General features: G+C 41.1%; 1 protein-coding gene across 2 annotated transcripts; it reads left to right on the forward strand.

The window, feature by feature from the left end:
- The first annotated feature begins 33,841 nt into the window (after positions 1-33,841).
- On the forward strand, positions 33,842-40,690 carry LOC127341637 (uncharacterized). Of its 2 annotated transcripts, none has more exons than XM_051367510.2 (13): positions 33,842-34,135; positions 35,057-35,145; positions 35,231-35,314; positions 35,395-35,541; positions 35,622-35,746; positions 37,326-37,455; positions 37,537-37,634; positions 39,321-39,433; positions 39,512-39,629; positions 39,734-39,822; positions 39,914-39,992; positions 40,083-40,174; positions 40,266-40,690. In XM_051367510.2, exons 2-13 carry the CDS (start codon positions 35,073-35,075, stop codon positions 40,498-40,500), a joined length of 1,383 nt encoding a protein of 460 aa, XP_051223470.1. In that variant the 5' UTR covers positions 33,842-34,135; positions 35,057-35,072; the 3' UTR covers positions 40,501-40,690. The 2 variants fall into 2 exon arrangements, with proteins under 2 accessions (XP_051223470.1, XP_051223471.1); XM_051367511.2 differs by having other exon boundaries at positions 37,326-37,449.
- Positions 40,691-72,089: the final 31,399 nt, after the last annotated feature.

Raw genomic sequence — 72,089 nt, forward strand, 5'->3', positions numbered from 1 at the left:
ACAGTGTGTGCATCGTGTAGTTCTTGGCGTAGGTTATGATCATAATCTCTTGTAGGTTATGGAGTTAATTATTACTATGATAGTATTGATGTGATTTATTCCCCCTTCATAGTGTAAAGGTGACGGTGTGTATGCTATGTTAGTACTCGGTTTAAATTGCAAAGATCTATTATGCTCTAAAGGTTACTTAAACATGAATACCGAATGTTGTGGAGCTTGTTAACTCCGGCATTGAGGTGCTCTTGTAGCCCTACACAACGAATGGTGTTCATCATCAAACAAGAGTATATGTACCACAAAGGAAGAGAACTTATTTATTATGTGATCAATGTTGAGAGTGTCCACTAGTGAAAGTATGATCCCTAGGCCTTGTTTCCAAACATCGAATCTTCGTTTACTTACTGTTCTGTTGCATGTTTACTCGCTGCCATATTTTATTCAGATTACTATTGCTACTCATATACATCCATATTACTTGTATTTCACTATCTCTTCGCCGAACTAGTGCACCTATACATCTGACAAGTGTATTAGGTGTGTTGGGGACACAAGAGACTTCTTGTATCGTGATTGCAGGGTTGCTTGAGAGGGATATCTTTGACCTCTTCCTCCCTGAGTTCGATAAACCTTGGGTGATCCACTTAAGGGAAACTTGTTGTTGTTCTACAAACCTCTGCTCTTGGAGGCCCAACACTGTCTACAAGAATAGAAGCACCCGTAGACATCAAGCACTTTTCTGGCGCCGTTGCCGGGGAGGAAAGGTAAAAGGCACTCATACTCCGGTCCCAGGTAACTAAGTACTTTTCTGTTGCCGTTGTGTGTGTGCTCGAAGCTATTTCCTTTAGATCCTGCAATTGCATCTTTTTGTTTCTTGTTTTACACTAGTAAGGCATAATGGAAAACATCTGTGAGCTTTTTAAACTATTTCCTGAGTCAAGACATGAATGGTTTAATGCGGAAATTAAAAAACCTATGGAACCTTATTTGCATGCTAGTAGTAATATTAGTATGAACGCTTTGAACACCATTGTTGATAATGATATAGAAAATTCTAAGCTTGGGGAGGTCGGTTTTGATGAAAATGATCTCTTTAGTCCTCCGGGTATTGAGGAGAAAGTTTATGTTGATTATGATATGCCTCCCATATATGATGATTATAATGATAGTGGTCTTTTGGTGCCGCCTACTATGGAGAGTAAATTTTATTATGATTATACTATACCTCCTATATTTGATGATGAGAATAATAATGATAGCTACTTTGTTGAATTTGCTCCCACTACAACTAATAAAATTGATTATGCTTATGTGGAGAGTAATGATACTTTTATGCATGTGAATAAGAATGCTTTATGTGATACTTATATTGTTGAGTTTGTTCATGATGCCTCTGAAAGTTATTATGAGAGAGGAAAATATGGTTGTAGAAATTTTCATGTTACTAAAACACATCGCTATATGCTAAAATTTTTGAAGTTACACTGGTTTTATCTTCCTATGCTTGTTACTTTGCTCTTCATGAACTTGTTTATTCACAAGATTCCTATGCATAGGAAGCATGTTAGACTTAAATGTGTTTTGAATTTGCTTCTTGATGCTCTCTTTTGCTTCAACTCTTATTTCTTGTGAGTGCATCATTAAAATTGCTGAGCCCATCTTAATGGCTATAAAGAAAGAACTTCTTGGGAGATAACCCATGTGTTTATTTTACTACAACACTTTTGTTTTATATTTGAGTCTTGGAAGTTGTTACTACAGTAGCAACCTCTCCTTATCTTATTTTATTGCATTGTTGTGCCAAGTAAAGTCTTTGATAGTAGGGTTGATACTAGATTTGGATTACTGCACAGAAACAGATTTCTGTCTGTCAAGAATTTGGGCAGGGTTCTCTGTAGGTAACTCAGAAAAATCTGCCAATTGATGTGCGTGATCCTCAGATATGTACGCAACTTTCATTCAATTTGAGCATTTTCATCTGAGCAAGTCCAGTGCCTCTAAAAAATTCGTCTTTACGGACTGTTCTGTTTTGACAGATTCTGCCTTTTATTTTGCATTGCCTCTTTTGCTGTGTTGGATGGATTTCTTTGTTCCATTGACTTCCAGTAGCTTTGTGCAATGTCCAGAAGTGTTAAGAATGATTGTGTCACCTCTGAACATGTGAAATTTTTGATTATGCACTAACCCTCTAATGAGTTTGTTTCGAGTTTGGTGTGGAGGAAGTTTTCAAGGGTCAAGAGAGGAGGATGATATACTATGATCAAGAAGAGTGAAGAGTCTAAGCTTGGGGATTCCCCCGTGGTTCATCCCTGCATATTTCAAGAAGACCCAAGCGTCTAAGCTTGGGGATGCCCAAGGCATCCCCTTCTTCATCAACAATTTATCAGGTTTCTTCTCTTCAAACTATATTTTTATTCGGTCACATCTTATGTACTTTACTTGGAGCGTCTGTTTGTTTTTGTTTATGTTCGAATAAATTCATGCTTGTGTGGGAGAGAGACACGCTCCGCTGTTGCATATGAACACATATGTTCTTAGCTTTATCCTTAATGTTCATGGCAAAGGTTGAAACTGCTTCGTTCATTGTTATATGGTTGATAATAGAAAATGCTGCATGTGGTAATTGGTATAATGTCTTGAATAATTTGATACTTGGCAATTTTTGTGCTCATATAAATCATGTTTAAGCTCTTGCATCATGTACTTTGCACCTATTAATGAAGAACTACATAGAGCTTGTTAAAATTTGGTTTGCATGATTGTTCTCTAGAGTTTAGATATTTTCTGGTTAAGGTGTTTGAACAACAAGGAAGACGATGTAAAGTCTTATAATGCTTACAATATGTTCATATGTGAGTCTTGCTGCACCATTTTATACTTGAGTTTGCTTCAAACAACCTTGCTATCCTAGCCTTGTATTGAGAGGATTTCTTCTCGTGCATCCAAATCCTTGAGCCAAAACACTATGCCATTTGTGTCCACCATACCTACCTACTACATGGTATTTCTCTGCCATTCCAAGCAAATACTTCATGTGCTACCTTTAAACAATTCAAAAGCTATTATCTCTTATTTGTGTCAATGTTTTATAGCTCATGAGGAAGTATGTGGTGTTTATCTTTCAATCTTGTCATTTACTTTTGACAGACTTTCACAATGGACTAGTGGCTTCATCCGCTTATCCAATAATTTTGCAAAAAGAGCTGGCAATGGGGTTCCCAGCCCCGATTAATTAACTTGCATTAATGATTCTCTTCACATGTTTTGCTCTGATCTATCAGTAAGCAACTTAATTTTGCAAATAGACACTCCTTCATGGTATGTGATTGTTGGAAGGCACCCGAGGATTCGGTTAGCCATGGCTTGAGAAAGCAAAGGTTGGGAGGAGTGTCATCTAAAAAATAAAAAATAAAAACTAAACTAAAGTACATGTGTAAACAAAAGAGAAGAGGGATGATCTACCTTGCTGGTAGAGATAACGTCCTTCATGGGAGCCGCTCTTGAAAGTCTGGTTGATAAGGTAGTTAGAGTACCCATTACCATTCGTTGACAACAACAAACACCTCTCAAAACTTTACTTTTATGCTCTCTACATGATTTAAAAACTTGAAAAGCTCTAGCACATGATTTAATCCCTGCTTCCCTCTGCGAAGGGCCATTCTTCTACTTTATTGTTGAGTCAGTTTACCTACTTCCTTCTATCTTAGAAGCAAACACTTGTGTAAACTGTGTGCATTGATTCTTACATGTTTACCTATTGCACTTGTTATATTGCTTTATGTTGACAACTATCCATGAGATATACATGTTACAAGTTGAAAGCAATTGCTGAAACTTAATCATCCTTTGTGTTGCTTCAATGCCTTCTACTAAGAATCTATTGCTTTATGAGTTAACTCTTATGCAAGACTTATTGATGCTTGTCTTGAAAGTACTATTCATGAAAAGTCTTTGCTATATGATTCATTTGTTTACTCATTGTCTTCATCATTGCTTTGAATCGCTGCATTCATCTCATATGCTTTACAATGATGTTGATCAAGATTATGTTGGTAGCATGTCACTTAAGAAATTATCATTATTATCGTTTACCTACTCGAGGACGAGTAGGAACTAAGCTTGGGGATGCTTGATACGTCTCAAACGTATCTATAATTTCTTATGTTCCATGCTAGTTTTATGAAAATACCTACATGTTTTGTTCACACTTTATATCGTTTTGATGTGTTTTCCGGAACTAACCCATTGACGAGATGCCGAAGGGCCAGTTGCTGTTTTCTGCTGTTTTTGGTTTCAGAAATCCTAGTAAGGAAATATTCTCGGAATCGGACGAAATCAACGCCCAGCATCTTAGAATTCCACGAAGCTTCCAGAACACCCGAGAGCCACCAGAGGAGAGCCACAGGGGGCCCACACATGGGGCTGGCGCGGCCAGGCTAGGGCCCGCGCCACCCTATTGTGTGGCGGCTCCGTAACCCCTCCGACTCCGCCTCTTTGCCTATTTAATGGTCCCTGACCTAAATCTTCGATACGGAAAAGCCACGGTACGAGAAACCTTCCAGAGCTGCCGCCATCGCGAAGCCAAGATCTGGGGAACAGGAGTCTCTGTTCCGGCACGCCGCCGGGACGGGGAAGTGCCCCCGGAAGGCATCTCCATCGACACCACCGCCATCTTCATCAACGCTGCTGTCTCCCATGAGGAGGGAGTAGTTCTCCATCGAGGCTAAGGGCTGTACCGGTAGCTATGTGGTTAATCTCTCTCCTATGTACTTCAATACAATGATCTCATGAGTTGCCCTACATGATTGAGATTCATATGAGCTTTGTATCACTATTAGTCTATGTGCTACTCTTGTGATGTTATTAAAGTAGTCTATTCCTCCTTCACGGTGTAATGGTGACAGTGTGTGCATCGTGTAGTTCTTGGCGTAGGTTATGATCATAATCTCTTGTAGGTTATGGAGTTAATTATTACTATGATAGTATTGATGTGATTTATTCCCCCTTCATAGTGTAAAGGTGACGGTGTGTATGCTATGTTAGTACTCGGTTTAAATTGCAAAGATCTATTATGCTCTAAAGGTTACTTAAACATGAATACCGAATGTTGTGGAGCTTGTTAACTCCGGCATTGAGGTGCTCTTGTAGCCCTACACAACGAATGGTGTTCATTATCAAACAAGAGTATATGTAGCACAAAGGAAGAGAACTTATTTATTATGTGATCAATGTTGAGAGTGTCCACTAGTGAAAGTATGATCCCTAGGCCTTGTTTCCAAACATCGAATCTCCGTTTACTTACTGTTCTGTTGCATGTTTACTCGCTGCCATATTTTATTCAGATTACTATTGCTACTCATATACATCCATATTACTTGTATTTCACTATCTCTTCGCCGAACTAGTGCACCTATACATCTGACAAGTGTATTAGGTGTGTTGGGGACACAAGAGACTTCTTGTATCATGATTGCAGGGTTGCTTGAGAGGGATATCTTTGACCTCTTCCTCCCTGAGTTCGATAAACCTTGGGTGATCCACTTAAGGGAAACTTGCTGCTGTTCTACAAACCTCTGCTCTTGGAGGCCCAACACTGTCTACAAGAATAGAAGCACCCGTAGACATCAATGGCTATCATAAGGAAAGTAAACTCGGGTATAGAATAACTGAGACACGCGGAGACGAAGACATATTCCTGTGTTCCCCACACAAGGTGAGGTACGTCACGTTGGAGAGATGCAGTCTGCCACGAAGGTCTCTTGAACGCCACGAGGGCTCACCTTCTTATCCAAGCCAATACCATGAAGTACAAAGGCCTTTTCCTTATGGTTAGATTTTCCTCCACTTTGGAGATGGAAAGCTCCACAACCACTTCACAACCTCCATGAAGGAGAAGCCCAGGCCTCTTCACAATCTTCCACGAAGAGATCAACGGAGCACCAACCGCCAAGTCAACTAGGAGGTAACCCCTCCAAGAGTAACAAGCCCACGATCTCTCACTCGAACTAATCTTAATAGAGAGCTCAACACTTATGCAAGGATGCAAAAGCAAGAACACCAAGGGTGTTCAAATCCTTCACACTCAAATCCCACCAAAGCAAAAAATGCTATGGAGAAACTAGAGAGGAAGAACAATAGAGAAAATCAACAAATTACTCCAAGATCTAGATCACAAGGGTTTCCCTCACTTAGAGGAGGAATAGATTGGTGAAGTTGTAGATCTAGATCTCCTCTTTCAAACCCCTCAAGATCGAATATGCAAGAATCATGGAAGGAATGGAGAGGAAGCAAGCTTTTGAGGTTCAACAATGGAGTATGAGAGAGAGAAAATAGAATAGTTGACCTTACCTCCTCAAGGAGGAAGAATGACTATTTATAGTCCAAGGGAGAAAACTAGCCATTTGGGAAATACTCCCCACAGAAAGATTTACACTATTTCAGAGAGGAAGCCTCTCGACGTAAGAAACGATAAAGAAGTCCAAACTCGGAAACACAATAGAATATGCATACGGATTCCGTTTTCGATGAACTTAGCCTTGTTGAAAAGCTAGCAGCAAGCTCAAGAACCTCACACAGAGAAACACCAAGAAGGAACAATAATATATAGGGATGCAAAGTATGCAAGGATTGAGCTCCCTAAGACGATGTGATCAAGTTACCCAACCGAAAGCTCCTCTTAATAGTGCGGCTATCTATCCTATAACCCGGTCCCCCAACAACCACCTTGAGACCGGTAAAAGAAAAACCTAGCAAGGCCATACCTTTGACTTGCGCATCCCGCTTGATCTTGATGACAACGCTTCAAGCTCCATTAAAGCCGGAATACGTAACTTGATCATCGTTCCTTCGTGAAGACTCATAAGTTGCTCCCCCATACACCGCTATGGGATGGCTTCATTAAGGCATGTCTTAACAAGTCCATTATCATCAAATGAACGTCAAGTTTCAAGCATGTAATCTCCTCAAAGATGCTCATCTTGAACTTTCCTTTCTCAACCTTGATGACATCCAAACGTGATGCCATCCTCTCATGAGCTATATGAGATCAGACTCTTGATGCATACCCATGGAAAGATACCTAACCCATATAGACAACACCAGTAGACATATATAGTGGGTTAGCTCATGAAGCATAATTGACAAGGATTACCATCCACAAGATCACACGATCTGAAGTAGGAGAATCTTTATGCTTCATGTGTTGACTAACTTGAATTCAATCTTCACTCTTAGTCATGGTCAACCTTGTATCTCCTCATGCTCTAAACCTTAGTTAACCATAGCTCAACTCATGAGACTATCCTAACACCGATTTATCTTCATAGCATCCACACTTGAATTCAACACATGGACTATAAGAAATACCTAGGGAGTATTCATGCATATAAACTTAATGAAAACATTAGTTCATATAGATTGTCATTAATTACCAAAACACATTTAGGGGCAATGTACCCTTACAACAAGAAACACATATTAAGTCCTAATCATGATTAAACTATGTTAGTGTTGATTCCAGACTCACCGATAACATTTTTATCTTGCTCTTACACAATTGGGAAACGGCTTATAGTTGCAAATGCACATGTGACGCAAAAACAAAGGTCTGCTGGTGGTAACCCGTACAGCCAACGGCCAAAAAACCATCACCGGTACGTCAATTTTTTGGTCTCCGCAACATGTACCGATGATGCTCAAAATAAAAATATGTCGTTGGTTGTTGCTTCGGAGTCCGACCTAGGGTGTAGGACAAATTAGTGACAAAGTTGCACAACTTGTCCATCGTTGGTTATTCTCGTAAACTAATGACATGCATTTTTTTCCTCGGTTGCCATGGTTATACGTACACCGTTGACAAGAATTTATAGGCATGTGTTGTTTGGTTCTGATTCTTACTTGCGACGTTCCTATTATCGCCTGCGCCTACATTGTATGATATATCGTTGATGATCGAGAGAAGAAAATATGTTTTTTAGGTTTGCTAGTAGGCAGCGTCAGTCCAACAACACGGCTTTTTTGGCACTCTACCCTTGATGGCCCATACCTAGCTACACGCACGACACTAGCTATCTTCACCGCTATTTCATCGTCGCCGACGCCTATTCCGCCCGGAGGAGGTCGAAATAGAGGAGGATCGAGCCTCACTGTTGTTCATCGAGCTCAAGCCTTCCCACACACAGTTGACTGACCTATAGTCAACGTCTGGCCTGCCCGGTCCGCAGTTGATCGAGCTCTGCTCCGCCAGATGTGGCCGCCCAGTTGGTCATCGAGCTCGAGCCGACACACCGCTGCTCGCTCGGTCCCCCGCCGTCCTAGGTTCTCTTGGGGAACCATGGCGAACGACCGCGAGGGCGGGAGCTCCCACAGCGTCGTTCCCTCGCCGTCGCGCGACATCCCACGACTATGCGCTCCACCTCCTATGGTTGTGTGTGACTTGCGTCATCGGGGAGGAGCAATTTTGAGGTATATGAGGAACAACCCGATAGACTGAGGGGAACAATCCATTTTTTAGGAGGAACAACTTAGAGACAATACTATTTGTTATGAGGAACATGGAGCATACGAGGAACAATCGCATAGGTTGAGTGGAACAAACCTATTCGTAGTGAGGAACAACTTGGAGGCATATCAGGAACAACCATCGAGGGTAAAGGGAACAAACCCATTTGCAGTGAGAAACAACTTTAAGGTCATATGAGGAACAACTTGATAGCTTGTGCAGAAAAGTTCATTTTTAGTACAAAACAACTTGGTGGAATATGGCGAACACCACTGCAAGTTTATGGAACAAGGCCATTTATAATAATAACTAGAGGCCTATAAGGAAAAAACCACATATGTTGTGGGGAACAAATTCACTTATAACGACGAACCACTTGAAGGCATATGGGAAACAACACCACAGGCTGAGGAGAATAAAACAATTTGTAATGACGACGAACTTGGACACATATGAGGAACATGACCGTAGGTTGTGGGGAACAAAGCCATTTACAACGAGGAACAATTTGGAGGGATAAAAGGAACATCATAATAAATTGAGGTGAAAAAACTCATTTGAAGTGAGGAACAACCATATTGGTTGAGCGGGAACAAACATATTGGCATTGAGGAACAACTTTGAAGCATATGAGGAACAACCCCATGTATTGAGGGGAAGAAAAGCATTTTCAACGAGGAACAACTTAGAGACATATAAGGAACAAGCCATGGTTTATGGAAAACAAAACTATTTCTAATGAGGAACTTGGAGCATACGAGGAACAAACTCATAGGTTGAGCGGAACAAACCTATTTGCAGTGAGAAACAATTTTGAGCCATATGAGGAACTGATACGTCTCAAACGTATCTATAATTTCTTATGTTCCATGCTACTTTTATGACAATACTCACATGTTTTATACACACTTTACATCATTATTATGCATTTTCCCGCACTAACCTATTAACGAGATGCCGAAGCGCCAGTTGCTGTTTTCTGCTGTTTTTGGTTTCAGAAATCCTACAAAGAAAATATTCTCGGAATTGGACGAAATCAACGCTCAGGGTCTTATTTTTCCACGGAGCTTCCAGAAGACCGAAGAGGATACGAGGTGAGGCGACGAGGCCACAGGGCCGCGCGGCCAGGGTGGGGCCCGCGCCGCCCTATGGTGTGGGGCCCTCGTGCCTCCACTGACTCTACCCTTCCGCCTACTTAAACTCTTCGTCGCGAAAACCCTATTACCGAGAGCCACGATACGGAAATACTTCCAGAGACGCCGCCGCCGCCAATCCCATCTCGGGGGATTCAGGAGATCGCCTCCGGCACCCAGCCGGAGAGGGAAATCATCACCGGAGGGCTCTACATCACCATGCCCGCCTCCGGACTGATGCGTGAGTAGTTCATCCTTGGACTATGGGTCCATATCGGTAGCTAGATGGTTGTCTGATACGTCTCAAAAGTATCATAATTTCTTATGTTCCATGCTACTTTTATGATGATACTCACATGTTTTATACACATTATATGTCATTATTATGCATTTTCCGGCACTAACCTATTGACGAGATGCCGAAGAGCCAGTTGTTGTTTTCTGCTGTTTTTGGTTTCAGAAATCCTACAAAGGAAATATTCTCGGAATTGGACGAAATCAACGCCCAGGGTCTTATTTTTCCACGAAGCTTCCAGAAGACCGAAAGGATTACGAAGTGGGGCGACGAGGCGCCGCCACGCCAGGGCCGCGCGGCCAAGGGTGGGGCCGCGCCGCCCTGTTGTGTGAGGCCCTCGTGTCGCCCCTAAACCTACCCTTCCGCCTACTTAAAGCCTTCGTCGCGAAACCCCAAGTACCGAGAGCCACGATACAGAAAACCTTCCAGAGAGGCCGCCGCCGCCAATCCCATCTCGGGGGATTCAGGAGATCGCCTCCGGCACCCTGTCGGAGAGGGGAATCATCTCCCGGAGGTCTCTTCATCACCATGATCGCCTCCGTATCGATGTGTGAGTAGTTCACCCCTGGACTATGGGTCCATAGCAGTAGCTAGATGGTTGTCTTCTCCTCATTGTGCTATCATGTTAGATCTTGTGAGCTGCCTATCATGATCAAGATCATCTATTTGTAATGCTACATGTTGTGTTTGTTGGGATCCGATGAATACTGAATACTATGTCAAGTTGATTATCAATCTATCATATATGTTGTTTATGTTCTTGCATGCTCTCCGTTGCTAGTAGAGGCTCTGGCCAAGTTGATACTTGTGACTCCAAGAGGGAGTATTTATGCTCGATAGTGGGTTCATGCCTCCATTGAATCTGGGACAGTGACAGAAAGTTCTAAGGTTGTGGATGTGCTGTTGCCACTAGGGATAAAACATCAATGCTTTGTCTAAGGATATTTGTGTTGATTACATTACGCACCATACTTAATGCAATTGTCTGTTGTTTGCAACTTAATACTGGAAGGGGTTCGGATGATAACCTGAAGGTGGACTTTTTAGGCATAGATGCATGCTGGATAGCGGTCTATGTACTTTGTCGTAATGCCCTGATTAAATCTCATAGTACTCATCATGATATATGTATGTGCATTGTTATGCCTTCTTTATTTGTCAATTACCCAACTGTAATTCGTTCACCCAACATGCTATTTATCTTATGGGAGAGACACCACTAGTGAACTGTGGACCCCGGTCCATTCTTTACATCTGAAATACAATCTACTGCAAACTTTGTTCTTTACTATTCTTCGCAAACAAACACCATCATCCACACTATACATCTAATCCTTTGTTTACAGCAAGCCGGTGAGATTGACAACCTCACTGTTACGTTGGGGCAAAGTACTTTGATTGTGTTGTGCAGGTTCCACGTTGGCGCTGGAATCCCTGGTGTTGCGCCGCACTACACTCCGTCACCAACGACCTTCACGTGATCCTTGACTCCTACTGGTTCGATAAATATTGGTTTCTTACTGAGGGAAACTTGCTGCTATACGCATGACACCTTCCACTTGGGGTTCCCAACGGGCGTGTGCTTTATGTGTATCAAGCTAAATTTCTGGCGCCGTTGCCGGGGAGATCAAGACACGCTGCAAGGGGAGTCTCCCACATCCAATCTCTTTACTTTGTTTTTGTCTTGCTTTATTTACTGCTTTGTTTGCTCTTAGTTGCTAGTTTTACTTTATTTACTGTCTTGTTCTCCATATTAAAAACACAAAAAAATTAGTTACTTGCATTTACTTTATTTAGTTTGCTTTATTTACTACTGCTAAAATGGGTACTGTTGAGAATACTAAGTTGTGTGACTTCACTAGCACAAATAATAATGATTTCCTATGCACACCTATTGCTCCACCTGCTACTACATCAGAATTTTTTGAAATTAAACCTGCTTTACTAAATCTTGTTATGAGAGAGCAATTTTCTGGTGTTAGTTCTGATGATGTTGCTGCCCACCTTAATAATTTTGTTGAACTTTGTGAAATGCAAAAGTATAAGGATGTAGATGGTGACATTATAAAATTAAAATTGTTTCCTTTCTCCTTAAGAGGAAGAGCTAAAGATTGGTGGCTATCTTTGCCTAGAAATAGTATTGATTCATGGACTAAATGTAAGGATGCTTTTATTGGTAGATATTATCCTCCCGCTAAAATTATATCTTTGAGAAGTAGCATAATGAATTTTAAGCAATTAGATAATGAACATGTTGCTCAAGCATGGGAGAGAATGAAATCTTTGGTGAAGAATTGCCCTACCCATGGACTAACTACTTGCATGATCATCCAAACATTCTATGCAGGATTGAATTTTTCTTCGCGGAACCTATTGGATTCAGCTGCTGGAGGTACCTTTATGTCCATTACTTTGGGGGCGGCAACAAAGCTTCTTGATGATATGATGATAAATTACTCTGAATGGCACACGGAAAGAGCTCCACAAGGTAAGAAGGTAAATTCTGTTGAAGAAACCTCCTCCTTGAGTGATAAGATTGATGCTATTATGTCTATGCTTGTGAATGGTAGATCTAATGTTGATCCTAATAATGTTCCTTTAGCTTCATTGGTTGCCCAAGAAGAACATGTTGATGTGAACTTCATTAAAAGTAATAATTTCAACAACAATGCTTATAGGAATAATTCTGGTAACAACTATAGGCCATATCCTTCTGCTAATGGTAATAGTTATGGTAGTTCTTATGGTAGATTTGTTTCGCCTAATGAGGAAAAGATGTTAGAAATTGAAAGAGCTACTAAGCGCTTTATGCAATCACAATATGAGCAAAATCAATTGTTTACTAAAACTATGAATGAACAATCTGCCTTGTAGAAAAATATAGGAAATCAACTTGAAAATTTAAATATGGAGATTTCTGGTTTGCAAACTAAGCTTTCAAATGCTGAAAAGCGAATCTCATACATGTATGAGTCACAATCTTCTTTAATTAATAAAATGGCTGCTAAACCTGAGGATAATGATAATAGATTGTTACTACAGCAAACGCCATCCAAGTTCGAATTAATGAAAATATTAGATTGATGGCTGAATTGCATGCTAGGTGGGAAAGAGAAGAAAACGAAAAACTTGCTAAAGAGAATAATGTAGCTAAAGTTTGGACTATTACCACCACTAGTAATGATAATGCTTCACATGTTGCTACACCTCCTACTATCAATGGTAAAATAATTGGTGTTGGCAATGTTTCTACTCCTAGTGCAAAGCGTGCAAAATTGCTCCGAAATCGCTAAAACTCAAACTGTTTGTGATAAAACTGCTGAAATTTTTCAAAATATTGGGGACAATGATCCCATTGTTGTAGATCATAATGGTTTAGATTTTGATGATTGTCACATCTCTGAAGTTATAAAGTTCTTACAAAAACTTGCTAAAAGTCCCAATGCTAGTGCTATAAATTTGGCCTTTACAAAACATATTACAAATGCTCTCATAAAAACTAGAGAAGAGAAACTAAAACTTGAAACTTCTATTCCTAGGAAGTTAGAAGATGGTTGGGAGTCCATCATTAATATGAGGGTCAATGATTTTGATTGTAATGCTTTATGTGATCTTGGTGCAAGTATTTCTGTTATGCCTAAGAAAATCTATGATATGCTTGACTTGCCACCATTGAAAAATTGTTATTTGGATGTTAATCTTGCTGATAATGCTATAAAGAAACCTTTGGGAGGATTGATAATGTTCATATTATGGTTAACAATAACCTTGTCCCCGTTGATTTTGTTGTCTTGGATATTGAATGCAATGCATCTTCTCCCATTATATTGGGAAGACCTTTTTTCGAACTGTTGGTGCTACCATTGATATGAAGGAAGGCAATATTAAATATCAATTTCCTCTCAAAAAGGTATGGAACACTTCCCTAGAAAGATAATGAAGTTACCTTATGATTCTATTATTAGAACAAATTATGATGTTGATGCTTCGTCTCTTGACAATACTTGATTCACACTTTCTGCGCCTAGCTGAAAGGCATTAAAGAAAAGCGCTTATGGGAGACAACCCATTATTTTACTTATGCACTTTTGTTTTATATTTGAGTCTTGGAAGTTGTTACTACTGTGGCAACCTCTTCTTATCTTTATTTTATTGCATTGTTGTGCCAAGTAAAGTCTTTGATAGTAAAGATGATACTAGATTTGGATTACTGGGCAGAAACAGATTTCTTGCTGTCACGAAATTGAGCAGCCCCTTCTGTAAGAAATTTAGAAAAATCTGCCAATTTACGTGCATGATCCTCAGATATCTACTCAACTTTCATTAAATTTGAGCATTTTCATCTGAGCAAGTTAAGTGCCCCTTAAAAATTCGTCTTTACGGACTGTTCTGTTTTGACAGATTCTGCCTTTTATTTCGCATTGCCTTTTTTGCTATGTTTGATGGATTTCTTTGTTCCATTAACTTTCAGTAGCTTTGTGCAATGTTCAGAAGTGTTAAGAATCATTATGTCACCTCTGAATATAAGAATTTTTGATTATGCACTAACCCTCTAATGAGTTTGTTTTGAGTTTGGTGTGGAGGAAGTTTTCAAGGGTCAAGAGAGGAGGATGATACAATATGATCAAGAAGAGTGAAAAGTCTAAGCTTGGGGATGCCCCCGTGGTTCATCCCTGCATATTTTAAGAAGACTCAAGCATCTAAGCTTGGGGATGCCCAAGGCATCCCTTCTTCATCGACAACTTATCAGGTCACTGATGGCGTGTAACTCACACGTTCGTTGGGAACCCCAAGAGGAAGGTATGATGCGCACAGCAGCAAGTTTTCCCTCAGAAAGAAACCAAGGTTTATCGAACCAGGAGGAGCCAAGAAGCACGTTGAAGGTTGATGGCGGCGGGATGTAGTGCGGCGCAACACCAGGGATTCCGGCGCCAACGTGGAACCTGCACAACACAACCAAAGTACTTTGCCCCAACGAAACAGTGAGGTTGTCAATCTCACCGGCTTGCTGTAACAAAGGATTAACCGTATTGTGTGGAAGATGATTGTTTGCAGAAAACAGTAAAACAAGTATTGCAGTAGATTGTATTGCAGTAAAGAGAATTGGACCGGGGTCCACAGTTCACTAGAGGTGTCTCTCCCATAAGATAAACAGCATGTTGGGTGAACAAATTACAGTTGGGCAATTGACAAATAAAGAGAGCATGACAATGCACATACATATCATGATGAGTATAGTGAGATTTAATTGGGCATTACGACAAAGTACATAGACCGCCATCCAACTGCATCTATGCCTAAAAAGTCCACCTTCAGGTTATCGTCCGAACCCTCCTATTAAGTTGCTAACAACAGACAATTGCATTAAGTATTGCGCGTAATGTAACTAGTGACTACATCCTTGAACATAGCACTAATGTTTTATCCCTAGTGGCAACAAAGACATCCATAACCTTAGTGGTTCTTGTCACTCCTCCAGATTCACGGAGGCATGAACCCACTATCGAGCATAAATACTCCCTCTTGGAGTTACTAGCATCAACTTGGCCAAAGCATCTACTAATAACGGAGAGCATGCAAGATCATAAACAACACATAGATATAACTTTGATAATCAACATGACAAGTATTCTCTATTCATCGGATCCCAACAAACGCAACATATAGAATTACAGATAGATGATCTTGATCATGTTAGGCAGCTCACAAGATCCGACAATGATAGCACAATGGGGAGAAGACAACCATCTAGCTACTGCTATGGACCCATAGTCCAGGGGTAGACTACTCACACATCACACCGGAGGCGACCATGGCGGCGTAGAGTCCTCCGGGAGATGATTCCCCTCTCCGGCAGGGTGCCGGAGGCGATCTCCTGGATCCCCCGAGATGGGATCGGCGGCGACGGCGTCTCAGTAAGGTTTTCCGTATCGTGGCTCTCGGTACTGGGGGTTTCGTCACGGAGGCTTTAAGTAGGCGGAAGGGCAAGTCAAGAGGCGGCACAGGGGCCCCAGATGACAGGGCGGCGCGGCCAAGGGGGGCCCGCGCCGCCCTAGGGTTTGGCTCCCCTGTGGCCCCTCTTCGTCTCGTCTTCGGACTTCTGGAAGCTTCGTGGAAAAATAGGCCCCTGGGCTTTGATTTCGTCCAATTCCGAGAATATTTCTTTACTAGGATTTCTGAAACCAAAAACAGCAGAAAACAGCAACTGGCACTTCGACATCTTGTTAATAGGTTAGTTCCAGAAAATGCACGAATATGACATAAAGTGTGCATAAAACATGTAGATAACATCAATAATGTGGCATAGAACATAAGAAATTATCGATACGTCGGAGACATATCAGCATCCCCAAGCTTAGTTCTGCTCGTCCCGAGCAGGTAAAACGATAACACAGATAATTTCTGGAGTGACATGCCATCATAATCTTGATCATACTATTTGTAAAGCATATGTAGTGAATGCAGCGATCAAAACAATGTGTATGACATGAGTAAACAAGTGAATCATAAAGCAAAGACTTTTCATGAATAGCACTTCAAGACAAGCATCAATAAGTCTTGCATAAGAGTTAACTCATAAAGCAATAATTCAGAGTAAAGGTATTGAAGCAACACAAAAGAAGATTAAGTTTCAGCGGTTGCTTTCAACTTGTAACATGTATATCTCATGGATATTGTCAACATAGAGTAATATAATAAGTGCAATATGCAAATATGTAAGAATCAATGCACAATTCACACAAGTGTTTGCTTCTTGAGGTGGAGAGAAATAGGTGAACTGACTCAACATTGAAAGTAAAAGAATGGTCCTCATAGAGGAAAAGCATCGATTGCTATATTTGTGCTAGAGCTTTGATTTTGAAAACATGAAACAATTTTGTCAACGGTAGTAATAAAGCATATGCATCATGTAAATTATATCTTATAAGTTGCAAGCCTCATGCATAGTGTACTAATAGTGCCCGCACCTTGTCCTAATTAGCTTGGACTACCTGGATTATCACCGCAATACATATGCTTTAACCAAGTTTCACAAAGGGGTACCTCTATGCTGCCTGTACAAAGGTCTAAGGAGAAAGCTCGCATTTGGATTTCTCGCTTTTGATTATTCTCAACTTAGACATCCATACCGGGACAACATAGACAACAGATAATGGACTCCTCTTTTAATGCTTTAAGCATTTGACAACAATTAATTCTTTTCTCATTAGAGATTTGAGGATATTTGTCCAAAACTGAAACTTCCACCATGAATCATGGCTTTAGTTAGCGGCCCAATGTTCTTCTCTCACAATATGCATGCTCAAACCATTCAACTCAGTGTAGATCGCCCTTACTTCAGACAAGACGAACATGCATAGCAACTCACATGAAATTCAACAATGAATAGTTGATGGCGTTCCCCAGTAAACATGGTTATCGCACAACAAGCAACTTAATAAGAGATAAAGTGCATAATTACATATTCAATACCACGATAGTTTTTAAGCTATTTGTCCCATGAGCTATATATTGCAAAGGTGAATGATGGAATTTTAAAGGTAGCACTCAAGCAATTTACTTTGGAATGGTGGAAAAATACCATGTAGTATGGGTAGGTATGGTGGACACAATTGGCATAGTGGTTGGCTCAAGTATTTTGGATGCATGAGAAGTATTCCCTCTCGATACAAGGTTTAGGCTAGCAAGGCTTATTTGAAACAAACACAAGGATGAACCGGTACAGCAAAACTCACATAAAAGACATATTGAAAACATTATAAGACTCTACACCGTCTTCCTTGTTGTTCAAACTCAATACTAGAAATTATCTAGACCTTAGAGAAACCAAATATGCAAACCAAATTTTAGCATGCTCTATGTATTTCTTCATTAATGGGTGCAAAGCATATGATGCAAGAGCTTAAACATGAGCACAACAATTGCCAAGTATCACATTATCCAAGACATTTATAGCAATTACTACATGTATCATTTTCCAATTCCAACCATATAACAATTTAACGAAGGAGAAACTTCGCCATGAATACTATGAGTAGAAACCAAGGACATACTTGTCCATATGCTACAGCGGAGCGTGTCTCTCTCCCATAAAGTGAATGCTAGGATCCATTTTATTCAAACAAAACAAAAAAAACAAAGCAAACCGACGCTCCAAGAAAAAGCACATAAGATGTGATGGAATAAAAATATAGTTTCAGGGGAGGAACCTGATAATGTTGTCGATGAAGAAGGGGATGCCTTGGGCATCCCCAAGCTTAGACGCTTGAGTCTTCTTGATATATGCAGGGGTGAACTTCCGGGTGCATCCCCAAGCTTAGAGCTTTCACTCTCCTTGATCATGTTGCATCATACTCCTCTCTTGATCCTTGAAAACTTCCTCCACACCAAACTCGAAACAACTCATTAGAGGGTTAGTGCACAATATAAATTGACATATTCAGAGGTGACACAATCATTCTTAACACTTCTGGACATTGCATAATGCTACTGGACATTAGTGGATCAAAGAAATTCATCCAACATAGCGAAAATGGCAATGCGAAATAAAAGGCAGAATCTGTCAAAACAGAACAGTTCGTATTGACGAATTTTAAAATGGCACCAGACTTGCTCAAATGAAAATGCTCAAATTGAATGAAAGTTGCGTACATATCTGAGGATCATGCACGTAAATTGGCATAATTTTCTGAGCTACCTACAGGGCGGTGGACTCAGATTCGTGACAGCAAAGAAATCTGGAACTGCGCAGTAATCCAAATCTAGTACTTACTTTTCTATCAACGGCTTAACTTGGCACAACAAAACACAAAACTAAGATAAGGAGAGGTTGCTACAGTAGTAAACAACTTCCAAGACACAAAATAAAAACAAAGTACTGTAGGTAAAAACATGGGTTGTCTCCCATAAGCGCTTTTCTTTAACGCCTTTCAGCTAGGCGCAGAAAGTGTGTATCAAGTATTATCAAGAGATGAAGTGTCAACATCATAATTTGTTCTAATAATAGAATCATAAGGTACCTTCATTCTCTTTCTAGGGAAGTGTTCCATACCTTTCTTGAGAGGAAATTGATATTTTATATTACCTTCCCTCATATCAATGATAGCACCAACAGTTCGAAGAAAAGGTCTTCCCAATATAATGGGACAAGATGCATTGCATTCAATATCCAAGACAACAAAATCAACGGGAACAAGATTATTGTTAACGGTAATGTGAACATTATCAACTTTACCCAAAGGTTTCTTTGTAGAATGATCAGCAAGATTAACATCCAAATAACAATTTTTCAATGTGGCAAGTCAAGCATATTATAAATTTTCTTAGGCATAACAGAAATACTTGCACCAAGATCACATAAAGCATTACAATCAAAATCTTTAATCTTCATCTTAATGATGGGCTCCCAACCATCCTCTAGCTTTTTAGGAATAGAGGCTTCGCGCTCTAGTTTCTCTTCTCTAGCTTTTATGAGAGCATTTGTAATATGATGCGTGAAAGCCAAATTTATAGCACTAGCATTAGGACTTTTAGCAAGTTTTTGCAAGAACTTTATAACTTCAGAGATGTGGCAATCATCAAAATTCAAACCATTATAATCTAAAGCAATGGGATCATCATCCCCAATGTTGGAAAAAATTTCAGCAGCTTTATCACAGCAATTTCAGCAGCTTTTAGCAGCTTTCAGTGCTTTTTCGCGCTTTGCATTAGAAGTGGAAACATTGCTAACACCAATTCTTTTATTAGTATTAGTAGGAGGTGCAGCAACATGTGTAGCATTAGCATTACTAGTGGTGGTAATAGTCCAAACTTTAGCTATATTCTTCTCTTTAGCTAGTTTTTCATTTTCTTCTCTATCCTACCTAGCACGCAGTTCAGCCATTAATCTTATATTCTCATTAATTCTAACTTGAATGGCATTTGCTGTAGTAACAATCTTATTATGATGATTCTCATTAGGCAAAACTTTTGATTTCAAAAGATCAACATCAGCAGCAAGACTATCGACTTTAGAAGCAAGTATATCAATTTTCCCAAGCTTTTGTTCAACAGATTTGTTAAAAGCAGTTTGTGTACTAATAAATTCTTTAAGCATGGCTTCAAGTCCAGGGGGTGAATTCCTATTATTGTTGTAAGAATTTCCATAAGAATTACCATAGCCGTTGCCATTATTATAAGGATATGGCCTATAGTTGTTACTAGAATTGTTCCGGTAAGCATTGTTGTTGAAATTATTATTTTTAATGAAGTTTACATCAACATGTTCTTCTTGTGCAACCAATGAAGCTAATGGAACATTATTAGGATCAATATTAGTCCTATCATTCGCAAGCATAGACATAATAGCATCAACCTTATCATTCAAGGAAGAGGATTCCTCGACAGAATTTACCTTCTTACCTTGTGGAGCTCTTTCCGTGTGCCATTCAGAGTAATTGATCATCATATTATCAAGAAGCCTTGTTGCTTCACCAAGAGTAATGGACATAAAGGTACCTCCAGCAGCTGAATCCAATAAATTCCGTGAAGAAAAATTTAGTCCTGCATAGAAGGTTTGGATGATCATCCAAGTAGTCAGTCCATGGGTTGGGCAATTTTTAACCAGAGATTTCATTCTTTCCCAAGCTTGAGCAACATGTTCAGTATCTAATTGTTTAAAATTCATTATGCTACTCCTCAAAGATATAATTTTAGCAGGGGGATAATATCTACCAATAAAAGCATCCTTGCATTTAGTCCATGAATCAATACTATTCTTAGGCAGAGATAGCAACCAATCTTTAGCTCTTCCTCTTAATGAGAAAGGGAACAATTTTAGTTTAATAATATCACCATCTACATCTTTATATTTTTGCATTTCACATAGTTCAACAAAATTATTAAGATGGGCAGCAGCATCATCAGAACTAATTCCAGAAAATTGATTGTTCATAACAAGATTCAGTAAAGCAGGTTTAATTTCAAAGAATTCTGCTGTAGTAGCAGGTGGAGCAATAGGTGTGCATAAGAAATCATTATTATTTGTGCTAGTGAAGTCACACAACTTAGTATTTTCAGCGTTGGCCATTTTAGCAACAGTAAATAAAACAAACTAGATAAAGTAAATGCAAGTAAACTAATTTTTTTGTGTTTTTGATATAGCAAACAAGATAGCAAACAAAGTAAAACTAGCAACTAATTTTTTTGTATTTTGATTTAGTGCAGCAACCAAAGTAGTAAATAAAATAAAGCAAGACAAAAACAAAGTAAAGAGATTGAGAAGTGGAGACTCCCCTTGCAGCGTGTCTTGATCTCCCCGGCAACGGCGCCAGAAAATATGCTTGATGGCGTGTAACTCACACGTTCGTTGGGAACCCCAAGAGGAAGGTATGATGCGCACAGCAGCAAGTTTTCCCTCAGAAAGAAACCAAGGTTTATCGAACCAGGAGGAGCCAAGAAGCACGTTGAAGGTTGATGGCGGCGGGATGTAGTGCGGCGCAACACCAGGGATTCCGGCGCCAACGTGGAACCTGCACAACACAACCAAAGTACTTTGCCCCAACGAAACAGTGAGGTTGTCAATCTCACCGGCTTGCTGTAACAAAGGATTAACCGTATTGTGTGGAAGATGATTGTTTGCAGAAAACAGTAAAACAAGTATTGCAGTAGATTGTATTGCAGTAAAGAGAATTGGACCGGGGTCCACAGTTCACTAGAGGTGTCTCTCCCATAAGATAAACAGCATGTTGGGTGAACAAATTACAGTTGGGCAATTGACAAATAAAGAGAGCATGACAATGCACATACATATCATGATGAGTATAGTGAGATTTAATTGGGCATTACGACAAAGTACATAGACCGCCATCCAACTGCATCTATGCCTAAAAAGTCCACCTTCAGGTTATCGTCCGAACCCCCTCCGGTATTAAGTTGCTAACAACAGACAATTGCATTAAGTATTGCGCGTAATGTAACTAGTGACTACATCCTTGAACATAGCACTAATGTTTTATCCCTAGTGGCAACAGCACATCCATAACCTTAGTGGTTCTTGTCACTCCTCCAGATTCACGGAGGCATGAACCCACTATCGAGCATAAATACTCCCTCTTGGAGTTACTAGCATCAACTTGGCCAAAGCATCTACTAATAACGGAGAGCATGCAAGATCATAAACAACACATAGATATAACTTTGATAATCAACATGACAAGTATTCTCTATTCATCGGATCCCAACAAACGCAACATATAGAATTACAGATAGATGATCTTGATCATGTTAGGCAGCTCACAAGATCCGACAATGATAGCACAATGGGGAGAAGACAACCATCTAGCTACTGCTATGGACCCATAGTCCAGGGGTAGACTACTCACACATCACACCGGAGGCGACCATGGCGGCGTAGAGTCCTCCGGGAGATGATTCCCCTCTCCGGCAGGGTGCCGGAGGCGATCTCCCCGGATCCCGAGATGGGATCGGCGGCGACGGCGTCTCAGTAAGGTTTTCCGTATCGTGGCTCTCGGTACTGGGGGTTTCGTCACGGAGGCTTTAAGTAGGCGGAAGGGCAAGTCAAGAGGCGGCACAGGGGCCCCAGATGACAGGGCGGCGCGGCCAAGGGGGGGCCCGCGCCGCCCTAGGGTTTGGCTCCCCTGTGGCCCCTCTTCGTCTCGTCTTCGGACTTCTGGAAGCTTCGTGGAAAAATAGGCCCCTGGGCTTTGATTTCGTCCAATTCCGAGAATATTTCTTTACTAGGATTTCTGAAACCAAAAACAGCAGTAAAACAAAGAATCGGCACTTCGGCATCTTGTTAATAGGTTAGTTCCAGAAAATGCACGAATATGACATAAAGTGTGCATAAAACATGTAGATAACATCAATAATGTGGCATAGAACATAAGAAATTATCGATACGTCGGAGACGTATCAGTCACCTCTAGTGAAACTATATTTTTATTCCGTCACATCTTATGTGCTTTACTTGGAGCGTCTGCTTGTTTTTATTTTTTGTTTTTGTTTGAATAAAATCGGATCCTAGCATTCTTTGTTTGGGAGAGAGACACGCTCCGCTGTTTCGTATGAACACATATGTTCTTAGCTTTATTCTTAATGTTCATTGCGAAGGTTGAACTACTTCGTTCATTGATATATGGTTGGAAACAGAAAATGTTGCATGTGGTAATTGGTATAATGTCTTGAATAATTTGATACTTGGCAAATGTTGTGCTCATATAGATCATGTTTAAGCTCTTGCATCATGTACTTTGCACCTATTAATGAAGAACTACATAGAGCTTGTTAAAATTTGGTTTGCATGATTGGTCTCTACAGTCTAGATATTTTCTAGTTAAGGTGTTTGAACAATAAGGAAGATGATGTAAAGTCTTATAATGCTTACAATATGTTCATATGCGAGTCTTGCTGCACCGTTTTATACTTGAGTTTGCTTCAAACAACCTTGCTAGCCTAGCCTTGTATTGAGAGGAATTCTTCTCGTGCATCCAAATCCTTGAGCCAAAAACTATGCCATTTGTGTCCACCATACCTACCTACTACATGGTATTTCTCTTCCATTCCAAAGTAAATTACTTGAGTGCTACCTTTAAAATTCTATCCTTTGTCTTTGCAATATATAGCTCATGGGAAAATAGCCTTAAAAACTATTGTGGTGAAGAATATGTACTTATGTATCTTATTTCTTAATAAGTTGCTTGTTGAGCGGTAACCATGTTTCTGGGGAGGCCATCAACTTTTACCTTTGTTGAATATCATGTGAGTTGCTATGCATGTTCGTCTTGTCTGAAGTAAGGGCGATTTTCATGATCAAATGGTTTGAGTATGCATATTGTTAGAGAAGAACATTGGGCCGCTAACTAAAGCCATGATCCATGGTGGAAGTTTCAGTTTGGACAATTAATCCTCAATCTCTTATGAGAATATTATCTGTTGTTGAATGCTTAAGCATTAAAAGAGGAGTCCATTATCTGTTGTCTATGTTGTCCCGGTATGGATGTCTAAGTTGAGAATAATCAAAAGCGAGAAATCCAATGCGAACTTTCTCCTTAGACCTTTGTACAGGCAGCATAGAGGTACCCCTTTGTGACACTTGGTTAAAACATATGCTATGCAATGATAATCCATGTTAATCCAAGCTAATTAGAACAAGGTGCGAGCACTATTGGTATACTATGCATGAGGCTTGCAACTTAAATGATATCTTATACATAACACATATGATTTATTACTACCATTGACAAAATTGTTTCTATGTTTTCAAAATGAAAAGCTCTAGCACAAAAATAGTAATCCATGCTTCCCTCTGCGAAGGGCCATTCTTCTACTTTATTGTTGAGTCAGTTTACCTATTCTTTCTATCTCAGAAGCAAACACTTGTGTAAACTGTGTGCATTGATTCTTACATGTTTACCTACTGCACTTGTTATATTACTTTGTGTTGACAATTATCCATGAGATATATATGTTGAAGTTGAAAGCAATTGCTGAAACTTATATCTTCCTTTGTGTCGTTTCAAAGCTTTCTACTAAGAATTTATTGCTTTATGAGTAACTCTTATGCAAGTCTTATTGATGCTTGTCTTGAAAGTATTATTCATGAAAAGTCTTTGCTATATGATTCAGTTGTTTACTCATTGTCTTCACCATTTCTTCGAATCGCTGCATTCATCTCATGTGCTTTACAATAGTATTGATCAAGATTATGATAGCATGTCACTTCAGAAATTATCTTTGTTATCGTTTACCTACTCGAGGGCGAGTAGGAACTAAGCTTGGGGATGCTTGATACGTCTCAAACGTATCTATAATTTCTTACGTTCCATGCTACTTTTATGATGATACTCACATGTTTTATACACATTATATGTCATTATTATGCATTTTCCGGCACTAACCTATTGACGAGATGCCGAAGAGCCAGTTGTTGTTTTATGCTGTTTTTGGTTTCAGAAATCCTACAAAGGAAATATTCTCGGAATTGGACGAAATCAACGCCCAGGGTCTTATTTTTCCACGAAACTTCCAGACGACCGAAAGGATTACGAAGTGGGGCGACGAGGCGCCGCCACGCCAGGGCCGCGCCGCCCTTTTGTGTGGGGCCCTCGTGTCGCCCCTAAACCTACCCTTCCGCCTACTTAAAGCCTTCGTCGCGAAACCCCCAGTACCGAGAGCCACGATACGGAAAACCTTCCAGAGACGCCGCCGCCGCCAATCCCATCTCGGGGGATTCAGGAGATCGCCTCCGGCACCCTACCGGAGAGGGGAATCATCTCCGGGAGGTCTCTTCATCACCATGATCGCCTCCGGATCGATGTGTGAGTAGTTCACCCCTGAACTATGGGTCCATAGCAGTAGCTAGATGGTTGTCTTCTCCTCATTGTGCTATCATGTTAGATCTTGTGAGATGCCTATCATGATCAAGATCATCTATTTGTAATGCTACATGTTGTGTTTGTTGGGATCCGATGAATATTGAATACTATGTCAAGTTGATTATCAATCTATCATATATGTTGTTTATGTTCTTGCATGCTCTCCGTTGCTAGTAGAGGCTCTGGCCAAGTGGATACTTGTGACTCCAAGAGGGAGTATTTATGCTCGATAGTGGGTTCATGCCTCCATTGAATCTGGGACAGTGACAGAAAGTTCTATGGTTGTGGATGTGCTATTGCCACTAGGGATAAAACATCAATGCTTTGTCTAAGGATATTTGTGTTGATTACATTACGCACCATACTTAATGCAATTGCCTGTTGTTTGCAACTTAATACTAGAAGGGGTTCGGATGATAACCTGAAGGTGGACTTTTTAGGCATAGATGCATGCTTGATAGCGGTCTATGTACTTTGTCGTAATGCCCTGATTAAATCTCATAGTACTCATCATGATATATGTATGTGCATTGTTATGCCTTCTTTATTTGTCAATTGCCCAACTGTAGTTCGTTCACCCAACATGCTATTTATCTTATGGGAGAGACACCACTAGTGAACTGTGGACCCCGGTCCATTCTTTACATCTGAAATACAATCTACTGCAAACTCTGTTCTTTACTGTTCTTCGCAAACAAACACCATCATCCACACTATACATCTAATCCTTTGTTTACAGCAAGCCGGTGAGATTGACAACCTCACTGTTACGTTGGGGCAAAGTACTTTGATTGTGTTGTGCAGGTTCCACGTTGGCGCCGGAATCCCTGGTGTTGCGCCGCACTACACTCCGTCACCAACGACCTTCACGTGATCCTTGACTCCTACTGGTTCGATAAACCTTGGTTTCTTACTGAGGGAAACTTGCTGCTATACGCATCACACCTTCCACTTGGGGTTCCCAACGGGTGTGTGCTTTACGCGTATCATTGTCTTCTCCTCATTGTGCTATCATGTTAGATCTTGTGAGCTGCCTATCATGATCAAGATCATCTATTTGTAATGCTACATGTTGTGTTTGTTGGGATCCGATGAATATTGAATACTATGTCAAGTTGATTATCAATCTATCATATATATGTTGTTTATGTTCTTGCATGCTCTCCGTTGCTAGTAGAGGTTCTGGCCAAGTTGATACTTGTAACTCCAAGAGGGAGTATTTATGCTCGATAGTGGGTTCATGCGTCCATTGAATCTGGGACAGTGACAGAAAGTTCTAAGGTTGTGGATGTGCTATTGCCACTAGGGATAAAATATCAATGCTTTGTCTAAGGATATTTGTGTTGATTACATTACGCACCATACTTAATGCAATTGTCTGTTGTTTGCAACTTAATACTGGAAGGGGTGCGGATGCTAACCTGAAGGTGGACTTTTTAGGCATAGATGCATGCTGGATAGCGGTCTATGTACTTTGTCGTAATGCCCTGATTAAATCTCATAGTAATCATCATGATATGTATGCATCTCTATTTGTCAATTGTCCAACTGTAATTTGTTCACCCAACATGCTATTTATCTTATGGGAGAGACACCACTAGTGAACTGTGGACCCCTGTCCATTCTTTTACATCTGAATACAATCTACTGCAATCATTGTTCTCTACTGTTCTTCGCAAACAAACATCATCTTCCACACTATACATTTAATCCTTTGTTTACAGCAAGCCGGTGAGATTGACAACCTCACTGTTACGTTGGGGCAAAGTATTTTGATTGTGTTGTGCAGGTTCCACGTTGGCGCCGGAATCCCTAGTGTTGCGCCGCACTACACTCCATCACCAACGACCTTCACGTGGCCCTTGACTCCTACTGGTTCGATAAACCTTGGTTTCTTTCTGAGGGAAAACTTACTGTTGTGCGCATCACACCTTCCTCTTGGGGTTCCCAACGGACGTGTGCTTCACGCGTATCAAGACTGTTTTCTAGCGCCGTTGCCGGGGAGATCAAGACACGCTGCAAGGGGAGTCTCTCACATCCAATCTCTTTACTTTGTTTTTGTCTTGCTTTACTTTATTTACTGCTTTGCTTGTTTCTCTATATCAAAAATACAAAAAAATTAGTTACTTGCATTACTTTATTTACTGTCTTGTTTGCTTCCTATATCAAAAACACAAAAAAATTAGTTACTTGCATTTACTTTATTTGGTTTGCTTTACTTATTACTACTAAAAATGAGTAATCCTGAAGTTGAAGTTCGTTCGTTTAAGCAACAAGGGGGAGAAAGTTTTAAAGATGCTTGGTATAGAATTAGTGATGCTCATCATAGGTGCACTAAGAAACACTCCACTATTATCCTGCTTAGGAACTTTTATGTTGGTATCTCTAGCTGGAATAGGTATGTTCTTGATACTCTTGCAGGAGGTAATTTCCTAGGCACTCCTGCTTTAGAAGCTAGTTGCATTATTGAGAGTCTAGTTGGAATACCACATGTTAATGAAGTTAAAATTGAAATCTCTCTTGAAGATGTCATGAAAAAGTTGGAGACCATAGAGCAAAATCTTCCAAGTATTAAGACTAAATTGGGAATATTACTTAATAACACTGATAAACTTGATAAATCTCTAGGTGGAATTAATGAGAGAATTGCTATCCTAGAAACTTGTGCTACTCATGATAATTAAACCCATAGGATTAGAGAACTTGAAGAAGCTATGGGAATCTTGGGTTCAACTTTTTCTTCTCTTAAGTTTAAGGAGAAAGCTTATGTGGGTAAGGAGCAAAAGTTCATGTATGTCTCTAAGGTGCCTAAGCCAAAAAACTATTATAGGCCTAAAATTGACAAAGCCCTTAGTACCACTATGGATGATGGAGCATCTAATATACCTATTGTGACAAATTGTGAAAATTATGATGTTGATGCTTCATCTCTCGATAATACTTGATTCACACTTTCTGCGCCTAGCTGAAAGGCATTAAAGAAAAGCGCTTATGGGAGACAACCCATTATTTTACTTCCGCACTTTTGTTTTATATTTGAGTCTTGGAAGTTGTTACTACTGTAGCAACCTCTCCTTATCTTTATTTTATTGCATTGTTGTGCCAAGTAAAGTCTTTGATAATAGGGTTGATACTAGATTTGGATTACTGCGCAGAAACAGATTTCTTACTGTCACGAAATTGAGCAGCCCCGTCTGTAGGTACCCAAAAAAATCTGCCAATTTACATGCGTGATCCTCAGATATGTACGCAACTTTCATTCAATTTGAGCTTTTTCATCTGAGCCTGTTAAGTGCCCCAGAAAAATTCGTCTTTACGGACTGTTCTGTTTTGACAGATTCTGCCTTTTATTTCGCATTGCCTGTTTTGCTATGTTTGATGGATTTCTTTGTTCCATTAACTTTCAGTAGCTTTGTGCAATGTCTAGAAGTGTTAAGAATGATTATGTCACCTCTGAATATGTGAATTTTTGATTATGCACTAACCCTCTAATGAGTTTGTTTTGAGTTTGGTGTGGAGGAAGTTTTCAAGGATCAAGAGAGGAGGATGATACAATATGATCAAGAAGAGTGAAAAGTCTAAGCTTGGGGATGCCCCCGTGGTTCATCCCTGCATATTTCAAGAAGACTCGAGCATCTAAGCTTGGGGATGCCCAAGGCATCCCCTTCTTCATCGACAACTTATCAGGTCACCTCTAGTGAAACTATATTTTTATTCAGTCACATCTTATGTGCTTTACTTGGAGTGTTTGTTTGTTTTTGTTTTTGTTTTTGTTTGAATAAAATCGGATCCTAGCATTTTTTGTGTGGGAGAAAGACACGCTCCGCTGTTGCATATGAACACATGTGTTCTTAGTGTTACTTTTAATGTTCATGGCGAAGGTTGAAACTGCTTCTTTCATTGTTATATGGTTGGAAACAGAAAATGCTTCATGTGGTAATTGGTATATTGTCTTGAATTTGATACTTGGCAATTGTTGTGCTCAAATAGATCATGTTTAAGCTCTTGCATCATGTACTTTGCACCCATTAATGAAGAACTACCATAGAGCTTGTTGAAATTTGGTTTGCATGATTGGTCTCTCTAAGGTCTAGATATTTTCTGGTGAAGTGTTTGAACAACAAGGAAGACAGTGTAGAGTCTTATAATGCTTACAATATGTTCTTATGTAAGTTTTGCTGTACCGGTTCATACTTGTGTTTGCTTCAAACAACCTTGCTAGCCAAGCCTTGTACTGAGAGGAAATACTTCTCGTGCATCCAAATCCTTGAGCCAAAAACTATGCCATTTGTGTCCACCATACCTACCTACTACATGGTATTTCTCTGCCATTCCAAAGTAAATTACTTGAGTGCTACCTTTAAAATTTCATTCCTTGTCTTTGCAATACATAGCTCATGGGAAAATAGCCTTAAAAACTATTGTGGTATTGAATATGTTGCTATGTATCATATTTCTTATAAGTTGCTTGTTGAGCGGTAACCATGTTTCTGGGGACGCCATCAACTATTACACCTTTGTTGGATATCATGTGAGTTGCTATGCATGTTCGTCTTGTCTGAAGTAAGGGCGATTTTCATGATCAAATGGTTTGAGTATGCATATTGTTAGAGAAGAACATTGGGCCGCTAACTAAAGCCATGAATCATGGTGGAAGTTTCAGTTTGGACACTAATCCTCAATCTCTTATGAGAATATTATCTATTGTTGAATGCTTAAGCATTAAAAAGAGGAGTCCATTATCTGTTTTCTATGTTGTCCCGGTATGGATGTCCATTGTTGAGATCTATTAAAAACGAGAAATCAAATGCGATTTATCTCCCTGGACCTTTGTACAAGCGGCATAGAGGTACCCCTTTGTGACACTTGGTTGAAACATATGTATGCAATGATAATCCGTGTTAATCCAAGCTAATTAGGACAAGGTGCGAGCACTATTGGTATTCTATGCATGAGGCTTGCAACTTATAGGATGTATTATGCATAACACATATGAATTATTACTACCGTTGACAAAATTGTTTCTATGTTTTCAAAATAAAAGCTCTAGCACAAAAATAGTAATCCATGCTTCCCTCTGCGAAGGGCCCATTCTTTTACTTTATGTTGAGTCAGTTTACCTACTTCTTTCTATCTTAGAAGCAAACACTTGTGTCAACTGTGTGCATTGATTCCTACATACTTGCTTATTTGCATTCATCATATTACTTTGTGTTGACAATTATCCATGAGATATACATGTTGAAGTTGAAAGCAACTGCTGAAACTTATATCTTCCTTTGTGTTGCTTCAAAACTTTCTACTAAGAATTTATTGCTTTATGAGTTAACTCCTATGCAAGTCTCACCGATGCTTGTCTTGAAAGTACTATTCATGAAAAGTCTTTGCTATATGATTCAGTTGTTTAATCATTGTCTTTACCATTGTTTCGAATAACTGCATTCACGTCATATGCTTTACAATAGTATTGATCAAGATTATAATAGCATGTCACCTCAGAAATTATCCTTGTTATCGTTTACCTACTCGAGGGCGAGTAGGAACTAAGCTTGGGGATGCTTGATACGTCTCAAACGTATCTATAATTTCTTATGTTCCATGCTACTTTTATGACAATACTCACATGTTTTACACACACTTTCCATCATTATTATGCATTTTCCGGCACTAACATATTAACGAGATGCCGAAGCGCCAGTTGTTGTTTTCTGCTGTTTTTGGTTTCAGAAATCCTACAAAGGAAATATTCTCGGAATTGGACGAAATCAACGCCCAGGGTCTTATTTTTCCACGGAGCTTCCAGAAGATCGAAGAGGATCCGAGGTGGGGCGACGAGGCACCGACACCACAGGGCCGCGCGGCCAGGGTGGGGCCCGCGCCGCCCTATGGTGTGGGGTCCTCGTGCCTCCAACGACTCTGCCCTTCCGCCTACTTAAACTCTCCGTCGCGAAAACTCTATTACCGAGAGCCACGATACGGAAATACTTCCAGAGACGCCGCCGCCGCCAATCCCATCTCGGGGGATTCAGGAGATCGCCTCTGGCACCCTGCCGGAGAGGGGAATCATCACCGGAGGGCTCTACATCACCATGCCCGCCTCCAGACTGATGCGTGAGTAGTTCATCCTTGGACTATGGGTCCATAGCAGTAGCTAGATGGTTGTCTTCTCCTCATTGTGCTATCATGTTAGATCTTGTGAGCTGCCTATCATGATCAAGATCATCTATTTGTAATGCTACATGTTGTGTTTGTTGGGATCCGATGAATATTGAATACCATGTCAAGTTGATTATCAATCTATCATATATATGTTGTTTATGTTCTTGCATGCTCTCCGTTGCTAGTAGAGGCTCTGGCCAAGTGGATACTTGTGACTCCAAGAGGGAGTATTTATGCTCGATAGTGGGTTCATGCCTCCATTGAATCTGGGACAGTGACCGAAAGTTCTATGGTTGTGGATGTGCTGTTGCCACTAGGGATAAAACATCAATGCTTTGTCTAAGGATATTTGTGTTGATTACATTACGCACCATACTTAATGCAATTGCCTGTTGTTTGCAACTTAATACTGGAAGGGGTTCGGATGATAACCTGAAGGTGGACTTTTTAGGCATAGATGCATGCTTGATAGCGGTCTATGTACTTTGTCGTAATGCCCTGATTAAATCTCATAGTAATCATCATGATATGTATGCATCTCTATTTGTCAATTGCCCAACTGTAATTTGTTCACCCAACATGCTATTTATCTTATGGGAGAGACACCACTAGTGAACTGTGGACCTCGGTCCATTCTTTTACATCTGAATACAATCTACTGCAATCATTGTTCTCTACTGTTCTTCGCAAACAAACATCATCTTCCACACTATACATTTAATCCTTTGTTTACAGCAAGCCGGTGAGATTGATAACCTCACTGTTACGTTGGGGCAAAGTATTTTGATTGTGTTGTGCAGGTTCCACGTTGGCGCCGGAATCCCTGGTGTTGCGCCGCACTACACTCCGTCACCAACGACCTTCACGTGGCCCTTGACTCCTACTGGTTCGATAAACCTTGGTTTCTTTCTGAGGGAAAACTTACTGCTGTGCGCATCACACCTTCCTCTTGGGGTTCCCAACGGACGTGTGCTTCACGCGTACCAGGAACAACCACAGAGGTTGAAGGGAACAAACTCATTTGTAGTGACGAACAACTTACGCACAGATTGAGGGCAAGAAAATCATTTATAATGAGGAACAACCCCAAAGGTTGTTGGCAAAAAACCATTTGTAATGAAGACCATGGAGTATACGAGGAACAACCTCATAGGTTGAGTGAAACAAACCTATTTGCAGTGAGGATCGGAACAACTTGGAAGCATATGAGGAACAACCAAAGTTAAAGGCAAAATGCAGTGAACACCAACTTTAAGAGCATGTGAGGAGCAACCACATAGCTTTTGGAGAACAAAACCATTTGTATCGTGGAACATCTTGGGGGAATATGAGGAACGGCACTATAGGTTTAGGGTAGCAAAACCATCTATGATAATAACTTGAGGCATATAAGGAACAACCCATATGTTCTGGGAATAAATCCATTTATAATGAGGGAGAACTTAGAGGAATATGATGGACAACAATGTATGTTGAGGGCAACAAAACAATTTGTTATGAGGAAGAATTTGGAAACATACGAGAAACACGGTCGTAGGTTGTGGGGAACAAAACAATTTTTATTGAGGAACATCCTGAAGATTATAGTGAGAAGAACAAAATCTCGTCTATTTGAGGAACAAAATCGTGTCAGTGAAACACATAGGAGGGATAGAAAAAATATAGCTGGTGAGCCACATAGGAGGTACGATATAATAAGCTAAACGAAAAAACATTGAAAATATAAGACTAACTTAAAATGGAAACATAACAAAACTAAATTAAAGAAAAAAAGAAAGAAAATAAAACCATTTAGAAATATATACATAGAGGTTATAGAAAAATTAATGAATTTTAGATGAAAAGGAGTTTTTTTTAAAGATTTAGCGCGAATGAAGGAAACCATTGAACTCGTCTACTAATTAAATAAAGAAGTTGAAAAATAGAACAAATCAAATAACAAAAAATACATACAAAATAAAAATGGAAAAACATACCAAAATAAAAAAAGTAAAGTACCATAAAAATATGAAAAAATAAATAAATCAGGGAAAAAACTAACAGCTAAATAGCAAACAACTGAAACATCTCAAAGAGAATTGAACAAAAAATACAAAATCTTGTAATTAAAGAATTATAATATGGCTAAAAATAATAAACTTTTAAAAAAGTAAAATAAAATTTAAATAATAAATAATGGAAAGAAACTAGAAAAGAAAGTAAATCAAGAAAAAGATAAAAAAGAGAACGAACTTACGAGTACCTATCCGAACAACGACCTACCAAAGGAAGGAAAAGGGCACCCGGCACATGAAAGAATAACGGGCCTGCCCACGACCAGAAAACGTTCAGCGAAACGTATCTCGGCCCACCGCGCGTCGACTGAGCAGTCAGGCCCATTATCAATCCCCTCGAAGAACCCCTGGCCTAGACTAGAGCAGCCGCCGCTCGCCATGGCCAAAAGCTCGACCTCCGCCTCGACCGCTTGAAGCCTTGAACCACGCCGCCAGACGCTTCGCCAGCGCGTCAGGAGTTTCGCCGAGGTCTCCCCCGTAGATTGCCGGCCGGAGCACGGAGCCGGAGCGCCAGAATTGACGACAAGGACGACGTCCACGACGCACGGACGCCACGCGAGTTCTTCTTCCTCTCCGGCGTCGCGTTCGTCCTCGAGCCCTCCGCCTTCGGCAACGACCCCGCGGTGAGCATCCGCAGCGTTCCCGCCTCTTCTCCGTCGATTTAGCCGCGTCCACCGAGCGCACACGCCGTCATGGCCGAGCTCACGCGCACCTCGATCTTGTTGCTCTTTTCGCTGCTGCTTCTGCTGCCAAACACGCGCACGCCTTCGTGCGCTACACTAAGCAAACACGACGGCGCTGTCCGCCGCGTTGGCAACCCAGGCGAGCGCCTGGAGATACTCCAAGTTGCCGCACGCCTGTTTCCTATCACCAGCGCGCCGAGGTCAGCCCAGCTGGCTAGCCGCTCGATCCACTTCTCTGCATACGCAAGATTAACTCTCAGCCAAGGCAGAAAGCTCCAAACCCTTTTTGTTTTGAATTCTATACTCTCTGGTTTTAAATGAACGAAAATTCGAACAAACAAAACGTGTTTTAATATCATGAGAACATGAGGAACTCGAATCTGTCACCTGTTTTACTTTTTGACACATCAAAATTTGGCAAACTAACTAAGTGCTGTTCCAAATAATTAACACTTGCTAAAACCATAACCCCTATTCTATAGTTCTAAGTAATGCAAATTATATGTCTATTTTGATCAGAAAAATGTGTTGATTAATAATACTCCCTGCGTACAAAAGAATGTCTCAACTTTGTCTAAATTTTCATGTACCTACAGTTCTACACACTAAAACACATCTAGATACATGCATATTTTGACCAAGTTGAGACATCCTTTTGTGGATGGAGGGAGGATTACCTTTGCATGCATATTTAACCAACTTTAACGGCTGTTTGGTGGAATTCATTAATTACGCTCTTCCTTGAATATCACGTTTAAGCTTAATTGAATTCTGCTTAGCCATTGAATTAGTAGTACCAATTGGGTCGGGTTATCTTTTGTGCTGGTAATTTACAGGGTCATACCCGCTTGCCTTTTGTAGAGTTTCGGTATATACGATGGTTAGGAAAGCAAGCAAGACCTCTGATGTCCAGGTTGCACCTACCCGGGATAGAAAATCAAGACAGAAAGGTAATAATATTTGAGTAACACATGTTTTCTGGTTTTGTTGTTAAATAGTTCTGTGGTGTCAAAATCTCATGATCTCTATTCGCAGTCAAGAAGAAGGTGGAAGATGACAATGACGATAAGAAGGATGTGAAGAAGGAAAAATCTTCTGATGGAAAATCAGGAGATAAAGGTAATATTTGAGCAACACATGTCTTTTGCTTTATGTGAACTATATTTCTATGGCATCACAATCCTTTTCCCAATTTGCAGGCAAGAGAAATTTGGAGGATGGCACTGACAAGGTTTCGAAGAAGCATAAAACTGCAGCTGAGAAAGATTTGCCTATGAAGAATGACACTGGTGCAAAGAAGGATTTAAAAAAGCAAACATCTTCTGATGGAAAATCAGGAGATAAAAGTAATATTTGAGCAACACATGTCTTTTGCTTTATGTAAACTATATTTTTATGGCATCAAAATCCTTTTCTCAACTTGCAGGCAAGAGAAATTCGGAGGATGGCGCTACCAACGTTTCCAAGAAGCATAAAGCTAAGAAACAACTCCCTCCAAAAGAGGTCGAAAGCAGCATTTCTGATGAGGATTCTTCAGGTTCCATGGAGAAGGTTATTTACTCACTCTTAGTTAAACATGAAAGTGCATTCTCTATTTAAAGTTTATTTTCTTTAATCGTGATACTGCATACAGTATTATTTCTTTTGAAGGTACTTTTTTTCATTCATTGCAAGGCTGTACTTTGTTTAAGCTAATAACACTCTTAGACCTGCAAAACTTGGTCCAGCTGTACACAAAGTTCTAAGTCCGAAACTTTTGGTCCATCAAGTCTGACTGTGTTGCCACATTGGACATGTCCTGCTGTGACGCTTTTGCCAAAACACGTATGTCCTTGTTTTCTGCTGCATGCGAAAATTGCAGATAGGTCCCTGTATTATCTTTCAGTTAGGTTTTAGTCTTTTAGCACTCGGGTACAAAAATCTTAACTGCTTGTGATCGCCACGTAGCACGTCAACGCTGCATATTTCGTCTGATGGCAGCTGATACACAGCTCTGGCCATTCTCAGTGGAGGAGGCTCCGGACTGTTGTCCAATGGTTTTTCCTTCTCTTTTACCCTGTTATACTGGCCGTGTGGGTGGGGCTTCAGATAGGGATTAGGTCTCGGATGATTCACACTAATTAGGTCATTCTCCCACATGGATTAGGTTTTTTTGGGCTAGTTTTATGTCAGAGGCGGTGATTTAGTTGATGGTTTTGAGCAAAACCAAATTTTGCCGATGCCCTGTTTGGATGAAGATGGACTGAAGCCTCAGATGTTAGGAAAGAAACTGATCTTTTGAGGAGATGAATATTGTACAACTATTTCTTATGTGAATAATTGATGCAGTGATAGAAAAACTACGCCTTATTTCTTTTTCGGAGTGTGCAACTCTGAATTTCAGTGTTAACTGAATCTGAGTGCGAGCAGAGATGTAACCGTATGTTATGGGAAATCAGTAACATGTACTAGGACGAGTAGAGAGTGGAATGCTTAAGCAATTTGCACAGCTGAAACTACTGCTAACATAGTAGGTGATAGTGGTTGAATACACTGCTGCAAAATGTATTGTTTTCTACCTGTGTTATTTTTTATCCGAAATTGGAACATATTTTTCATTTCTGCAACTTATTGGTCATTACATATTTGGATGTGTGCAACATATTGGATGTTTCTGCTCAAACTGTCAAATGTTGCTACTGATTGTTCCTGCTGATTAAATATATTCCACCAGAATATTTGTTCCATATGTTCAAACTGAAACTATACATAATGCTCCATAGATTAATCTTTTGTTCAATCTGGGAAATTATCTTCAAACATGCATTATTTTATTCATATTGGTAAATCTGAGATAATGTTGCTAAGACATGTACTACCTCTGTCCATAAAAAGATGTCGCAGCTTTGTCTAAATTTGTATGTATCTAGACACTCTTTAGTGTATAAATGCATTTGATTTTAGACAAATCTCCGACATCCTTTTATGGACAGAGGGAGTAATATTTTGTAAAGGGAATATTGCACTGAATTGAAACTGAGGTCACATTCTGTGAAAGTGAAACCAAACTCATTTAACAATACTATACTGCAAATTATACCGTTATAAGTATGGCTTTAGTATATTTATACTGTTCTAAATATTGTCTTAGGATGGCACTGCCAAGGTTTCGAAGAAGCATAAAACTGCAGCTGAGAAAGATTTGCCTATGAAGAATGACACTGGCACCAAGAAGGATTTAATAAAGCAAACATCTTCTGATGGAAAATCAGGAGGTAAAGGTAATATTTGAGCAACACATGTCTTTTGCTTTATGTGACGTATATTTCTATGGCATCAAAAATCCTTCGCTCAATTTTCAGGCAAGAGAAATTCGGTGGATGGGACTACCAATATTTCCAAGAAGCGTAAAGCTAAGAGCAGCATTTCTGATGAGGATCCTTCAGATTCCATGGAGAAGGTTATTTGCACGCTCTTAGTTAAACATTAAAGTTTATTGTCTATTTGAAGTTTATTTTCTTTAATTGTGATACTGCATGGAGTATTATTTCGTCTGAAGATACTTTTTCATTCATTCCAAGGCTGTACTTTGTTTCATTTAGTCAAACAGGCGATGAATTCAAACTGTCTGAATACGATAGAGCTAATTGACACCCTTAGACTTGCAAAACGTGGTCCACCTGTACACAAAGTTGTAAGTCTGAAACTTTTTGGTCCATCAAGTCTGACTGTGTTGCCACGTTGGACATGCCCTGTTGTGATGCTTTTGCCAAAACACGAATATGTCCTTGTTTTCTGCTGCATGCGAAAATTGTAGATAGGTCCATATATTATCTTCCAATTAGGTTTTCGCACTCGAGTACAAAAATCTTAACTGCTCGCCATCGCCACGGAGCACGTCAACGCCACAGATTTCATCTGATGGCAGCTGATACACAGCTCTGGCCATTCTCGGTGGAGGAGGCTCCGGACTGTTGTCTAATGGTTTCCCTTCTCTGTACCATGTCATATTGGCCGTGTGGGTGGGACTTCAGATAGGGGTTAGGTCTCGGATGATTCACACTAATTAGGTCATTCTCCCACATGGATTAGGTTTGTTTGGCTAGTTTTACGTCAGAGGCATTGATTTAGTTGATGGTTTTGAGCAAAACCAAATTTTGCCGATGCCCTGTTTGGATGAAGATGGACTGAAACCTCAGATGTTAGGAAAGAAACTGATCTTTTGAGGAGATGAATATTGTACAGCTATTTCTTATGTGAATAATTAATGCAATGATAGAAAAACTATATGCCTTGTTTCTTTTTCAGAGTGTGAAACTCTGAATTTCAGTGTTAACTGATATTGTTGTACAGTTTGGGAAAAATATGCAACTCATGTTATGGGAATCTGAGTTCTGGGAAATATGCAACTCTGAATTTCAGTGTTAACTGAATCTGAGTGCGAGCAGAGATGTAATCGTATGTTATAACCAGTAACATGTACTAGGACGAGTAGAGAGTGGAGTGGTTAAGCATTTTGCACAGCTGAAACTACTGCTAACATAGTAGGTGGTAGTGGTTGAATACACTGCTGCAATATGTATTGTTTTCTACCTGTGTTGTTTTTTATCCAAACCTGGAACTTATTGGTCATTTCTGCACCATATTGGATATTTCTGCTCAAATGTCTATGTTGCTGCTGATTGTTCCTGCTGATGAAAATATATTTCCATCACAATATTTGTTCCATATGTTCAAACTGAAACTGTAGATAATGCTGCATAGATTCATCATTTGTTCAATTTGGGAAATTTTCTTCAAACATGCAATATTTTATTCATATTGGTAAATCTGAGATAATGTTGCTAAAACATGTACTACCTCTGTCCATAAAAATATGTCGCAACTTTGTCTAAATTTGGATGTATCTAGACACCCTTTAGTGTATAAATACATTTGAATTTAGACAAATCTCCGACATCCTTTTATGACGGAGGGAGTAATATTTTGTAAAGAGAATATTGCACTGAATTGAATCTGAGGTCACATTCTGTGAAAGTGAAACCAAATTCATTTCACAATACTATACTGCAAATTATACTGTTCTAAGTATGGCTTTAGTATATTTATATTGTTCTACGTATTGTCTTTGACTTTATCTGTGCAGCCAAACACTCAAGCAAGTGGTAGTGAACCTAATCAGCCAAATACCTTTTTTGCTGCAAAGCCAAATTCGATCATTGTTGGAAACTTGGCACACAACGTGAACCAAAAGCATTTGTGAGTTTGTGAGATTTCATATTTTTCATCTTTGGTGAAAGATTTTGTTTTTTATTTCTTTTGTTCCACATCTTGTAGGCGGAAATTTTTTCAGGTGGCGGGTAAAATTGTGGGAATTAATTTACCTACCTTTGATGATGGGACATGCGTGGGATCCGCACAAGTTGAATTTGCCACAAATGAAGCTGTTCATAAGGTATTTTAGAGATTTATCATCTATGTTAGTCCAGACATGCTGATCCGTGTAGTAAGCATTTAACTGTTATTTAAATTTAATTTGCTTATCCTTGTTTTGACAAGGCATGCAAATTAAATGGTCTTGATTTGAAGGGACGGGCTGTCTCACTGAATTTTGGTCATGAGCGACTTACATTTAATCCTGACAGCTGGTGATTTCTTATCCCACACTGTATGATTATTTTATAAAAAATTGATTGGATATATATATCATTGCTGCCCCTTTATTTTCTGGCACAACAGTATGTTCAAGAAGCCTCCTAATTTCTCCAGCGATACCGTCTTGATCAAAGGATTTGATGCAGCCTATGCTGTGGTACAGGTAATTTGAAAGTGTGAAACGCGCTTTCACTTCTGTTTTCCAGTCACTTTGTTTGAATCTTATATGGCAGTAACTATTTTACTCCACCAGATCACGAGGTTACTTAAGAATCATTTTTCCTCCTGTGGGGTTATCACAAAAACATTAATCCCGGTGGATACTGAAACTGGCGCAAGTAAAGGGTAAGTAAGCTCTGTTATATGAAATGTAATTTGCTCCCAGGTCAAGTTCTGTTCCCTCTCTTGTCACTGACAGCTTGGTTTGATCCTTCAGGGCTTTATTCATGGAATTCCGTGACCAGCTTTCTGTATCGAATGCGTTGAAACTGAATGGATCTCGCTTTGATGGTGGCCTCACCTTGAGTGTGGAGGAGGCAGAAGTTTTGGCAGAACCTAGAGCAAATAACAGAAGCTTTGACGGGGGCCGTGGTGGCAGACGCGGTGGCAGGGGCCGTGGTGGCAGACAGGGTGGCAGGGGCCGTGGTGGCAGACGGGGTGGCCGTAGTTAGGCAGAGTGCTGCTACAGATAAAGAAAACCAACGACGTCAGCTGTAGTCGTCCAGTGATTAATTTCTCTTCCTCCATTAACCGAGATTTGCATAGTTAAATGCTCCAGGTTTACTCATTAACTGAATCAGTCATATCTATGTATACTAGCTAAATACCCGTGTGGAATAATAAATAAATTTTTAGGGTTCATGGTATTATGTTTGGTCAATGCATGTCTTAGCATTCTTCTCTACATGTCGCGATATCATCAAAAACAGTGCTAAAGGTACAGTAGCACATTACAAACAACACGGGATCATCCCCGGTATACCAAACTTGGTGATCTAATGAGTCAATAGAGGGAGAAGATATAGAGAGAAGTGGATAAATGAAAGGAAGAAGCAGCCTTCACATGCCAGCATCAGCCCAAGAACTAACATCACCCGAAAACCAGCATAAAAATGTTGGCCCGGCCGACATTCTCAAAGTCAGCCCAGCCGGCAGCACCCTGCCGCGCCGCCGCTCTTGGGCCAAGTCGGCCCAGCGGACATAGCCTGGAAACCGGCTTATTCATCCCGGCCTGGTCGGTATCCTCCTCCTGGGGCCGGCTTACTCCTCCGCCCGGCCTGCCTCGCCTAGGCCGGCATCAGCTCCGCCCGGACCAGCATCACTTCCTCGGGTGGGACGACATCTACATCGTCTTGGCTGGCCCTTTTGGCCGCCTCTCCTCCAAGCCGGCACAGGTTTGTGCCGGCTGGGCAACCTCCTCCTTCGATTGCTACCTCGACCACCTCTAGCGCCCTCCATCGATACGAAGCGGCTCCCCCATCCAGATATCCCCTTCATTGGTGCAACCTCTCCTTGACCGGATCCGCTCCACTTTTTCTTAATGGCCTTTTTTCCTTTTAGTTTATTTTTATCCACCTTGATCCCTTGTAACTCTTATGTACTTTTTGTACCCTGGTCTTGGGTATATGAATAAATAAAAAATCCACACCGTAGGGGTTTTTCCCTACGGTAAAGTTGTCAAAGAAAATCCCCTTCACGTGCCGGTCTTGGGATGCTCCATGCTCAGACCGGCACACGCTCCATTGACACCTCCAAAGGATAAGACCACTGACTAGGCCAAGCACAGTGACAGGACCAGACGTACCAGGCCCATGCTCATGGCAGGGCAACAATGCCCGCCATGATGCATGAACAATGCGACAAGAGCTCAGTAGTCAACTCATGAATAGTGTACAATGCATAGTGTGTTGTGGGCTCCATGTGTCCCGTGGGCTCCCTATACAAGGAGCACCAGGGGAAACGCTCACCTCACCCCTTGGGGGCTAATTTTGTAGGGTTCGTTGCATGGAAAATAAAAAATTCTACCGCAAACACGAATAAATCCAAGATCCAATCTATGGAAAAGCCAAGATCTAATCTATGAGATTGGAGCAACGAGATAGAAGAGAGACTAACCCTCGAAGATCCAAAGCATTGACGAGATCAGAGCTCGTGGTTGATGTAGACGATCGTTACGGTGATGCAATCCGGCAGCACTTCCGTACTCGGTCACGCGTACGGTGTCGATGAAGTCCTTCATCTCCTCGTTCCAGCGGGTAGCGGAGGAGTAGATCCCCTCGGAATCCCAGCAGCACGACGACGTGGTGGTGGTGGTGGAGGAGAATTCCTGCAGGGCTTCGCCTAAGCCGGAGCAGGAGAAACTGGGAGGGAGGAGAGGTGGCAGATTAGGGTTGTGTGAGGATCAGCTATGGCCGGGCAACCCATCCCTTCTATATATAGTCGGGGGGTAGGGTTAGGGTTTCCCAAAACCCATCTAGGGTCGGCGCCTGGTGGGCCCAGACCATGCCTGGGCGCGGCCTTGGGTGGGACCACGCCCAGGGGTGGTCTGGCCCACTCCCGGCCTTTCTCCGTCTCCCCTTTTGACTCCTTCTGTGAGACAGAAAAATAGGAACTTCTGTTTTGATTTGTTCAATTCCGAGAATATTTCCAGAACAACTTTTCCGAAATACAAAACAACAGAATTCTTCCAGAACAATTCCGAAACATAACTTGCCTCTGGACCATTTCGGACCTCCGCGTGATGTCCTGGATCCCATCCGAGACTCCGAACAATATTCGGTCTCCAATCTTATTCCATATCCACTAAACAACATCGAACCTTAAGTGTGTCACCCTACGGTTCGTGAACTATGCAGACATGAACGAGACCCCTCTCCGATCAATAACAAATAGCGGGACCTAGAGATCCATAATGGCTCCCACATATTCAACGATGACTTCGTGATCGAATGAACCATTAACATATGATACCGATTCCCTTTGTCGCGTGATACTTTACTTATCTGAGGTTCGATCATCGGTATCTCTATACCTAGTTCAACCTCGTTACCGATAAGTACTCTTTACTCGTACCGTGGTATGTCATCCCTTGTGACCTAGTCACATGCTTGCAATCTAATTGAATGACAATCCACCGAGAGGGCCCAGAGCATATCTATCCGTCATCAGGATGGACAAATCCACTCTTGATCCATATGCCTCAACTCATACTTTCCGAATACTTAATCCCATCTTTATAACCACCCATTTATGAAATGGCGTTTGATGTAATCAAAGTACCCATCCGGTGTAAGTGATTTACATGATCTCATGGTCGAAGGATTAGGTTACTATGTATCGAAAGCTTATAGCAAGACGAACTTAATGACTTGATCTTATGCTACACTTATTATGGGTGTGTGTGTCCATTATATCATTCTCCCAATGACATAACCTTATTATTAACAACATCCAATGTTCATGATCAGGAAACCATGATCATTTATTAATCAACAAGCTAGCTTAACAAGAGGCTTACTAGGGGCTCTTATATGTTTACATAACACACAAGTATTAATGTTTTCGGTTAATACAATTATAGCATGGGATGCGAACATTTATCATAAACACAAAGATATAATAATAACCACTTTATTATTGCCTCTTGGGAATATCTCCAACAAATTTTCCCACCTCTCATACGAGCTCCACCTTCCTTTAGCTCTTCAGCTCACCTAGAAGGCTTCATACAGCCATAGACCAAACAACTCAAGGAGCATCATTAGAGCTCTCATATACAGATCCATATACAAGTAGACATGCATGAGTAGGGGTGTTACCTCACCACGAGGGCCTTGAACCTGGGTAGATCGTTGTGTGCTTCCGAGTGTACTCATTAGTTCACCTTCCCTCTCTGGATCCTCCCGTGTCCATCGGTCCCTAACTTAAGAATACCTAGGTATCTGTCGTGCTCACCACCACGACAGTTGGCGCCCACCGTGGGGCCAGCAGCGATGCCGACCGGAGTATTCATCCGGACGGGACCTTCTCCATCAACTCTGTAAGGGTATTTTACCCTTAACCATTATTTTCGTTAACAATGACATCGGAGCTATCGTGTGGACTAATAGTTTCTATAAGTGTATACACAGGTTTTAGTCCACATACAAGGTTGCAAGGTGGTGAGAAAGGTTTTCAATCGACATACGGGGATGCTAGGTGATGAGAGACCCCCCCGTTGATGTTCTCAACTAGTGACGGTGTTTTGTCTCTCTTCTTTAAAGAGGATGTTGCCAAAGCCACATATACACATCCTACCACATAATCTTCACACCAAAAATGTTGAGAGGAAGAATTGTTCCGAGAAGGGAGGAAGCACTACAAGAAAAGTTCTGATAGGCAACGTCTCAAAATCGTCCGCTAAGGGGTATTTTTCGTCGCCTATGGGCCTAACCCGACGATATGGGTTCTGTTGCGGAAACTGCGTCAGGCAAAGTCCTACGACGATTTTTTTGGTCCGTCGCGCTTGGGCGCCCTTCCGCCATGGAAAATCAGACCGTTGCCCAAGTGTTTCCGGGAGCCCGTTGACTGCTGACGTCATGCAAACTGACACGTGCGTACGCCGTTAATCGCGCTTAACGGCGTTAACCTACTGAAACCCCGTGGTAGATGGTAGGCCCACACGAGGCCTGCCACGTCTTGCGGGCCGGCCACCGACATAGTTTGACCGGTCAACTATATAGCTGGGCTGGTCCATTAGTTACGTGGGCCGGGCCTAACCTCTAAGGTTGACTGGTCAAAACTTAAATGGGCCGGCCCATTTAACATGTAGGGTCCACCTTACAGCAACTGGGCCGGCCCAAGAAGCAAGTGGGCCGGGCCAAAACACAGGTGGGTCCCACTTTCCTGTTAAAGGGCCGGCCCATTTAGTGTGTGGGGTCCACCATATAGCAAGTGGGCCGGGCCAAAAACACAGGTGGGTCCCACTTTCCAGTTAAAGGGTCGGCCCATTTAGTATGTGGGGTCCACCATATAGCAAGTGGCCGGCTCAACAAGATAGTGGGCCGGCCAAAAACACAGTGGGTCCCACTTTCCGTTAAAGGGCCGGCCCATTTGGTGTGTGGGGTCCACCATATAGCAAGTGGGCCACCCAACAAGATCGTGGGCCGGGTCAAAACCACAGGTGGGTCCCACCTTCCAGCTCTTAGGCCGACCCATTTAGTATGTGGGGTCCATCATATAGCAAGTGGGCCGGCCCAACAAGATAGTGGGCCGGGCCAAAAACACAGATGGGTCCCACTTTCCAGCTTAAAAGGCCGGCCCATTTAGTATGTGGGCCCCACCATATAGCAAGTGGGCCGGCCCAACAAGATAGTGGGACGGGCCAAAACACAGTGGGTCCCACCTTCCCTTTAAAGGGCCGGCCCATTTACCATGTGGGACCACCATATAGCAAATAGGCTGGCCCAACAAGATAGTGGGCCGGCCCAATAAGCATGTGGATCCCACTATCGTGTAACCGGCCGGCCTACTAAAGAAGTGGGCTGGCCCAAAATGAAAGTGGGTCCCACACTACCGTAAGTGGGCCGCCCAATCTGTTGTAGTGCCCTACTTGTTTGACTAGTCAACTTGCATTACATTTCATGAGCCTAAAATCCGATATCAATGATACACACAATTACATACACAAATAAAACAGTAGGAAAATTACAAGGCAATTAATGTGCCCAAACAAAAAAATTACATAGAATCATTGAGGACTTCTATTAGCATCATCAATAACACGTTGACATTTGGCAATCGCCTTGATTAAATCTTGTGTACTCTTTGTCAACATATCAGCTACAGATCTTAAAGCAGCAATACCATGTCTTTTATAAAGTACGACCTTGAGATATTTACTGCTTTGATGAAAGCAATGGTCTAGGTTGACGGCTATGAGAAGATGCATCAAGAAGAAATATCAGAACTTTTTGTGGGCCTCACTTCTAATGAAGATTGCTTCATCACAACCGCATTCTGATAATAATGCAAAAAGAGTTAAACGATGAACTATGCAAACATTTATTATGCAATGTAGATATAAGATAATAACAAGTTGCATAAATAAGACAATGTATGGAACTTGTACTAAGCACAAACTTATATCATAATGTTGCACAGGTCTGCAGATCCTTTTTTGGCGACTATCTTCTAATGATGACTGCTTCATTAAAACTGCATTCGGTAACATTGCAAACATAGTTACAACAATTAACTATTCAAACATGTATTACGCAATGTAGAGATCAGATAACAAAGATGTAGCAGAAATAAGCACAAGATAAGATAAGATGCATGTATTAAGCACATACCGGCTCGCTGCAGTCCTTCTCTTGCGTGCACTAGTCGTTGTCAACATGACTGTCATTTTAGTTTCAGCCATCAAGTGAAATGCTAATCCTCCCGCTCCATTGTCCTTAATCTGTGTTTAGATATAACATTTAAGACCAAGTCAGCTGGTTTCAAATAACAAAAAACTTGAGCTGCCAAATGAATAAGCCAATATTTACCAGATATCAGATTAAAACCAACTAGATGTTGCTTTGCATGAGATACGAATTTCAGACATTTAGATTTAGAGTAGGGTAATGCCAAGGTTTTCCACATAAAGTAAACTGGCATTAAGAATGACCAAATGTCAGGTTCAAATCACCTTCAGCTTTCTCCAAGACAAGCATATCAAATAGGCGTAAACATAGTAAAGCATGAATGGCATTGCTATGGCAGGGTTCCAAGTGTTAATCTCTTGCATAAGGAACAATGCATATAGGTTATAGATAATAACTAAGTAAACCGCCAAAATTACCAACCAAGAACTCAGATTCCAACCTTCCCTAGCGTCCCATTGTTAATGTTGGATGTTCTAATAAGTGGTTCGCATGATCAATCCCTAGGAAAAATAACATTGACAAGTCAGTCTACGATAATACAAAGACCAGACATGCACGCAACAATAACTATATAAGCTAAAGACGAGGTATAAGAGCAAGCAGATTGGAAATGCACATAGCATGATTATAAAAGCGCAGTGAGAATAGCAGACACGAGAAAACAAATAGCAGCTAGCGGTGAGCTAATGACGTGGTATAAGAACAAGCAGATTGGAAATGCCCATAGCATGACTATAAAAGCGATGCGACAATAGCATGCATACAAAAACAAGAGGGCAGCAAATGAATGGGTATAAGGCTATAAATATGTGGATGCACACAGTGTCGATAGAATGAACAGGATGGTAGCGACCGGATAATGCTTTTGTACTGTACAATATTTAAACAAACTTCATGCGAAGCAACACATCAAGAAAGTTAACGGCATATGAGATCTGCAAATAACTACACAAAACATGGCTAAAGAAACACCGCGATCTAACGGGCCAGCGTACTAACCAAGCTGCGGCGCGGGGTGGACGGGGCGGCAACTTGCATTCCAGCGGCGGCGAACGCGGGAGACGATGAATCGACCCTGTTTCGCAGAAGCGGGCGTTAGTGAAGCAGATCTGGTTGGCTGGCAAGGGATTCGGTGAAGTTGATACAGCCGCTGCGCCGAGGTAGTCGGTGGCGAGGTCGGCGGTGAAGCAGATCCGTCGGTGGCGAGGTCGGCGGTGAAGCAGATCCGTCGGTGGTGAGGTCGGCGGTGAAGCAGATCCGTCGGTGACGAGGGCGGCGGGGGAGCGGATCAGGTGGGTGGACAGCCAACACGATCAAGGCTACGTCGTGGAGGAGTATGCCGGCGGCGAAGCAGATCTAGTACTGTAGAGAGTCAGAGCTTTGGCGTGTGAGAGTATTTTTGAGCTAATGGGGCGAATGGTTGGTGGGTGGGTGTGGGCCTGTGGGGAGGGTTCGGGATCTAGGCAAGATATTTCATTGTTACCGAATGAGCCCTCCATGGTCGGTGGGTTGTAGCTTCCGGACCAGGGTTAAAAGGGTAAAACTGGTCACGGGATTTTCGAATGGATGCGGCGGGATGATTTGGCGCGCAGCCGAAATTTTCAGTTTCAAGCTACGAGCAGAACGACAAAAATAATGTTCTTCCCCAGGGAGCTCTCATTTCTTCCTCTTCTCTTTCTCTCTCGAGTCTCTCCCACTCCCCCGGCTCCTCTCCCCTTCTCTCCGGCGGCCTCGCCGCGGAGACGAGGCCGACTTCTCTCTCGTATATTGTACACCCTCCGAACTAAATTAATTGATTCAACTTTCCTTAGACGTGTATGTATCTAGAGTAAAAACATGTGTGGATACATCCATATTTAGATAAGCAAAGTTGAGTCAGCTAATTTGGATCCGAGGGAGTTAGTGTTGTTGTAAGCTTAGATCCAGTGTTTCCCATGAGCAGAATGGCGCAATGGAGTCGGGGATCTCGTCATCGGCTTCAGATCCGGCCTATGGTGAATCGGCGGATCTTGCCGGCCAAACCCCGATCCGGTGCCATCAATGTGATGGCGCTAACGGTGAGGCTTGCTTTGGTCAGTGCTTCAGATCTGGTCAATGGGGAAGTCAAGCTGCTAAAGTTCACAAGCTCGGGGCATACGACGGCGTCATCCGTCTTGCCCGTGCACATCTTGGCCTTTCAGTGGCCCTTCTCAGAGCCAATATGCCGTTGCTGAGGCCTTTCTTCTCCTTCGTCCTGGCGATTACCGGCGACACCGTCCCAAGTGGTGCGTCCCCGGCGACGGAGTTGCTGGAAAGGATGCGGAGCAGAGATCTGATGTGCGGTCGAGAAGGACTCGATTGATTTTCTTCTATATGTTTTGGGGTCCTTTTTGTAAAGTTGCAGGTTCTATTAGTTATTGTCTAGTACTTTTGGTCCTCTATGTAATTTTTTGGACTAGTTTCCATTGGCACTGATAAACTTGAATTTTGACAAGTTCACAGGGCAAAAAAATCCTTTGCACATATGGCCTATCATGTATAAACATTCTTGAGATTTAAACTATATGTAATGTGCCATGCATTAACCCTAAACCATATATATGTAACTAACCCTAGCTGATCAAACCCAACTTAATTAAAACAAATAACCCTAAACTATACGCATGCACTTTATGCGCATAGGCGCGGGTGCCTCTAATAATGTGTGTGCGCACTCGATCGATGGTCCCTAAACCTTATACAACCCTGAAACCCTAATCCCTAATCCCTAAACCCTAAACACCCTAAACACTAAACCCTATACCCTAAACCCTAACCCTAACCCTAAACCCTAATTAAACCCTATATATAGGCCAACGACACTTAATTGTGCATCAAGATGTCTTGGGGTGCCTCGCGGTCCTCTAATTAAATTAAATGTGCCATGCATTAACCCTAAACCATATATATGTAACTAACCATAGCTAATCAACCCTACTTAATGAAAACACATAACCCTAAAGTATACTAGCTATAACCCGATCTAATAAAAACATGCTCTATATATAGCAGCTAGCTAGCAAACCTTAGATTAACACCAATTAATATATACATGGCCTATATCGATCATGTTGTATAACATATCCCCGAGATTCATTAATTAATTATATAATTATCGTGATAAATTAATTAACTCTAATTTTGACAAGTTCTCTCGAATGAAAACACATTTGATTAAGTTGCCTCATAATATATATATAATTAGTGTGCATGCATGGCCTACCATGCATTCGTGCATATATTTTAATGTATATTTGAACATATTCTTGGGGATTTCAATCTCTCTCTCTCGATCATCTATATATCGTTGGTGGCCAAAAACACACATATATATGCATGCAATTTATGCGTAAAGGCGCGGTGCCTCTAATAATGTGTGTGCGCACTCGATCGATGATCCCTAAACCTTAAACAACCCTAAAACCTTAAATCTCTAATCCCTAATCCCTAAACCTAAACACCCTAAACACTAAACCCTAAACCCTAGACCCTAAACCCTAACCCTAACCCTAACCCTAACCCTAACCCTAAACCCTAGCTAACCCTAAACCCTAATTAAACCCTATGTATAGGCCAACGACACTTTAATTGTGCATCGAGCAAAGCCAGGGGTGCCTCGCGGTCCTCTAATTAAATTAAATGTGCCATGCATTAACCCTAAACCATATATATGTAACTAACCCTAGCTAATCAACCCTACTTAATTAAAACACAAAACCCTAAACTATACTAGCTAGCTATAACCCGATCTAATAAAAACATGCTCTATATATAGCAGCTAGCTAGCAAACCGTAGATTAACACCAATTAAAATATACATGGCCTATATCGATCATGTTGTATAACATATTCCTGAGATTCATTAATTAATTATATAATTATCGTGATAAATTAATTAACTTGAATTTTGACAAGCTCTCTCGAATGAAAACACATTTGATTAAGTTGCCTCATAATATATATATAATTAGTGTGCATGCATAGCCTACAATGCATTCGTGCATATATTTTAATGTATATTTGAACATATTCTTGGGGATTTCAATCTCTCTCTCGATCATCTATATATCGTTGGTGGCCCAAAAAACACACATATATATGCATGCACTTTATGCGTAAAGGCGCGGGTGCCTCGATCTAATAATGTGTGTGCGCACTCGATCGATGATCCCTAAACCTTAAACAACCCTAAAACCCTAAATCCCTAATCCCTAATCCCTAAACCCTAAACACCCTAAACACTAAACCCTAGACCCTAGACCCTAAACCCTAACCCTAACCCTAACCATCTGCCCTAGCTAACCCTAAACCCTAATTAAACCCTATGTATAGGCCAACGACACTTAATTGTGCATCGAGCAGCCCAGGGGTGCCGCGCGGTCCTCTAATTAAATTAATTAAATGCGCCATGCATTAACCCTAAACCATATATGTAAATAACCCTAGCTAATCAACCCTACTTAATTAAAACACATAACCCTAAACTATACTAGATATAACCCGATCTAATAAAAACATGCTTTATATATAGCAGCTAGCTAGCAAACCGTAGATATATTGACGCCAATTAAAATATACATGGCCTATATCGATCATGTTGTATAACATATCCCTCAGATTCATTAATTAATTATATAATTATCGTGATAAATTAATTAACTTGAATTTTGACAAGTTCTCTCGAATGAAAACACATTTGATTAAGTTGCCTCATAATATATATATATATAATTAGTGTGCATGCATGGCCTACAATGCATTTGTGCATATATTTTAATGTATATTTGAACATATATATTCTTGGGGATTTCAATCTCGATCTCTGATACGTCTCCAACGTATCGATAATTTCTTATGTTCCATGCCACATTATTGATGTTATCTACATGTTTTATGCACACTTTATGTCATATTCGTGCATTTTCTGGAACTAACCTATTAACAAGATGCCGAAGTGCCAGTTCCTGTTTTCTGCTGTTTTTGGTTTCAGAAATCCTAGTAACGAAATATTCTCGGAATCGGACGAAATCAACGCCCAGGTTCCTATTTTTCCCGGAACCATCCAGAACACCCGAGAGCCGCCAGAGGGGAGCCCTGGGGGCCCCACACCACACCCTGGCGCGGCCAGAGGGGGGGCCACGCCGCCCTATGGTGTGGGCGCCCCAGAAGCCCTCCTGCGCTGCCTCTTCGCCTATTTAAAGCCTCCGTCGCGAAAACCCTGATGCGTTCGACGAAACCCACAGAAACCTTCCAGAGCCGCCGCCATCGCGAAGCCAAGATCTGGGGGACAGGAGTCTCTGTTCCGGCACGCCGCCGGGACGGGGAAGTGCCCCCGGAAGGCTTCTCCATCGACACCGCTGCCATCTCCACCGCCATCTTCATCACCGCTGCTGCTCCCATGAGGAGGGAGTAGTTCTCCATCGAGGCTCGGGGCTGTACCGGTAGCTATGTGGTTCATCTCTTTCATATGTGCTTCAATACAATAATCTCATGAGCTGCTTTACATGATTGAGATTCATATGATGATGCTTGTAATCTAGATGTCATTATGCTAGTCAAGTGAGTTTTACTTATGTGATCTCCGGAGACTCCTTGTCCCACGTGTGTAAAGGTGACAGTGTGTGCACCGTGTGGGTCTCTTAGGCTATATTTCACAGAATACTTATTCACTGTTGAATGGCATAGTGAAGTGCTTATTTATATCTCTTTATGATTGCAATGTGTTTGTATCACAATTTATCTATGTGCTACTCTAGCAATGTTATTAAAGTAGTTCTATTCCTCCTGCACGATGTAAAGGTGACAGTGTGTGCATCCGTGTTAGTACTTGGTTTATGCTATGATCATGATCTCTTGTAGATTATGAAGTTAATTATTGCTATGATTGTATTGATGTGATCTATTCCTCCTACATATGCATGAAGGTGACAGTGTGCATGCTATGTTAGTACTTGGTTTAGTCTTTTGATCTATCTTACACTATAAGGTTACTAAAATATGAACATTAATTGTGGAGCTTGTTAACTCCGGCATTGAGGGTTCGTGTAATCCTACGCAATGTGTTCATCATCCAACAAGAGTGTAGAGTATGCATTTATCTATTCTGTTATGTGATCAATGTTGAGAGTGTCCACTAGTGAAAGTGTAATCCCTAGGCCTTGTTCCTAAATACTGCTATTACTGCTTGTTTATCGTTTTCATCGCGTTACCGTCGCAATACTACCACCATCAACTACACGCCAGCAAGCTATTTTCTGGCACCGTTGCTACTGCTCATATATATTCATACCACCTGTATTTCACTATCTCTTCGCCGAACTAGTGCACCTATTAGGTGTGTTGGGGACACAAGAGACTTCTTGCTTTGTGGTTGCAGGGTTGCATGAGAGGGATATCTTTGACCTCTTCCTCCCTGAGTTCGATAAACCTTGGGTGATCCACTTAAGGGAAAACTTGCTGCTGTTCTACAAACCTCTGCTCTTGGAGGCCCAACACTGTCTACAGGAAAAGGAGGGGGAAAGTAGACATCAAGCAATTTTCTGGCGCCGTTGCCGGGGAGGAAAGGTAAAAGGTACTCACACTCCGAATCCCGGCTACTAAGCTATTTCCCGGCGTTGTAAGTACTCGAAGCTATTTCCTTTAGATCCTGCAATTGCAACTTTTTGTTTCTTGTTTACACTAGTTTGGCATAATGGACAAGAACGAGCTTCTATTTCTGTTTCCTGATTTAAAACATGGATTGTTTGATGCAAAAATTAAAAAACCTATAGAATCTTATTTGCATGCTGGTAGTAATATTAGTATGAACGCTTTGAACACCATTGTTGATAATAATATAGAAAGTTCTAAGCTTGGGGAAGCTGGTTTGCATGATATTTTTAGTCCCCCAAGCATGGAGGAGAAAATTTTCTTTGATGATACTTTGCCTCCTATTTATGATAATGATATTGGTCTTTTAGTACCACCTGTTATGGAGGATAAATTTGATTATGATTACAATATGCCTCCTATATTTGATGATGAGAATAATAATGATAGCTACTTTGTTGAATTTGCTCCCACTACAACTAATAAAATTGATTATGCCTATGTGGAGAGTAATAATTTTATGTATGAGACTCATGATAAGAATGCTTTATGTGATAGTTATATTGTTGAGTTTGCTCATAACACTACTGAAAGTTATTATGAGAGAGGAAAATATTGTTGTAGAAATTTTCATGTTACTAAAACACCTCTCTATGTGCTGAAATTTTTGAAGCTACACTTGTTTTATCTTTCTATGCTTGTTGCATTATGCTTCTTGAACTTGTTTATTTACAAGATTCCTTTTCATAGGAAGCATGTTATACTTAAATGTGTTTTGAATTTGCCTCTTGATGCTCTCTTTTGCTTCAAATATTATTTCTTGCGAGTGCATCATTAAAACTGCTGAGCCCATCTTAATGGCTATAAAGAAAGAACTTCTTGGGAGATAACCCATGTGTTATTTTGCTACAGTACTTTGTTTTTATTTTGTGTCTTGGAAGTTGTTTACTACTGTAGCAACCTCTCCTTATCTTAGTTTTGTGTTTTGTTGTGCCAAGTAAAGTCTTTGATAGTAAAGTCAATACTAGATTTGGATTACTGCGCAGAAACTGTTTTCTTTGCTGTCACGAATCTGGGCAAAATTCTCTGTAGGTAACTCAGAAAATTATGCCAATTTACGTGAGTGATCCTCAGATATGTACGCAACTTTCATTCAATTTGGGCATTTTCATCTGAGCAAGTCTGGTGCCATTTTAAAATTCGTCTTTACGGACTGTTCTGTTTTGACAGATTCTGCCTTTTATTTCGCATTGCTTCTTTCGCTGTGTTGGGTGGATTTCTTTGTTCCATTACCTTCCAGTAGCTTTGGGCAATGTCCAGAAGTGTTAAGAATGATTGTGTCACCTCTGAACATGTGAATTTTTAATTATGCACTAACCCTCTAATGAGTTTGTTTCGAGTTTGGTGTGGAGGAAGTTTTCAAGGGTCAAGAGAGGAGGATGATATACTATGATCAAGAAGAGTGAAAAGTCTAAGCTTGGGGATGCTCCGGTGGTTCACCCCTGCATATATCAAGAAGACTCAAGCGTCTAAGCTTGGGGATGCCCAAGGCATCCCCTTCTTCATCGATAAATTATCAGGTTCCTTCTCTTGAAACTATATTTTTATTTAATCACATCTTATGTACTTTATTTGGAGCGTCTGTGTGCTTTTGTTTTTGTTTTTGTTTTGTTTGAATAAAATGGATCCTAGCATTCACTTTATGGGAGAGAGACACGCTCCGCTGGTTCGTATGAACACATGTGTTCTTAGCTTTTAATTTTCATGGCAAAGGTTGAAACTGCTTCGTTAATTGTTATATGGTTGGAAACGGAAAATGATACATGTAGTAATTGCTATAATGTCTTGGGTAACGTGATACTTGGCAATTGTTGTGCTCATGTTTAAGCTCTTGCATCATATACTTTGCACCTATTAGTGAAGAAATACATAGAGCATGCTAAAATTTGGTTTGCATAATTGGTCTCTCTAAGGTCTAGATAATTTCTAGTAAGGTGTTTGAACAACAAGGAAGACGATGTATAGTCTTATAATGCTTGTAATATGTCTTTTATGTGAGTTTTGCTGTACTAGTTCATACTTGTGTTTGCTTCAAACAACCTTGCTAGCCTAAACCTTGTATCGAGAGGGAATACTTCTCATGCATCCAAATCCTTGAGCCAAACAACACTATGCCATTTGTGTCCACCATACCTACCTACTACATGGTATTTCCTGCCATTCCAAAGTAAATTGCTTGAGTGCTACCTTTAAACAATTCAAAATTTATCACCTCTGATTTGTGTCAATGTTTTATAGCTCATGAGGAAGTATGTGGTGTTTATCTTTCAATCTTGTTGGGCAACTTTCACCAATGGACTAGTGGCTTCATCCGCTTATCCAATAATTTTGCAAAAAGAGCTGGCAATGGGATTCCCAGTCCCAAATTAATTAACAAAAATAGACACTCCTCCATGGTATGTGATTGTTGGACGGCACCCGAAGGATTCGGTTAGCCATGGCTTGTGTAAGCAAAGGTTGGGAGCAGTGTCATCATAATAAAACTAAAATAAAAAGGCACTCCTTCATGGTATGAGATTGTTGGCAGGCACCCGAGGATTCGGTTAGCCATGGTTTGTGAAAGAAAGGTTGGAAGGAGTGCCACCCAAAAATAAAATAAAATGGGAGCCGCTCTTTGAAGGTTTGTCTGGCAAGGGGGTTAGAGTACCCACTACCATTCGTTGACAACAACAAACACCTCTCAAAATTTTACTTTTATGCTCTCTTTATGTTTTCAAAATAAAAGCTCTAGCACAAATATAGCAATCGATGCTTTCCTCTTCGAAGGACCATTCTTTTACTTTTATTGTTGAGTCAGTTCACCTATTTCTCTCCACCTCAAGAAGCAAACACTTGTGTGAACTTTGCATTGATTCTTACATATTTGCATATTGCATTTGTTATATTGCTTTGCATTGATAATTATCCATGAGATATACATGTTTTAAGTTGAAAGCAACCGCTGAAACTTCATCTTCCTTTGTGTTGCTTCAATGCCTCTACTTTGAATTATTGCTTTATGAGTTAACTCTTATGCAAGACTTATTGATGCTTGTCTTGAAAGTACTATTCATGAAAAGTCTTTGCTTTATGATTCAGTTGTTTACTCATGTCATTTACCATTGTTTTGATCGCTGCATTCACTACATATGCTTTACAAATAGTATGATCAAGTTTATGATGGCATGTCACTCCAGAAATTATCTTTGTTATCGTTTTACCTGCTCGGGACGAGCAGAACTAAGCTTGGGGATGCTGATACGTCTCCGACGTATCGATAATTTCTTATGTTCCATGCCACATTATTGATGTTATCTACATGTTTTATGCACACTTTATGTCATATTCGTGCATTTTCTGGAACTAACCTATTAACAAGATGCCGAAGTGCCAGTTCCTGTTTTCTGCTGTTTTTGGTTTCAGAAATCCTAGTAACGAAATATTCTCGGAATCGGACGAAATCAACGCCCAGGTTCCTATTTTTCCCGGAACCATCCAGAACACCCGAGAGCCGCCAGAGGGGAGCCCTGGGGGCCCCACACCACACCCTGGCGCGGCCAGAGGGGGGGCCGCGCCGCCCTATGGTGTGGGCCCCCCAGAAGCCCTCCTGCGCCGCCTCTTCGCCTATATAAAGCCTCCGTCGCGAAAACCCTGATGCGTTCGACGAAACCCACAGAAACCTTCCAGAGCCGCCGCCATCGCGAAGCCAAGATCTGGGGGACAGGAGTCTCTGTTCCGGCACGCCGCCGGGACGGGGAAGTGCCCCCGGAAGGCTTCTCCATCGACACCGCTGCCATCTCCACCGCCATCTTCATCACCGCTGCTGCTCCCATGAGGAGGGAGTAGTTCTCCATCGAGGCTCGGGGCTGTACCGGTAGCTATGTGGTTCATCTCTCTCATATGTGCTTCAATACAATAATCTCATGAGCTGCTTTACATGATTGAGATTCATATGATGATGCTTGTAATCTAGATGTCATTATGCTAGTCAAGTGAGTTTTACTTATGTGATCTCCGGAGACTCCTTGTCCCACGTGTGTAAAGGTGACAGTGTGTGCACCGTGTGGGTCTCTTAGGCTATATTTCACAGAATACTTATTCACTGTTGAATGGCATAGTGAGGTGCTTATTTATATCTCTTTATGATTGCAATGTGTTTGTATCACAATTTATCTATGTGCTACTCTAGCAATGTTATTAAAGTAGTTCTATTCCTCCTGCACGATGTAAAGGTGACAGTGTGTGCATCCGTGTTAGTACTTGGTTTATGCTATGATCATGATCTCTTGTAGATTATGAAGTTAATTATTGCTATGATTGTATTGATGTGATCTATTCCTCCTACATATGCATGAAGGTGACAGTGTGCATGCTATGTTAGTACTTGGTTTAGTCTTTTGATCTATCTTACACTATAAGGTTACTAAAATATGAACATTAATTGTGGAGCTTGTTAACTCCGGCATTGAGGGTTCGTGTAATCCTACGCAATGTGTTCATCATCCAACAAGAGTGTAGAGTATGCATTTATCTATTCTGTTATGTGATCAATGTTGAGAGTGTCCACTAGTGAAAGTGTAATCCCTAGGCCTTGTTCCTAAATACTGCTATTACTGCTTGTTTACTGTTTTACTGCGTTACTACCGCTGCAATACTACCACCATCAACTACACGCCAGCAAGCTATTTTCTGGCACCGTTGCTACTGCTCATATATATTCATACCACCTGTATTTCACTATCTCTTCGCCGAACTAGTGCACCTATTAGGTGTGTTGAGGACACAAGAGACTTCTTGCTTTGTGGTTGCAGGGTTGCATGAGAGGGATATCTTTGACCTCTTCCTCCCTGAGTTCGATAAACCTTGGGTGATCCACTTAAGGGAAAACTTGCTGCTGTTCTACAAACCTCTGCTCTTGGAGGCCCAACACTGTCTACAGGAAAAGGAGGGGGAAAGTAGACATCAATCTCTCTCTCTCGATCATCTATATATCGTTGGTGGCCCAAAAAACACACATATATACGCATGCACTTTATGCGTAAAGGCGCGCGCGGGTGCCTCTAATAATGTGTGTGCGCACTCGATCGATGATCCCTAAACCTTAAACAACCCCTAAAACCTTAAATCCCTAATCCCTAATAATCCCTAAACCCTAAACACCCTAAACACTAAACCCTAAACCCTAACCCTAACCCTAACCCTAACCCTAAACCCTAAACCCTAGACCCTAAACCCTAGACCCTAAACCCTAACCCTAACCCTAACCCTAACCCTAACCCTAAACCCTAGCCAACCCTAAAACCCTAATTAAACCCTATGTATAGGCCAACGACACTTAATTGTACGTGCATCGAGCAGGCCAGGGGATGCCTCGCGGTCCTCTAATTAAATTAAATGTGCCATGCATTAACCCTAAACCATATATATGTATCTAACCCTAGCTAGCTAATCAACCCTACTTAATTAAAACACATAACCCTAAACTATACTAGCTAGCTATAACCCGATCTAATAAACCATGCTCTATATGTACGTAGCAGCTAGCTAGCAAACCGTAGATTAACACCAATTAAAATATACATGGCCTATATCGATCATGTTGTATAACATATCCCTGAGATTCATTAATTAATTATATAATTATCGTGATAAATTAATTAACTTGAATTTTGACAAGTTCTCTCGAATGAAAACACATTTGATTAAGTTGCCTCATAATATATATATATATATATAATTAGTGTGCATGCATGGCCTACAATGCATTCGTGCATATATTTTAATGTATATTTGAACATATTCTTGGGGATTTCAATCTCTCTCTCGATCATCTATATATCGTTGGTGGCCCAAAAAACACACATATATACGCATGCACTTTATGCGTAAAGGCGCGGGTGCCTCGATCTAATAGTGTGTGTGCGCACTCGATCGATGATCCCTAAACCTTAAACAACCCTAAAACCCTAATCCCTAATCCCTAAACCCTAAACACCCTAAACACTAAAACCTAGACCCTAGACCCTAAACCCTAACCCTAACCCTAACCATCTGCCCTAGCTAACCCTAAACCCTAATTAAACCCTATGTATAGGCCAACGACACTTAATTAATTAAATTAATTAAATGCGCCATGCATTAACCCTAAACCATATATATGTAACTAACCCTAGCTAATCAACCCTACTTAATTAAAACACATAACCCTAAACTATACTAGATATAACCTGATCTAATAAAAACATGCTCTATATATAGCAGCTAGCTAGCTAGCTAGCAAACCGTAGATTAACACCAATTAAAATATACATGGCCTATATCGATCATGTTGTATAACATATCCCTGAGATTCATTAATTAATTATATAATTATCGTGATAAATTAATTAACTTGAATTTTGACAAGTTCTCTCGAATGAAAACACATTTGATTAAGTTGCCTCATAATATATATATATATATATAATTAGTGTGCATGCATGGCCTACAATGCATTCGTGCATATATTTTAATGTATATTTGAACATATTCTTGGGGATTTCAATCTCTCTCTCTCGATCATCTATATATCGTTGGTGGCCCAAAAAACACACATATATACGCATGCACTTTATGCGTAAAGGCGCGGGTGCCTCGATCTAATAATGTGTGTGCGCACTCGATCGATGATCCCTAAACCTTAAACAACCCTAAAACCCTAAATCCCTAATCCCTAATCCCTAAACCCTAAACACCCTAAACACTAAAACCTAGACCCTAGACCCTAAACCCTAACCCTAACCCTAACCCTAACCATGTGCCCTAGCTAACCCTAAACCCTAATTAAACCCTATGTATAGGCCAACGACACTTAATTAATTAAATTAATTAAATGCGCCATGCATTAACCCTAAACCATATATATGTAACTAACCCTAGCTAATCAACCCTACTTAATTAAAACACATAACCCTAAACTATACTAGATATAACCCGATCTAATAAAAACATGCTCTATATATAGCAGCTAGCTAGCAAACCGTAGATTAACACCAATTAAAATATACATGGCCTATATCGATCATGTTGTATAACATATCCCTGACATTCATTAATTAATTATATAATTATCGTGATAAATTAATTAACTTGAATTTTGACAAGTTCTCTCGAATGAAAACACATTTGATTAAGTTGCCTCATAATATATATATATAATTAGTGTGCATGCATGGCCTACAATGCATTCGTGCATATATTTTAATGTATATTTGAACATATATATTCTTGGGGATTTCAGTCTCGATCTCTCTCTCTCTCTCGATCATCTATATATCGTTGGTGGCCCAAAAAACACACATATATACGCATGCACTTTATGCGTAAAGGCGCGGGTGCCTCTAATAATGTGTGTGCGCACTCGATCGATGATCCCTAAACCTTAAACTTAACAACCCCTAAAACCTTAAATCCCTAATCCCTAATCCCTAAACCCTAAACACCCTAAACACTAAACCCTAAACCCTAGACCCTAAACCCTAACCCTAACCCTAACCCTAACCCTAACCCTAACCCTAAACCCTAGTTAACCCTAAACCCTAAACCCTAGACCCTAAACCACCCTAGACCCTAAACCCTAACCTAACCCTAACCCTAACCCTAACCCTAAACCCTAGCTAACCCTAAACCCTAATTAAACCCTATGTATAGGCCAACGACACTTAATTGTGCATCGAGCAGGCCAGGGGGTGCCTCGCGGTCCTCTAATTAAATTAAATGTGCCATGCATTAACCCTAAACCATATATATGTAATATCTAACCCTAGCTAATCAACCCTACTTAATTAAAACACATAACCCTAAACTGTACTAGCTAGCTATATATAACCCGATCTAATAAAAACATGCTCGATCTATATATAGCAGCTAGCTAGGAAATTAAACGGTAGATTAACACCAATTAATATATACGACATGGCCTATATCGGTCATATGTTGTATAACATCTCCCTGAGATTCATTAATTAATTATATAATTATCGATGATAAATTAATTAACTTGAATTTTGACAAGTTCTCTCGAATGAAAACACATTTGATTAAGTTTCCTCATAATATATATATAATTAGTGTGCGCACTCGATCGATGATCCCTAAACCTTAAACAACCCTAAAACTCCCCTAAACCCTAAACATTAAACCCTAGACCCTAAACACCCTAAACACTAAACCCTAAACCCTAGACCCTAAACACCGTAAACACTAAACCCTAAACCCTAAACCCTAAACACCCTAAACACTAATTAAACCCTAAACCCTAAACCCTAAACACCCTAAACACTAATTAAACCCTAAACCCTAGACCCTAAACACCCTAAACTAAACCCTAGACCCTAGCTAAACACCCTAAACACTAAACCCTAAACCCTAAACCCTAAACCCTAGCTAACCCTAAACCCTAATTAAACCCTATATATAGGCCAACGACACTTAATTGTGCATCAAAGCGAGGCCAGGGTGCCTAGCTCGCGGTCCTCTAGTTAAATTAAATGTGCCATGCATTAACCCTAAACCATATATATAACTAACCCTAGCTAATCAAACCCTAGTTCATTAAAACACATAACCCTAAACTATACTAGCTAGCTATAACCCGATCTAATAAAAACATGCTCGATCTATATATAGTAGCTAGCTAGCAAATTAAACGGTAGATTAACACCAATTAATATATACGACATGGCCTATATCGATCATATGTTGTATAACATCTCCCTGAGATTCATTAATTAATTATATAATTATCGATGATAAATTAATTAACTTGAATTTTGACAAGTTCTCTCGAATGAAAACACATTTGATTAAGTTTCCTCATAATATATATATATAATTAGTGTGCATGCATGGCCTACCATGCATGCATTCGTGCATATATTTTAATATATATTTGATCGAACATATTCTTGGGGATTTCAATCTCTCTCTCTCGATCATCTATATATCGTTGTTGTTAAAAAAACACACACATATACACATGCACTTTATGCGCAAAGGCGCGTGTGCCTCTAATAATGTGTGTGTGCGCACTCGATCGATGATCCATAAACCTTAAACCCTAATTAAATAAACCCTAATCCCTAATCCCTAAACGCCTAAACACCATAAACATTAAACCCTAGACCCTAGACCCTAAACCCTAACCTCCTAACCCTAAACCCTAATTAAACCCTATATATAGGCCAATGACACTTAATTGTACATCAAGCAGGCCAGGGGTGCCTTAATTAGCTCGCGGTCCTCTAATTAAATTAAATGTGCCATGCATATATATATGTGTTTAATTTGGGGATTTCAATCGCTCTCTCGTATGTAGATCTCTCTCTACCTCTCTCTACCTCTCTCTGTCTCTCTCTCTCTCTCTCGTTAATTGGTGGCCAACAACACACACATGCACTTTGTGCGCAAAGGCATGCGCCTCTAATAATGTGTGCGCAGTCGATCAATCTAGTTTTGATTAATCATAGCACACAAATAAAGAAGTTGTATTTGAATCCACACAACCTAATCTAAAACACATAACCCCTAACATGGCCTAATTAATTAACCCCTTCTCTCTACCTAATTAGTGGAAATTGCACAAAATCAAAAGGGGTCCCTCACTAATTGTGCATATCTGCTAGATTGTGATAAACTTTTGCCCCATATATATTTGGTGGATGGGTGCATCTTGGCATGTAAAACAATTAGTGTTTGCAAATGGCGTTGTCAAAATTTATGTACAAATGATTTCTTTCCATCCAAAGTGCATAAAATGGGAGTTTTAATGAAGAAAGTACAAATAAAACAGCTCAACATGCTTCCACACCCCGATTTCCACACGAAGTAGAGCATATTTAAAGGATAATTCCAGAGTTTTACTATTTTTCAAGCAACTTTGCTAATTTTCCCCCACTCACATGACTTTATGTCAATTTAACGAAAATATGGCGAATTTAAACTACATGGGCGGGATAGTTTGAATTGTGCGCGCGGCAAAGGGAACCGCCTATTCCTCAACCTTGTGCATGGCAAATTACACACGCAACTCCATTAAACGCCACCTACCGACCTTAATTATCACCCCGGCGGCCCGGCCGCATGACCCCCCACCCACCCCTACACAACTTATCCCCGTCCGTGCGAAGAGCTTCCCCTCCCCGTCCCGTCCGTGCGAAGAAGAAGCTTCCCCTCCCCGTCGTTCTTCTCGAGACGCACCGGCGGTCAAGTTGATCCACGGTAGGGCTGCTATCTCTAGCTCAATCATGTATCGGGCAAGACGGCCTAACGATTTATATTTTCTTGATGCTGCTCAAAAAATTCGTCAGTATGCTCGAACTAATTGGCACTTTATAGTTTTCCGCTCGATTTGTCATCGATCAATTTGTTCATTTGCGTGGGCATATAGAGTCAGTTCTGCACTCGATCCGTTAATTTGCTGAAATGCCATGGCAGAGTTTTGTACACGATCTGTTTGCTAAAATGTCGATGGGCATTTTTTGTTTTGTACTCGACATGATTGCTGAAATGCATAATCATGTAGTATAGTTTTGTACTCGATGGATATACATTTCCTACTTCGCCTTAAATTAATCACCAACCACTGTATCTCATAATTAAACAGATGGACAGAACTTGGATACTGCATGGACACTTATGTCCCCCTTCATATATAAATGGTGTTCAACCCTTTATGGGGTTTATTAGAGCTCATGAAGGTCACAACCTGGACGTGTATTGCCCGCGCTGCACATGTATGAATGGTGAGAAGAGGCCTCACCCTGTAGTGGCAGATCATTTACACATTTTTGGGATGGACCGCACATATGTTAGGCGGGTTTAGCATGGTGAACCATATAATGATCCTTTAGCAGGAGAAGCAGATCTTGCTCACACTGTATGTGTGCTGGCATATGTAGTTAATTATTTATATTGATGCTGCCGCTGTTTCAATCAATAGTTTGCATTGCTGTGCAAGGTTCTGTACTCAAATTTAACTTGTTGCATATGGATGGACGGGAAGGAGAGAAAAAGCGCTTGCTTCAGGAAACGGGTTTCAGCTCTGGGACATGTGCTGTGCCAGATGAGAAGGTAAATATGTAAAACGACATTTGTTTAGGTTGCATCCCTTAGATGTTTGTCTAATCGGTTGATGTACTAATTGCAGAAGCATAGAGTTGAAGAGGTCTCTCAGTTTGATGGGAGATTTGAAGATGAATCTCAGTTTGATGCACCTGTGGATGGTACTAATGACGAGCCTTTCATAGACGAAGGTCCTGCACCTGAGATTATCCAGCCTACAGAAGGAGGCCGTGGACCGAGTACACAGCTTTGCGTTGAAGTGGATGCACGCCCGAGATCATCGTGGGCGTCCGGGTAGTCTCAAGACCACCCAGCCCTGATGCACCTGTGGATGGTACTGATGACGAGCCTCTCATAGACGAAGGTCCTGCACCTGAGATTATCCAGCCTACAGAAGGAGGCCGTGGACCGAGTACACAGCTTTGCGTTGAAGAGGATGCACACCCGGAGATCATCAGGGGCGTCCCGGTAGTCTCAGGACCACCCAGCCCTGATGCAAAATGTTGAGCTACTTTATGATTCGTACTCTTATGTTCTGGTGCTGTAGTATGTTATGATTTGTACGCCTTTGGCGCTAGATTAAGCATTCAGTGGATGATCGCGTTGCAAAATTCGACACCCACACAATCAGTTCATCGTATGAGTAGTAGCACAATTACTTCTACAGCGATTCCTGCCAGCGCATTAGTTGGTAGCATGAAACACTTTCAGGTACTCCCCTCTGATTCATATTAATTGACTCAATTCTGTCTAGATATGGATGTATCTAGATGCATTTGTTAACTAGACTAACAAACTTGAGTCAGTTAATATGAATCCGTGTAAACCGCCAAGTCCTCGAGCAGCTAGTTTATTGACTCTAGACTCCAAGCCTCTCGCGGCAAGCCATCGACGAAGCTTTGACCAGATCTTGGCCCGCAATTTTGTGTGTGTGGCGAATAGCAAAGCTTTGACCAGTTCCTCTCGGGATGCAGCACGCCGGTGAGCTTGCACGGTTGCCATGAGCACTTTCCGGCGGAACTTCCTCTTCAGCGCCCTCAAGCCGCTGCTGCGAGACAGCACGCAGTGCCTCGAGGTGGACGGAATTCTGGATCTCAGGGCGGGGGGTCCGCATCGTCCGGGAACGATCTCCAGCGGGTTAACGAGGACATGCATGGCGGCCAGGGGATTTGTTTTTTTTTTTGGTTTGAGCTTGGGATTTGGGGTTTTTTCGGATAGGGGAGGAGGAATCGAGGAAGAGGAAGGAACAGCCGCGTGCTTGGCGCGTGGCGGTGTGCTTGAATTTTGAATTTTTGTGAAATGTTTCATTTCCCCGCTACAATTCGGGGGTTTCTTGACGCGCCAATGCGTCCCACCGGGCAGCTTCAAGTGAATTTGGGGTGCCGCTATGGGCCCTAGTTTCAGTGAGACATGTAATGACTATAGTCACATCAGTAAGTTCACTGTGTAATAAAATATGTTACCCCTCCCCTTTATGTAGCACCCCTTCTCTCCCGATCGAGTGCCGATTTCCGACGGATGCAAGCCGCTAGCTCGATCCCCTCCTTTCGCCTCCATCGTCCAGGCATCCAGCTTGGAGGGGCAAGCTGCATCTAGACCAAGCGGATTAGGTAGTGCTAGTAATGTTCTTTCCTTTCTCGAGATCGGTTCTTTTTTCCTCTCCTCGATATCTTGCGCATCTCTTTCCTATTCTGGGCGAAGGGGTGTCTTTCTGGTCACCCTCGAGCTGGGAGTGATTGATGGGGTTGGGGGGCGGGGGCTACCTTTGCTTGGATTGGGGTGTTCTTCCTTTATTTGTCGACATTTGCAACCTTTGTAGTTTCTGCTGATCCTCACTGTATCTTTTGTCAGCTTGTACAGGAAAGGTAAGACCTCGGCGGTGGGGGCAATGGAGCGTAAGGCCACCACGCATGTGGGCGGTTGGCTGAGCCCGAGCTGCGTCCCCAGCCCCGCAAGACGGTACTCCGTTTGCTTATCCACTCTTTACCTTTTAAGTGTCTCTCTGCATCCTCAATCTGTTCCTGTTCTGGAATATGCTTAAAGTAGCACATGTCTTCAGGTGTTTGTGCGTAAAGCCTCTGTGACACCATGCTCTATATTCTCTGTATCAGGTTGGTACCTCCAGGTTCCGTGCTGAGGCTATGGGGAACGCGAATAGCGCCCCACCTGCTGCAGGAGCATGGCCCGATCTGCAGCACAAGAAGCGAAATGCCACTGCCGAGCTGGGCAGGGACCGCCCAGGGGTAATTTTTTTTAACCAACTTACCATGATGTAGTCTGAATCTGATACTCCCTCAGATCCAAATTAATTGACTCAACTATCTGTAGATACGGATGTATCTAGATGTGTTTTAGCTCTAGATACTACTGCCTCCGTCCCAAAGCTTTGGGCTTATATTATTTTTAGAAAGTCAAACTATACCATGTTTGACTAAGCTTTTACCAAAAATCAGTAACATGCAAAATGCAAAATTAATATCATTAAATAGATAATAAAATATATTTTCCTACGGTATCTACACAGTATTATATTTGTTGATAGAATGTTCTAAAATTTTGGTCAAACTTTGCTTGTTTTGATTTCTCAAAAATAAATAAGGCTTAAGCTTTTGGATGGTGGTAGTACATTCATATCTAGACAAAGCTGAGTTAACTAGTTTTTTGTCTATCCATAGCTAGTGTTCACGCTGCAAAAGGCTAAGAGCATCCACTATATGCATCAGTCTATCTCATACAGTAATTCAATATCACTGCTGAGGTCTGCCTTTTGTTTTGCTATTCATATGCAGACTGAAACTTTAGGGCCTTTACTCAAAAGGAAGATCAAAACTGCGGCTGATCAGGCTGCCAGTATGTTGATGCCGCCCCATCTTCTAAATGCCTCTACAAGCACAAGGCCACGCGCCACTGGGTGGTGATCTTTTAATGAATATGGTATATTTTCTTAATCCACAAAACATGCCTTGATTTTTCTCTGTTTATTGTCGGTTTTTTCTATGCTTGCCAAAAGTTTACAACAACAACAACAACAACAACCAAGCCTTTCAGTCCCAAACAAGTTGGGGTAGGCTAGAGTTGAAACCCATAAGATCTCGAAGCCAAAAGTTTAGAAACACCAAATTCGTTTGCTTACAATCATCATACAGTAATGTTCATCTACTCCAGTTCCCCTAACCCAACAAAAAATTATGTTAATTACGATTTTTAGATTAAAAGAGCACCATTAGGCGCTGTTAATTACGACTTTGAGATTAAAATATCATTTGCAATTGTTAATTACAATTTTGAGACAAATGGTTAGTTTAACCTCGATCTCTTCTGCTCTCCATTTATCCCAACCGAACAAAAATTTAACCATTCCATTCCTCTGAAATGGAACCATTCCATTCCATTCCACGCTGTTTCAGAACCGAACACACCCTTGCATTGTTGTGAACTGTTGTCCATACACGGCCATACCCTTCCACTTACATCCAGCACTATATGCATCAGTCTGTCTCAGAGTCATTCAATATCACTGCTAAGATCTGTTCCCATTCTTATACAGGCTGAAACTGCTGCGCCTTTACTCAAGTGGATGCAAAATGAGGCTAATGAGGCTGCTGTGAGGACGATGGTGCCGGCACCATCTTCCGAAAACCTCTACAAGCACGAGGCCATGGGCCACCGGTGGTGACCTTTTAATGAATCTGGTATATTTTCTTAATCCACATACATGATTTCATTATTATCTGTTTAATTACTGTTGGCTTTGTCTAATGCTTACCAAAAGTTCGAAACACTACGTTTGCTTACAATCATCATACACTAATTTTTCACTGTTCAGTCTGTCTCATCCAAGATATAAACCGTTGATTTCCATTGGCTTGTTTTGTAATCATTTGCATTGTTGTCATTGTTCTCTATGCACAACCCTATTCTTCCACTTACACCCGCACTATTTGCATCAGTCTATCTCATAGATTTACTAAATATCAATGATGAGTTCTGTTGCTATTCATATGCAGGATGAAACTTACGTGCCTCTACTCAAATGGATAAAAAATGATCCCGATGAGGCTCTTGTGAAGACGATGGTGCCGCCACCATCTTCGAAAACCTCCTCAAGCACAAGGCCACGGGCCAGCTGGGTGGTACCCTTTTCAAGAAGCGTATATTTTCTTAATCCTCATACATGATTTGATTTTTGTCCTGTTTATTGCCGGCTTTGTCTAATGCTTACCAATAGTTCAGAAACACACACACCTATTCTTTACTTACATCCGGCACTATATGCATCGTTGTCTCATAGATTCATTTTATATATCGCTGTCGATGTCTCGTTGCTCTTCAATTTTCATATGCTGATTTGAAACCGCTAACCCTTCATTGGTCAAAAGGATTGCAACCGCCGCCGATGAGGCATCTGCAGAGGCTGCCACCAAGTTTGTCACCCCCACCTTACGGATGCTTATATAAGCTCAAGTCCAAGGACCAGCCGGGCCGTAACCATCCAAGGGTTCGGGTATATTTTCTTAAGCCACATATACATGCCATGATTTATGTCTGATATTATCACCGGCTCTGTCTAATGCTTTTTGGAATTCGGAAACACCAAATTAGCATGCTTATATTCATCATACACTAATTTTTCACTGTTCAGGTTGTAACATAGTGTTATGCACTCGCTTGTCAACATTTGCATTGCTCTGAACTATGCACTTTACACAACCTAATTCTTCCACTTACATTCAGCGCTACGCACCAGTAGTACCTCCCATGTTTCCTTCACCATCCCGATGCCGAGCTTGCGGGAATATGGCGGGCCCATGTACATACCCCGCATATAACACCTCCTATGGCTCTATCTACCTTTCTAGTAGCTCCTTCACAGAGTTACAGGTATGTATTCTCAGTGGTTTAGCATGAATTGGCATATAGTAAAGTCTTGTTTTTAGTCTTCCTGCTTCTTACATTTGTATCAATTTTCACATGCAGATCGTACCTTGTGAACTTCGTCCAATGATTAACCAGATGTGTCCGCATGAAGGGTCTTTCACTATGCATGGCAATGGCAAATTGATGAACACCTACACGGTCTATGAGGTGTATGTCTACAAGACGCATGCCATCACATATTTGTATGGACATGATTGGAGAAAGTTTGCTTTTGACTACGGTCTGAAGAAGGGCGACGAGCTGAGGATCAGAAACTCAAACGGGCAGATATACGTAACTGCTTACAGAGTTGGAGACACTTCCAAATATATAATATGTAACTTTTTTCTACTCATATCTTTTGATAACTGTTCTGAGCAGTTGTTCTAAACCATTCCCTCTGTTCTAGCTTGCTGGGTTTAACATGATCAAAGCTGCAGATCCCGATGGAACATGAGCGGATGTCACAAAGGGCAACCACACCAGCACCGGCACCGGCTTCCCACTCTCTGCATCAGCACCGGTTCTGTACCAGCTCCGTTTATCGCATCTACCCAACAGTCCCCTACATCAGCATTGGTTCCCGTAGTGGCCCCATATACTACACCTGCCCAGCAGCTCCCGCATCAAGATCGGTTCCTCTAGCTGCACCGTTTATCGCACCTGCCCAACAATCTCCCGCATCGCACCGGTTCCTCTAGAGGCACCGTTATCGCGCCCTGCCCAGCTAGCCTCCTGCATCAGCACCAGCTCGTGTACCAGCCCGGGCTCTGCACCTGCCCCAGTGGATCGCCGAGGTCTCAGCTCATTGCTGTGGCCACCCGTGTGGTGACCAGGACGCATCTGAAGGCTATGTTCGTGAGTATATGACAGCATAACTGCTCTTATCTTGATGTCTTCTCTGCTCAAAGTCTCACATGGTTCAGTGCATTGGTGCCATTGACTAATTTTTGGAGGTATCTCTTGCTTTGAATCAGAAATTGCCTAAAAGTATCTCCAAGGATCTCAATGCTGGCCGAAGGGGCAAGATATCCCTCGTCATGGAGAGTGAAGGTCTCACCGTGGAGGGACGGTACTCCGTCAGTCCACTGAGATGGCCGCTTGGCTGTTACTTCCATGTGGAAAAAGTTCATTGACGGTGCCAAACTTCGCATTGGATCAAAGTTGAAGGTCAAGATCTTTCGATGCCACTGTGACATGCTGGTCATAAAGTTCGCGGTTGTCTAGTTCTGTTGCCCCATGAGCCCTTAGCAAATGCATTTGTAGTTATACTTATATAAGGTTATCTTATCTGAACTGCTAATTAATTATATGGGTGGTAAAACTCTGGCAAGCTTTTTCTCTTAGCAAGTATGTATGTATGATCAGCTATTATGATAACTAATGTTTGTGTTCATCTTAATTTGCATTTCCGTTTTAGAAAAAAACTTAATTTCTATTTTGGCTGACCAGTTAGAGAACTATCAGATTGAACCCACAACATGATTCAAATAGATTCATTACACCGAGCCACATGTCTTGACCTTGCTATACACTACTTCCATTAATAATTTCAAGAAGGCTAACCTGAGCTGCCTGAACCATGGCAGATTCGAATCCACCTTATCTATCTAGGAATACAACCTTTGCAGAAAGAGGATTTGCATTATGGGGAGGCTGACATTGGGGACCCATGAGCCAGCAGCGTCGTCAACGTTTTAAAGGTGGCAGGAGATCGAAAGAAAAAATAAGCCAAAAATCAGTTGGTAAACAAATTCAAGAAAAGAAACATTTACCTTTCTGAGAGGATGACATGCGGGACCCATGAGGCAGCAGCATCCTCAACTATTTCAAGGTGGCAGGGGATCAAAAGAAAAAAGGAAATAGCCAGAAATTAATTAGGGTCAAAAATAAATCCATCAAAGGAAACTTTTATTGTTCATAGAGGATGACATGTGGGACCGACTTGCCAGCTGCGTCGTCATCGTTTCAAAGGGGGCAGGGGATCAAAAGAAAAAGGCAAATAGCCAGAAATTAGGGGAAAAAAATAAATCCAACAAAGGAAACTTTTATTGTTCATAGAGGATGACATGCGGGACCCATGAGCCAGCAGCTTCCTCAACGTTTCAAAGTCGGCATGAGATTGAAAGAAAAAGGCAAGTGACATAATATCAGGAGCCAAAAATAATCCAAGAAAAGAAACTTTATTGTACATAGAGGATGACATGCGGGTCCCATTTTGTAGCAGCGGTCTCAACGCTTCCAAGGCGGCACAGGACCGAAAGAAAAATGAAGTAGCCAGAAATCAGGGTGTGAAAAAAAATCCAAGAAAAGAAAGATTTCAATTGGGCTGTATCTGGACATCTGGGCCTTCGAACTATCCTGCTGGGCCTTTTGACTCGTACAATTTCAGCCCACTCCAAAACAGGAAAGGTCGGATTTTTCTCAAAAAAAAACAGGAAAGTCCTATGCTTCGCAAAAACAAAAAACAAGGAGATTCAACATATAAGTTTGTTTATGTAGATATAAAGATTTAATTTATCCGTTTGCAATAGCTCAGAGCAAAATACAACGTTTATTGTCTGCAAAATAAAATATCACATGTTTCTTGTACGGGGAGGCTGACATCGGGGACCCATGAGCCAGCAGCGTCGTCAACGTTTCAAAGGCGGCAGGGGACCGAAAATAAAAAAAAGCCAAAAATCAGTTGGTAAAAAAATACAAGAAAAGAAAACATTTATCGTTCTGAGAGGATGACATGCGGGACCCATGAGGCAGCAGCATCCTCAACGTTTCAAAGTCGGCATGAGATCGAAAGAAAAAGCCAAGTGACATAATATCAGGAACCAAAAATAATCCAAGAAAAGAAACTTTATTGTACATAGAGGATGACATGCGGGTCCCATTTTGTAGCAGCGGTCTCAACGTTTCCAAGGCGGCACAGGACCAAAAGAAAAATGAGGCAGCAGCATTCTCAACAATTCCAAGGCGGCAGGGGATCAAAAGAAAAAAAGGAAATAGCTAGAAATTTATTAGGGGTCAAAAATAAATCCACCAAAGGAAACTTTTACTGTTCATAGAGGATGACATGTGGGACCGACCTGCCAACAGCGTCCTCATCGTTTCAAAGGGGGCAGGGGATCAAAAGAAAAAGGCAAATAGCCAGAAATTAGGGGTCAAAAATAACTCCAAGAAAGGAAACTTTTATT

Source organism: Lolium perenne, chromosome 3 (assembly GCF_019359855.2).
Source record: "Lolium perenne isolate Kyuss_39 chromosome 3, Kyuss_2.0, whole genome shotgun sequence".
NCBI classification, from domain to species: Eukaryota; Viridiplantae; Streptophyta; class Magnoliopsida; order Poales; family Poaceae; genus Lolium; species Lolium perenne.

Excerpts from the sequence above, each read along its gene's own strand:
- LOC127341637 (XM_051367510.2), top strand. The coding sequence starts at position 35,073 with ATGGTTAGGAAAGCAAGCAAGACCTCTGATGTCCAGGTTGCACCTACC. Across the intron at positions 35,146-35,230 it reads TAGAAAATCAAGACAGAAAG|TCAAGAAGAAGGTGGAAGAT; the intron begins GTAATAATATTT and ends CTCTATTCGCAG. Across the intron at positions 39,630-39,733 it reads CAAATGAAGCTGTTCATAAG|GCATGCAAATTAAATGGTCT; the intron begins GTATTTTAGAGA and ends TGTTTTGACAAG.